Source organism: Lycium barbarum, chromosome 5 (genome assembly GCF_019175385.1).
Source record: "Lycium barbarum isolate Lr01 chromosome 5, ASM1917538v2, whole genome shotgun sequence".
Taxonomy (NCBI): domain Eukaryota; kingdom Viridiplantae; phylum Streptophyta; class Magnoliopsida; order Solanales; family Solanaceae; genus Lycium; species Lycium barbarum.
In genome coordinates, this window is record NC_083341.1 from 112,832,931 (window position 1) to 112,892,845 (window position 59,915).

General features: G+C 38.8%; 1 protein-coding gene and 1 pseudogene across 6 annotated transcripts; one reads left to right on the forward strand and one right to left on the reverse strand.

The window, feature by feature from the left end:
- The first annotated feature begins 42,491 nt into the window (after positions 1-42,491).
- LOC132639637 (uncharacterized mitochondrial protein AtMg00810-like) lies at positions 42,492-45,738 on the forward strand (annotated as a pseudogene).
- Positions 45,739-46,321: 583 nt separating this feature from the next.
- On the reverse strand, positions 46,322-53,928 carry LOC132641154 (uncharacterized). Of its 6 annotated transcripts, XM_060358044.1 has the most exons (16): positions 53,647-53,926; positions 50,543-50,592; positions 50,373-50,447; positions 50,160-50,283; positions 49,911-50,075; positions 48,811-48,915; positions 48,620-48,703; positions 48,401-48,516; positions 48,200-48,301; positions 48,004-48,117; positions 47,821-47,877; positions 47,678-47,744; positions 47,532-47,585; positions 47,391-47,465; positions 47,154-47,189; positions 46,322-46,693 (listed from the first exon to the last, which is right to left on the reverse strand). In XM_060358044.1, exons 3-16 carry the CDS (start codon positions 50,390-50,392, stop codon positions 46,562-46,564), a joined length of 1,251 nt encoding a protein of 416 aa, XP_060214027.1. In that variant the 5' UTR covers positions 50,393-50,447; positions 50,543-50,592; positions 53,647-53,926; the 3' UTR covers positions 46,322-46,561. The 6 variants fall into 6 exon arrangements, with proteins under 6 accessions (XP_060214027.1, XP_060214026.1, XP_060214028.1 ...); XM_060358043.1 differs by lacking the exon at positions 50,543-50,592; XM_060358045.1 differs by lacking the exon at positions 50,543-50,592 and having other exon boundaries at positions 50,160-50,271; positions 53,647-53,925.
- Between the last annotated feature and the right edge of the window lie 5,987 nt (positions 53,929-59,915).

Sequence of the window (59,915 nt, forward strand, 5' to 3'; positions counted from 1 at the left end):
TATTATTTCTCCATAAGACTTTAACTGAAGCTACATCCTTGGTTCAGAGTCTCCGTACTTTCCTATCTAGAATGGCAATAGGAACTTCTTTGTTGGATAGTTGCTCGGTGAGTTGAACATCATCCACCGGTAAAATTCTGGAAGGATATCCAATGCACTTACGAAGCATTGACACATGAAAAACCTGGGGCATAGACTCCAGCGCAGAAGGTAGCTCTAACTCATATGCCACCTTACCCACTGTACGAACAATTCTATATGGTCCGATGTACTGAGGGCTCAATTTACCTTTCTTGCCAAATCTCATCACTCCTTTCATAGGCGAAACATTCAGGAAAACCCACTCACCTACTTCAAATTCCAACTTGCGTCGTCAATTATCTGCATAGGATTTCTGTCGACTCTCAGCCGCTAACAACCTTTCCTGAATTAGTTTCACTTTGTCGACTGCTTGCTGTATCAATTCTAGGCCAACTAACTGATTTTCTCTAACATCAAACCATCCTATAGGGGATCTACATCTTCGCCCATACAAAGCCTCATAAGGGGCCATTTGAATACTAGAATGGTAACTGTTATTGTAGGAAAATTCAATAAGAGGCAAATGGTCATCCCAACTGCCTTGAAAATCAAACACACAAGCTCTCAACATATCTTCAATTATTTGTATAGTACGTTCCACTTGTCCATCTGTCTGCGGGTGAAAAGCGGTACTAAGACTTACCTGAGTCCCCAATCCATCCTGAAAAGATCTCCAGAAATTAGTCATGAACTGTGCCCCCTCTATCTGAAACAATGGTTGTAGGGACACCGTGAAGTCGTACAATCTCCTTAAGATAAATCTTCGCGTAATCTTCAGCTGAGTAAGTAGTTCTAACGAGTAAGAAGTAAGCCGATTTTGTTAGCCTATCAACTATGACCCATATGCAATCATACTTCCGCTGAGTACGGGGCAACCCTGTAATGAAATCCATATTAACTACCTCCCATTTCCATGTTGGGATCTCCATAGCTTGCAATAAACCTCCAAGTTTCTGATGCTCTATTTTAACTTGCTGACAATTTGGACACTGAGCGACAAACTCTGCTACATCTCTTTTCATACCATCCCACCAATAAACTTCCTTGAGATCATGATACATCTTTGTTAAACCCGGATGGATAGAATAGCAAGAATAATGGACTTCCCCCACGACTTGCTGACGAAGGCCTGCAACATTAGGGACGCATAATCTACCTCGATACCTAAGTACTCCATCTCCTGTAATCACGAAAGGTGTCTTTTCTTTCTGAGGCGTTGTATCCCAATAATGGATTAGAACAGGATCCTCGTACTAACGCTCCTTTATCTCTGCCACCAAAGATGACATCGTTGTATCCTGAACTGTAACTCCTACCTCACCCGTGTCTATCAACCGAACTCCAAGGCTAGCGAATCGGCGAACTTCACGGACAATCTCTCTTTTCTCCGGCTGCACATCGGTTAGACTACCTATGGATTTATGACTAAGAGCATCTGCTACTACTTTGGCCTTCCCAGGATGGTACAAAATGTCAACATCATAATCCTTTAGCAACTCTAGCCATCGCCTCTGCCGTAAATTCAAGTCCTTCTGCTTAAAGATATACTAGAGGCTCTTGTGATCAGTATAGATATCAACATGGGCACCGTATAAATAATGTCTCCATAATTTCAAAGCATGGATCACCGCAGCTAACTCAAGATCATGAGTTGGATAATTCTTCTCGTGCTTCTGCAACTGCCTAGTCGCATAAGCAACAACCTTGCTGTGATGCATCAATACACATCCCAAACTAATACCCGAACCATCACAATATATCACATAGCCATCTGTTCATTCTGAAAATGCCAAGATGGGTTCAAAGGTCAACTTGTCCTTAAATATCTGAAAACCCTGTTCACATGCATCCGTCCACTAGAATTTGGCTGATTTCGGAGTTAGCTTGGTCAATGGGGATGAAAGAGAAGAAAATCCTTCTACGAACCTTCTGCAATAACCAACCAGACCCAAGAAACTACGTATCTCCGTTGGTGTCGTGGGCCTTGGCCAGTTCTTTACAGCTTCAATCTTTTGAGTATCCACTCTAATACCTTCATCTGAAATAATGTGGCCGAGAAAAGCCATATAATTCAACTAGAACTCACACTTGGAGAATTTGGTATACAGCTCTCTGTCTCGAAGGATTTTAAGCACTGCTCGTAAATGTTCTGCATGATCCACCTCTGACGGTGAATAGACAAGAATATTGTCTATAAACACAATCACGAACAGATCTAGGAAAGGTCTGAATACGCGATTCATCAGCTCCATGAACACAGCTGGAGCATTAGTTAATTCGAATGACATGACACGGAACTCATAGTGCCCATAGCTGGTTCTGAATGTCGTCTTCGAAATGTCTTCCTCCTTCAACCTAACCTAATGATACCCCAATCTCAAGTCTATTTTCGAGAAATATCTGGGGCCTCGTAGCTGATCAAACAAGTCATCAATTCTCGGAAGCGGATACTTATTCTTCATAGTCACTTTATTCAATTGCCTATAGTCAATACACATTTGCACGGAGCCATCTTTCTCTCTTACAAATAATACTGGCACTCCCCACGGCGATGTACTGGGCCTGATACAACCCTTCTCAAGTAAATCCCTCAACTGCTCCTTTAATTCCTTCAACTCCGCAGGTGCCATTCTATAAAGAGGAATAGATATTGGCTAAGTATTTGGCAATAAATCGATAGTAAAATCAATCTCTCACTCTGGTGGAATGCCTGGAAGCTCATCTAGAAACACCTCTGGGAATTCATTAACCACAGGAACACACTGAAGGGTCGGTGACTCTGCTTGTACGTCCTGAACCCGAACGAAGTGATAAATGTACCCCTTTTTAATCATCTTCCTTACCTTAAGCCAGGAAATAAACTTACCCCTCGATGAAGCAGCCTTGCCATTCCACTCAAGGACTGGCTCGCCCAGAAACTGTAATCGAACCACCTTCGTCCTGCAATCAACATTAGCGTAACAGGAAGCCAACCAATCCATACCCATGCTCACATCGAAATCAATCATGTCTAGCTCAATCAAATCTGCTAATGTACGGTGATTACAAACTATCACTACACAGCCTTGGTACATCCGCCTAGCTATAACTGGGTCACCGACAGGTGTGTCGACACCTCAAATGGTTTAATCGATTCAGGTTCTATCCTAAACTTGTCGGCGACAAATGGAGTAACATATGATAAATTGGAACCATGGTCATTCAGTGCATACACATCATAGAAGGAGACTGATAATATACATGTGACGATATCAGGAGATGACTCACGATCCTGTCTACCGGCTAGTGCATATACGCAGTGCTGAGGACCGATCGAGCTGGATGCTCCACTCCTCCCTCTAGCTCAGCCTGCTGGTGTCTGGAAAGCTTGCCCTGAAGGGCATACTACAGAAGAACAACCAGCCATAGACTATGTAGGCTGAACCATACCCCCACTCCCTTTCGGCAGACACTGCCGCATCCTATGACCTGGCTGGCTACAAGCATAACAAACATCTGATCCCAGCTGACACTGACCTGCGTGTAACTTGCCACACTGGCCACACCGTGGCAAAGGGGGTCCCATCTGGCCCGACTCTGGTCTATGCTGAGAACCCGAAGCTCTAAAACTCTGACCTGCTTCAAAAATAAATGACCGATTAAATCTCGAACCTGAAAACCGCGGAGGCGCACTCCCTGCCGAATGGAATGGATATCGGGGATACTGCTATCTCTGTCTTCCCCTGGACTCACCACCGGTATCTAAAGATCTAGCCCTTTTGCCATGGCCCCGATCACGGTCACGCTCTGTCCTCCGCTGATGCTTGCGGCCCTTCAAATTCTGTGCATATGCCTGTATACGGGAGATATCCATGCCCGACTGTAATGCGGCAGTCGTACAAGCATCTATCAAATGCGGCCCTAAACCTACCACAAAATGATGAACTCTGTCCTCCATCTCAGCCACCATGGCTGGGGCATATCTAGCCATAGAATCAAAATAGACACAATACTCTTGGACAATCATAATGCCCTGCTCGATACGCAGAAACCTATCTGCTCTGGCCCGCCTAACCTCTGGAGGTAAATAATGGCGATAAAAGCATCTGAGAACTTTTGCCAAACAGCTGGAGGGCACTCTCTCTCCTAGATAGCTCCTAATTCTGATACGACTGTACTACAATATCACGAAGCCTATACGAAGCCAACTCCACATACTCGACCTCATCCGTGTGCATAACCCTCAAGGTCCTCTGCATACCATCAATGAAGTCCTAAATGTCCATATCTTGCTTTATCATCGAAAACTCTGCAGGATCTAATCCAAGGAAAGTCTTAACCCTCGAACTACCAGCCCTATCTGTCTGATTAACACCAACCCCCTGCCATTGAGCCTGGGCGGCTACCAATCTAATCAATAACTGTACAGCATCCCGCACATCCTGGCCTGGTGCATCTGGCTGGGGAGCTGGGGCAGGTACTGGAGGCGGGGTATGTGAAGTCTGAGATGGACTCTCACTCTGAGTCTCATCCTGAGTCCTAGTAGCCCACTGGGTATGGCTAGTGGCCTCACCAGACACTCTCTTGCCCTTCTGGGCAGCTGTAGCTTTTTGCCAGGCATCGCTGAAATCAGAACAAAACATTAAAAAGGCGAACTCTTAACGCACGGCTCTATCGTATGATCTAAGAGTGAAAAGAATGACATCATCCTAAATGACTCGTAGCCTCCTGTTTATAAGTGTAGTGCACAACACACCCACAAACAAGACTCTACTAGACACGGTCTGTAGACAACCCTAGGACGAAACTGCTCTGATACCACTTCTGTCATGACCCAAACTGATAAGTCGTGACGAGTGTCTGAGCTCTACTGACCAAACACCCCTGCACTCATAACTGAATCATACAGAAAATGAAAGGCCCACAAGAAACCTAAACTGATCTAAAACTGCCCTCATAAAGGGGAGACATAATGAACTTTGTACTGCCCTCATAGTGCTGAGGAACGTTCAGCCCGATTCATATATCATATAATAGTGTCGAGGGTCGTACGGCCCGATCCATATATAATAGTGTTGAGGAACGTATGGCCCGATCCATATATCACATCAAGGTGCACCAGCTGATCAGGTGGTAATGCGTATATAACGCCTATCCCTTTCCCCATACCCCATAAATGTATAGTATTCACGTATATAACACCTTCTGATCACGGATCAATATGCATATGAATATATGAATGCAATGTATGTATAAACTGAGTACATAAAACTCTCGGAGTGACACATGGTCGTACTATCTTTCGATAAACAACTTTTGAGCTAACATCATTACTATAAGAAATCTCAAGACCCATGAACAGAAGGAACAATCATACGGGGTATAGGAACATCAAAGACTAGCATACTCCTAGTGCTTCTAAGAGAAGAGTAATATGGAAGCTCATTTAATCGTTTGCTGGCTCATAACATAGGATCATGCCAAAATGAATAAGAAATGGCCTTAACATACCTTAACGTCTCCTTAATCGTTTAACGTTCTCCTTCTACGTTCACAAGATCTACATTCAAAAGGATCATACTATGGTTAAGTCTTAAAGATACTCTTAAGTCCAAAATAGAATAATTCATGAGCTAGAGAAAATTGGGCAACATTTCCTCGGCTTTATTGACTTCCATCATATTGCAAAACAACTCCCAAACAACCCTAATAACACCCAAAATATCATAACCAAGTAGTCACATTTCATTAAGTTTCACAATTCGTTCTCACATTCAACTTATATCAACAACTTCACGTCAACCCTTTACACAATCGTAGACAACACCTTCTTGTCATCGTTATTACCCTTCATAATGAGATTATAATCATAACATTCTAACAATGATAACCCAAGGTAAGTTGCTACTAGAAATATCATGAATTCTACATTTGAACTTCATCTTCTACTATCTTCCCTCATACAAGTTTTCCAACAACCATTCTTGAAAACATGAAATAGTCATGGGAACTAACCTTTTATACCATAGGAATGAGCTTTGGATCAAGTTACCAACTTGTATGAAAACCCTAGCTTCAATACCAAAGAAATTCTTGAGTTCTACAAACCCTATTGAGCCTTCCAACACTTGGGTTCTTTGATTCTTGCTATTTGATCTCTAATCTCCCTTGGGTATGTGGAGAATAAGCTTGAGAAAAGGTTCTAGGGCTTTTAAGACTTGGAAAAATGTTGGAAATGAAAGTTATGAACTTTGGTCATCTATTTATAACAAAAATAAAAAAAAAGCTGCCTTATTGGTTATACAGTCTGTATAACTTTATATGGTCCATATAAGTGACCGTATAACCCCACCATGGAAACACCATTCTGTGCCATGGTTATACGGACCATTTATACAGGCCGTATAACTTTATACTGTTCGTATAAGTAGTCGTGTAACCCACAGTTTTTCAAAAACTTCTCTCGATGATTTGTTCAACATCCAATCCTTACCGAACCTCCTTGGCACTTATATAACACTTTACTAACCATCTAAGGAGCCCTCTATCTCTTTCTCAAAACATTACTAAATACTTATCAACTCGATGATTGCTAAACCTTCCCAAACACAACTTATACTTCACTTCCTTCGTCGAACTTAATTTCTCCAATTCATAATACTTCAAAAATCTTGTATTATACATCTTTAAACTACCAAATACCCTCTTTGGGGTCATATGGACTTCATGCTCACCTTAGCTTGCGTTAGTCTATTCAAAGCACAACAACACGAAATGTCTGAGGTGTAACAGTTCAGACTCTGGCTAACAATTTCATGAGGCTTGATGTGTCTTATTTGGGAAAATTATTAGCTTGTATTGAGGGAAGATTATTGTTTCTGGAGCATATTAAGGCCAGACAGTTCGAGGATGCGAGTTTGAGTAAGATTCGCAATAAATTCTTACATGGTGAGGCCAATGAGGCCATGATTGATGATGAGGGAGTCCGAAGAATAAAGGGGCGTGTTTGCCTTCCTCGTGTTGATGATCTGATTAAGACGATTCTAGCGGAGGCTCACAGTTCAAGATATTTCATTCATCCTGGTGCTACTAAGATGTACCGTGACTTGAGGCAGTATTACTAGTGGGCTAGGATGAAGCGTGATTGAACTTCCAGCAGGTGAAGTACGAGCACCAGAGACCCAGGGTTACACTTCAAAGGATGCCCATTTCAGAGTGAAAGTTGGAGAGGATAGCGATGGATGTTGTGGTTGGTCTCCCGAAGACCTTGGGTAAGCTTGATTCAATTTGGGTCATTGTTGATAGATTGACCGAGTCTTCCCATTTCATACCGGTTCAGATTACCCATATTACTCAAAAGTTAGCCCAAATTTATATTCGAAAGATTGTTCGCCTGCATGTAGTTCCTGTTTCTATCATATCCTACAGAGGCACGATGTTTACACCCTGGTTCTGAAAGACTTTGTATTTTTTGAATTAGATACTAGACTGGACCTTAGTACAGCTTTCCACCCTCAGACGGATGGCCAGTCTAAGTGGACTATTCAGGTCCTAGAGGATATGCTCCGAGCGTGTGTGATTGACTTCAGTGGCCATTGGGATCAGTTCGTACCATTTTCTAACATTGAATATAACAACAGTTATCACTCAAGCATTGATATGCCCCATTTGATGCATTTGGGGTAAGGCCATAGGTTACAGATCTATTGAGGGAGTCACTAGATAAAGTCAAGGTAATTCAGAAAAGCTCTTGGCGACTCAGAGTAGGCAGAAGGAGTATGTGGTTCGAAAGGTCTGAGACCTTGAGTTTATGGTTGGAGAACAAGCCTTGTTGAAGGTCTCACCCATGAAGGGTATGGTAAGGTTTGGGAAGAAAGGTAAGCTGAGTCCTAGATTCATAGGTTCATTTGAGATTCTCAATCATGTGGGGGATGTAGCCTATGAAATGTATTTTCCCCTAGGTCCGTCAGGTGATCACCTAGTATTTCATGTCTCTATATTGAAGAAATATCATGGTGATGGTTCGTTTATCATCCGTTGGGATTCTATCTTATTGAATGAGAATCTGTCCTGTGAAGAAGAGTCTATTGCTATTCTAGATATAGAGGTTCGTAAGTTGAGGTCAAAAGAGATAGCGTCGGTGAAGGTTTAGTGGAAGAACCGTCCCATTGAGCAAGCTACTTGACAGACCGAATCCGATATGCGAAAGAATTATCCCCGGCTTTTCACTGAGTCGGGTATTTGTTTTCCCTCATTTCTCTTCCTTGTTCGCTCGAGGACGAACGGGTGTTTAATTGGCATCTGATGTAACGACCCGCTAGGTCATTATGAGGGGTAAAATAGAAAACTAGACCTCCGTTGGGAATTTCGAGGCAGCGGGTGAGTTCGCAGAGTGTTTTTATGTATATGTGCATGTATTGTTCGTGTTTGTAGGGCCTCGGAATGGTGTTGGGATTTTGGGTGAAAAACTAGTGGAAAAACTTGAGCTACTAGTTAAAATGGACCGCTGCAGCGGGTAAGGGACCACCGTAGTGGGTCCGTCGTAGCGGGGCTAGGCTCGCCGCCATGAGGAGCCAGGGATTAAATAAGGTCCACCATAGTGAGAGGTTTTTGCTATAATGTCTCGCTGCAGCAGTCAACAGGAGATAGAATCAGTATTTTATATTCTTTATTCCGAACCCATTCCCCACACAACTCTAAAATAGTTTCTAAGAACTTCTAAGGCGAAATTCTAAGGCTAGGGCTAAAATACTCTTGAAAGGTAAGTCTCAACCTCTCGCTTTGTTCATTCCATCATATTGTTAGGTTCCATGATTAGTTAAAGGTTCCCTAATGGTAAATGAAATGATAGAACCCTAGGAGTTGCGAACCCTCGTAAATGAATGGGTTGGTGATTTTACTCCTGTTTAATCATCTAGGAGTATAGATTATCACTTCCTAGGATGAGAATTTGATTATTAAATGATGAGAATGATGTATTAGGACTTAGGGTTTCATAAATATGGTAACTTTATCTTAAAAAACTACTTGTAAAAGGGTTGAATTGATTAGTGTAATGACCCATTTGGCCGTTACGGTACTTTTGACCTTGTTGACTATTTTCTAAGCTTTAGTAGCATATATTAGACTTGCGAAGACGGGTGGTACGGCTTTTGATGTCATCGGATGAATATTAGATGGCTTTTTGTGATAATAAGCCCAAAAGCGAAAATGCTTGACCCAAAGTTGACATTTGGGTAAACAGACTTTTTTCAAAAATTCGCCTATTCTGAGAGGTCTGGATGGTTATTTGTGACTTGTCAGTATGTTTGATTCGCTTCCCAATGCATTAGAATGTGTTTTGGGACTTGGGTTGGAAAGTTGATTTTGGGATATCAGGGGTTAACTTGGTCAACGAGACCCCCATTGGAAAATCCGAGGCCACGGGTGAGTTCATAGTGCTTTTTTATATGTGTTTGCACGTTTGTATTTTATCTGTGGGGCCTGGGGTAATAGTCGGATTTCGGGATGAGACTTGTGGAATTGAGTGACTTTCTGGTGCCTGGTGCCTCGCTATGGCGACACCAGGACCGTGGCCGCAGTATCGCTACAGTGATAGCCTTGCCGCTATAGCGGTGTAGTGAGTTTGTGGGTGGCCGCTTGGACGATCATGTCGCCGCTGTAGTAGTTCCGCCATATCGGACTGCAGACCGCTGTAGCGGTTGACCGGAACTTCAATGACTTAAATCCTTTTTCAAACCCTATCACTCCTCATTCATTACTCTTGGTTCAAGAGCTATTTTGGGAGTAAACCAAGAGATTCTAAGGCAATTCTTCATTGGGGAAAGTTCATCTAACCCTAATCTTCATTTATAATTCATAATCCACCTTAGAAACTCCCTATTTAATTCTAGAATCTCCCTATAACATAAGGATTAAAGTGAGTTCTTGGGGTTTTTTCTTAAATGAATCAAACCTTGATTTATTAATAGAATAAGCTTATACTAGTATAGAATTGGTGAGTAGCTCTATAAACATGATTCCTTCCTTATTAGTTTTGAATTTGAGAATTAGGGATCATACCCAAAATTGGGGGTTCCTCTTTTAATACGATTTACCTTAATATTGAGTTGTTTTGGGAATTGATTAGTGGGTTTTGATCACTTAGACTTGAATTGCATGTTTCACTTTTGAATTTTTCGTTTTGCCCTTGTGGGCCCATTTTCTCAAATTCTATAGGCTTAAGTTGACCAAATTAGAAGCCTAGCAATATGTGTACTGTTCTTCATGATTTCTAATCTAGATTACATTTTAAATAAACCCTGAATATTTGGAGGCATTGAGGAAGGGAAAGGCGCTCGAGTGATTTGTTGGTATTCTTGTTCGACACTTTAGGTAAGTTATGGCTTACCGTTTTGGTTAGACTTCGGTTAGCGATTCATATGTAGTACTAGGGAATTGTTGGAGACATCATGTGAACCTTCAGGTATGAAGTTTGGGATGGAATTCTTAGGAATGATATTATTGTGTGACTTGCGTGTTCAGGCTCGTGGCCCATAGAATCCTTAAGTTATGCTTGGCTTTTCTATATAAATTGGTGGATTATTTGTATTATGGGAGATTGGTTGAAAGAAATGGATTCATGTGATACTTATACAATGATGGCTGTCTTTATACGAATTTGATTATAATCCATATGTTAATTATGATAATCTCATTGCATGACATATTTTCTCACATCCGTGATATATTTGTCTTGATCTTGATATTGACAAATGGTGATGACGAAGGTAAGTATGATTCATGTGACATTACTATAGTGCGAAGCCATCTCTATGTGGTGTGATATGGAGTGGTTAGCATTGATATTGGATGGCAGAGTCATTCTAGGCTATGTGATATGGAATGATGGTACATGGACTTAGCGGTCCCCCATGGGTCATGACTGTCGAGAGGTGGACATCGTCCCCCCGGAGCATGTGTGTATCATTGCATTGTATTCCATTGCATACATATCTTATGTTCTTACTGTCATTTGGGTTGCTAATGATCTTTAATGATATTTGAGTTATTGGGTGAATAATTGTTTATGTTGGATTAGTGATAGCTTGAGACATCGTTTGGTGATTGATTGTGTTATTTGGACTTGTTGACTTGTATTTATCTATGAGCATGATTATCTTTCCATTTCCTTATTTGCATACGTGATCTAACTGTTGTCGGCCTGTGATGCTTACTCAGTACCGTGTTTTGTACTGACGCTACCTTGTTGTACTCTTTTTATAAGTGCAGAGTTCGTTGTTGGGGAGACTTCCACACCTCACGACTGATCCCCAAGTGACGTTCCTAGATTTCTGGGGGTGAGCTACTGATGATCCATGCCGCCCGAGACTATCTTCTTTATTGTCCCATTTTTATTTTGAGACAATATGTATTTCAGATGATGTATTGACTATTCAAACTTGTAGTAGTATTTAGCAGCTCTTGTACTGATCAGACCACGATTTGGGATTTGTTTATCTTTTGCACTTGGTATTTATATATTATGTCAAACTTATAGTATTATTTTTTTGGGTAACAATATGCAACTATTACCATACAAAACAAATTGATTACACCCAAGGAGCATCTGATACACTCATCAAACCTCAGTATCTAATTAAAAAGTCTCTCAATAAGATCCTCAAACTTCCTATGCTTTCTTGTTCCTCTCAACATCAGTAATCTTTCTCTAATTACAATTTTTATTTGTTGTACTACAAAATTTATATTTACAGTGTGCCCTAAAAAAAATCCAATTCCTAGCTGTCCATATATAGTAAACCAATGCTCCTGTCACAGCTGCAGCTATTTCCTTCTTGAATCTGTTCCAATGCTTCTGTTTGATATCCTATAAGGCTTCATTTATGTCCAGGTGAGGCAGTTGGATTTTGGTCCAATTACTCACTGCATTACATACCTCCACTACCCATAAGCAATCCAAGAACAGGTGTTTACTGTCTTCAGACCGCTGCATATCACATAAAACACATTCATCAGACTAACAGTCCAGTCCCATACTTATCAATCTTCTTCTAGTTAATAGTCTTCCTTGAGCAGCCAACCACAAAATGAATCTATGCTTTGGCTACAGTACCTTACTCCATATAGGTGCACTTACCTCTAAAACAGTTTCGGTTCCTACCATGGCCTGATAGCTTTTAGAAATAGAATACTTGTCATTGATAGTAAGGGCCTACTTATTAGCAATATACCAATTTTGCATTCCCAACTTGAGCTTATTCAGTCTTTTCCAGTACCAACTACAGTCATTAGGAGCTATATAATCCCAGCAACAGTCTTCATCTTCATATATATTCCATGGATCCATTTGACCCATAGCAATTCCTTGTTATTCAAAAGTATCCAAATCAGTTTTCCTAAAGCAGCCATATTCCAGATTCTACAACATTTGAAATTCAGACCTCCTTGCTTTTTTGGTTGATAAATCTTTTCTCATGCTACCAATGCTAATTTCCTCTTATCTTCTGAACCACCCCATAGAAAGGTTTTGTATTATCTATCTACCTACTTCACTACACTCTGAGGCAAAATGAATACTGCACCCCAAAAATTATGCAAGGAAAATAGGATGGAATTGATTACTTGTAGCTTACCAGCATAAGATAGATGCCTAGTTGAGGTGCATCTGATTTTGGCAGTTATCTTCAAGCACAATTGTTGGCAGTCAATCTTGTTCCACTTCTTGAAGGATAATGGTAGCCCAAGGTATCTCATAGGAAAGGATCCTATGGAAAATCATGTTATTTCACGCAGTCAATCTTTCATAGAAGTAGTGATCCCAGCTACATATAAATTGGATTTATCAGTGTTAGCCTCCAAACAAGTTACTTGAGAAAAGTATTCCAATGCTTCTATGATTCTCTTAACAGATTTCTCATTTCCTTTGCAAAAGATCATGAGATCATCTGCAAAGGTAAGATGGGTTAGTTTATGTTCTTTGCACATGGGGTGATACCTAAAGTCAGGCAATTGACTCATTTTTTTCAAAATTTTAGCCAAGTAATCCATGACTAGCACAAATAGAAGAGGGGAAATTGGGTACCCCTGCCTCAAACCTCTTCTTCCCTCAAAATATCCCCACCCCTCTCCATTTACTTTAACATAGAATCTTGTAGTAGTTACACAAACCATGATCAGCTGAGTAAACTTTTCAACGAAACCATAACCTACTAGCATTTTATGAATAAATTCCCATTTGACCATGTCATAGGCCTTTCTCAAATCAATCTTCATTAAACATCTAGCATATGAATTCTGTCTATTATAGTGCCTCAGAATGTCATGACACATTAAAACACTGTGGACTAATGATCTACCTTTCACAAATGCAGCTTGTGTGTCACTGACTAGACTAGGCAGCACAGCAGTTAATCTCACACATAGCATTTTGGATATGCATTTAAACAGTACATTGCATGTCACGACCTGGCTAGGGGGCCGCGACGAGCACCCGGTGCTACCCCACCCGAGCACCCCCTTATCGTACATAACATAACATCTAGGTGAACCATAAGTAAATTCGTGTTTTTCTTATCGTTAATCATATTGATCCCATTAGACGACCATCATCATTTAACATATCATAGGCATCTATGCCACATCATAAGTACAAGGCCGACGAGGCCAACAAAAGATATACAAAACATGGGCCGACATGGTCGAACATCTCTACCCACATACACATGACTACGAGCCTCTAAGAGTATGACATATCGTATGAGCAGGACAGGACCCCGCTATGCCTATAATTATATACACAAAAGAATAAGTACCCAAAAGCTACGGCTCCGAAGGAAATGGAGCTCTGCTATGCAATCTCTGAATAAGCAGCTATGGATCAAGTCTGTCTCCCTGTGCACCTGCGGGCATGACGCAGCGTCCGCAAACAAAAGGACGTCAGTACGAAGAATGTACTGAGTATGTAAAGCATGATCAACATCAATATAGAAGCATAATAGATATCATATGAAAATAGCATAGGAGGGGAGACAGTAATATCATCAACATGTCGCTTACTTGCATACATCGTCGTTCGTATCCCATAATAATACTCGTACCATACTTGTGCTCATATTCGTATACATGTCCTTATTCGTATTCCTATACATAGTCTTTTCACATTCATATTCATATTATATACATAGTCATTTCACATACATAGCCTTTACATAGCATACCCGACCTCATAGGATCGGTGTTTCATACATACTTAGCCAACCAAGGCTCAAGATCATACATACCTGGCCCTACCAAGGCATCAGGGTTATCCGTACCTTCTGCAGAAGTGCGCGCGCATTACGTAATCATATACATACTTTATACATAGTTATATACATATAGTCTTACCCGGCATCATAAGCTCGGGGTCTTATCATAGCCCTTCATAGGCACACATATACACATATCATAGCTCGTAAGCATCTCTAGTCTCATTTTACTCTCATCATCATTACTATCCTCATCATTATCATTACATTTACATTATAGACTTACTCGTCATACGAGGAACATAGTATAATCATAGTACATATCAAGGGTCGTGAGCTTACGAGCTCGGAATGTCAACCATGTGAAGACAACATACTCATATAGAGGAATTAGGAATTTGGCCAAGAACCATGCCTTATGAAAGAAGGGTTAGCCTTACATACCTTTCCGTCGAACTATTCTACACTTGCACGTTCCCTTCTAATGCTAGCGTTTATACCTTCATTAATATCATAACAATGGCCATTAGTCATTCACATTATCCACATTATCTAGATTCCTCAATTTGCCTCTAATCCACCCACATTCATGGTCATAACACCCATCTTCGTCCATTCGTCTAAAGTGTTTAGTTCATGATCTTAATACCATTTATAACACATTCATATCACAACACAACAACATTCATATCTCAATTCAAACTATTTCTCAAAATGTCACTATTCATCATTCATGACCTAGTTGACCACATTTTCTACAATCCATGTATTTTAATTCTCCAATACCTTAAACACCTTGTAAAAATCATGAATCTTACCTTATAAGTTGTAGGAACAAGCTTTGGTTGATAATACTCTTCTTTGAGCAAAACCCTAGTTTTTCTCCATTTGGATTCCTTGACTTGGATGATCCTTGATTCACTTGTCTTAATGTTATTGATGGCTTATAATCCTTAAAAACTCATATAATAAATGTAGAGAGAAGTTCTAGAGAGAAGTGGTGTAATGTTGTAAATGAAATAAGACAAGTCTTGATCCTCATATTTAATGAATTGAAAAATCTGTGCTGGGTGAACAGTGGTCGTCCATGGAGGTTTACGGTCCGTATTCCACTTTACGGACCGTCCCTCGTGGTCGTCTTTAAGCTTAAGCAGGACCAGAGACTTTGGCCTGCATGCATGGTGATTTACGACCATGGTTTACGGGCCGTAAATCACTTTACGGTCCGTCCACCAGGTCGTATTATACCTCTTCCTCAGCTGGCAGAAAGTTGAAGTTGGGCATGCCAGTTTACGACTTCAAGTTTACGGACCGTATTGCACTTTACGGTCCGTATTTGCACTATACGACCACTGGGCAGTTTTGCCAACTTTCAATTTTTTTCTCATTTCTCGACTTTTCATTCTAATCATCCACATCCCTTCACATACATTTCCCATGAAACATTATACACTCGCACTCCTCGCACACATCATTAGTCCATTTACTTGCGTACCAACGGGAAATTTTTCGAGGTGTAACATTGCAGCAGGACATGGGCCTGTATTGGCTAGCATGTTCAGGATTGGTTACCTTTGGGATCAAAGATATCATAGTAGCATTAAGTTGTTTCAGCATTTTCCCATTCTGCATGAATTCCAAAATAGCATCACATATGTCTTCCCCTATAATATCCCAAGCAGCCTTGTAAAAGCCACTCCTATATCCATCAGGACCTGGGCTTTTGTTTTCATTTATGATAAATATTGATTGCTTGACATCTTTTGCAGTGTAAGGTTGGACCAGTTGGTACTTTTTTTCCACTGCTAGTTGAGCCCCTTGAGACTTATAGTATTATTCTTGGTTTTTCATTCTGTAATTCATGATTTAATTACTGATGATTGGTTGCATAAAGGACGGGTTCGCTACTGAGGTAGGAAATAATAGGTGGCCACACGTTCCTCGAGATGGGGCGGACAAGTTAGTAACAAAGCCCTAGGTTACATGGTCTATAAATACAAGAGCATGTCTAGTAGAGTCTTGAAAATCGGTATGAAAAGCTCTGAACTTATCTGCGAGAGGCGATAGGACTGTAGGAAATTTCCCCTCTTTCATTCCTTCATGCTACTTTATTCTAATGGTATCTGATTCGAATTTTGTTCTCTCATATATAGTGAGGACTCGAGCCATGATAGTGAGGGATAAGGAGCCAAATCCCACCCCTAGGGCAGGCACTAGAGGGCGACAAGCAGCGAGAGGCCGCGGCCGAGCCAGAGGCCATAAAGCCCCACCAGCTAGAGGTGGAGCCCCTGTAGCCGGACAGAGGCGAGCATGTTCAGCCTCTCCAATGAAGCAGCCAGAGGCAGCACCGGCAGTCGGGGGTGGTGGAGGACCAGCTCATACCCACCTCGACACTATGTCTAACTTATGTTTCAAGATATCATGTCCTGGGTACTTCTTTATTTGGACAATCAGCATGTTGTAGGGGGTGCCACTACTTCAGGTGGCGGTTCTCAAACTCGAGTAGGGGTACGGACTCTCAAGCGGGGAAAGACCGCAGGTATGCATCCTGTTGTAGCCATGGCCCCGCATATTGGTGCTATTCAGATTCCTGATAGTGCTCCTAGGCCCGTTGTTGCACAGACTATGACCATTGATGATCATGAGCTAGTTTGGAGGTTTCTAAAGATGAAGCCGCCCAAGTTCTACGGCTTACATACCGAGGATGCTTATGAGTTCCTTGTGGAGATACATGAACATCTCTACAAAATAGGTATAGTTGAGACTCACGACGTGGACTACACGTCATTCCATTTTTGCAGCTAACCGAAGACTTGGTGGAGAGTATTTATTGATAGAAGGACAGTTGACACGCCCACTCTTTCTTGGACTCAGTTTTATCAGGCCTTTTTCAAGAAGTACTTGTCGTATACTTTGAGAGATACGCATGAGGATGATTTTCTCTGTTTGCGACAGCATAGGTTGTCTGTGTCTGAGTATGAGGACAGATTTCTATTCATGGCCCAATATGCTATGATTCCCTGTCACGACCCAAACCGATGGGCCATGACTAGTGCCCGGACTAGACATCCGTATACGAACCCGCTAAATATAATCAGGACAAAACTGAAAACAATATGACAATCTGTAAAAGCACATTGTAAACTCATCGTGTCATACATCAAAAAGAACATGTCTCTTTAGAAGCCACAACTAACCAAACATAACAAAATACGCAAGCCGACAAGGCTTCCACTATACACGAGAATATCCAAAACGAACTACATCGATATAGCTGACCAAAACATGAATACACAACCCACATATGTCTACAGACCTCTAAGAGTATAACAAAGCCTCTACCAAAGGATCTATACCAAATGACGCAAGCTCCGGAACGATGGAGCTCCCCAAGCAGCTGAGTAGCAGTCCTAAGCTGGAGGATCACCGAACTGAGTATTTGTACCTGCGGACATGAAACGCAGCCCCCGAAGAAAGGGGGTCAGTACAAAAAATGTACTGAGTATGTAAACCATGAAGTACAATAAAGAAGATCATGGCTGAGCAAAAAGTCGACAGGAGACGAGTATAATAACCAAAGATACCAATGCATATGTGCCTCATAAGATGAGTCATGCATGCATATATAATATATCGCACCCGGCCCTCTAGTGAGGGACTCGGTGAAATGTAATACGTACCCGGCCCTCTAGTGAGGGACTCGGTGAAATGTAATACGTACCCGACCCTCTAGTGAGGGACTCGGTGAAACATATAATATACATACCCGGCCCTCTAGTAAGGGACTCGATGAAAAATGCAATGAAACTGTGCACGATTACGTACTCGGACCGGGACTCGGTGAATGATATATTAACGGTATGCACGAGTAGAATATCATGAGCAACCATATGCAAACTAAATCATCATCTGAAACTCAATAGAATAATTAGAGTAAACCAACACACGAGAATCAAAGACAGTTGTTATGTCAAGTACCGCTGAGAATTAGAGTTCATTGGAGTCATGTATGTTCGTCGTTCGCTCACTATATGTAATTCATGCCAAAAAAGAAAGAAGGGGTAACTCTACATACACCTTGGAGCCTTTAGAGGTAGAGTCATCATCAATGAATAAAATTGAGAACATCTAGAAGTAGCTCCACATTTTCATATTCGCTTTGAAATCATAAACACAAAATCATCATTATTGTTGTCACCATCATAAAATCATTCCTATCCTAGACATCATGAGAAGCTTTAAGAACCATGGACTTTTGGCTTTTGAAGACAAGAAGGTTACGGAAACATTTATGAAATCATGCAATAGAAATCATGTCTTTGAAAGAAAAGGACGAGCCTTAACATACCTGTTCAACCTCCTATTGGCTACGCTTATGTGTCTGAGCCCGTAGGTCTACATTTAAGAGGATTTTACACTGACGTTAGCCTCTTTATCGCACACTTATTCCAAGTTTCAAATCAAACAATTCTATATTCTACCGAAAATTGGGCAGCATCTCCCCTTTTATATGCCTAGCCCGAATTCACATTTCAACAACCAACAACAACCACAACAATACCAATGTTAACCATAATGTTTCCAACACCAAAATACTCTATAAACATACCATATGGTGTTTGTCCCATATTTCCATCACATAATCATTTTATAACAATTTAACAACTCCTTCTCCATAAATAAACCAAGATTAATGTTAATAACAAGATATTCATATCTTTATCTCGATAATAATGTTATATCTTCACTCCCCCACCTTGACCTTAAGCCACAACGCGTTGATACACAATTTTGTCATTGCAACTATACACCGTCTAGACCGGGATTTGGGAATTATACCTGGTTTCGGGCTAAAAAATTGGTATTTAGAATGTTGGGGAAGTTTATGGAACATTTGAGGAGTTTTTGGTGTGTTTGGGACGAAAATGAGGGGGTATCCCCCTTTAAATAGCGGTCCAGGTTCTGCCTGGACTGACTTAAATTTCCTTTAGCGCGTTCGCGCCCCCTTTGGTTTTTCTGACTGCACCTTCGTTCAGTAAAAAGGTCATAACTCTTGATCACGATATCGTGTGAGGGCCCACGACCTATGGTTGGAAATATAATTCAATTATATACAACTTTCATTCTTGGTGGTTTTCCAGATTCCAAACTTATAATATCATTTTAGCCCCTCCAATTCGGATCATCCGAAAACGTTTCCGTAAATCGTCCTTTTGGAGGGCTTATGCCCGCTTTTGGCTTAAGGGTCCTTCTTAGGACTTGCTCAACTTTCCATGTATTACTCATATACCTCTTCATATGTCCTTTATAAAAATCTGGTGTGTGGGCCCCACTTAGCTTGCAGCAACGAGGCCTTTTCATCAAGTGCCATATGAACCAATTCACCTCATATGGTCTCCAAATATCATATATAGGTTATTATTACATTCTTATCATATAACCTTCATCCCGAACCCGAGCCTCAAAATTGTTCAGCGCGTTCGCGCTGTGTCGTCCCTTGGTCTTCTGCGCGTTCGCGCCACTCCCTGGCGCGTTCGCGCAGACCATTTTGGTGGTCTGTCAGCCCGACTTGTAACGTCCATATCTCCTTACCCCGATGTCCTATTGAGGAGCGGTTTGTTGCGTTGGAAACTAGACTTCCCGAATTTCACTTTAGACTTTTGTTTCACTTCAAAATTCCTAATACACTAAAACATATTATTTCTTCCAGTTAGACCAAAATTTCCGTACCAAACCTTGCCCAACTTTCCTTCAAAGCCTCGGAAGATTAAACTCCTTAGTTCACTAATTTTCCAATCCTCCTATAACCTGTTACGCGGACGCGAACTCTTATAATGGTAACTCGAGCACCTATGATCTTGCATCTTCTCGATAACAACTTCGATGTCTGCAATCGAATAGCTAATACCTAATGAATCTCAATGTATAGAAACTACGGGGTGTAACATCCTTCCCCCCTTAGAAACATTCATCCTCGAATGTTGCAGTATTGCTAACCCACAACACCATCTTTGATTCCTTAGAACCGTTATTCTTCACTTAGGGTCTGATTACCGTTTGCTTAGACTATAACTTGGTTCAGTCTCTTCTCATCTTCCCTTAACTCTTTCATTGCCTTCAGTCAGCTTCTTTCACTTCTTTGTCTTCATGTATATGGTCGGAAATTAACTAGCATCTCGCTCCTCGTTTTGTCTCCATTATTGTATTCTTGACTTATCGTGCCATAACTATTTATCGGCCCGTAAGCATTTCTCTTTTTCTCGTTCCCTGTTTCCTTGTTAGTGACCCACTACCTTCCTCATATACAGTGCCCTTTCTGCGTTTATCCCTTCGGTACCATCTCGGGCTACTCTTTTTGATATCTGTTGGTCATAGATTTACGTTGACGGTTCATATAATTTCATAGCGTATACTCTCATGTTCAGTATAATTAGTGATCCGAGATGTTCTCTCATATCCAATGAACTCTTTTATTCCCATTCACAAGAGCAGTGTTCTTCCTTTCCTCGAAAAATTACCAAACTACCAATCGTTGTTGCTTTTGCTACAATAGTCGTTGGTGTCCTTTCAGTTTGTCATTCTCTCTATCACCCTTACTGAATTTAACTTGAAAACCTTTCTTGCTCTCTTTATTACTCTTTAGGACATGTCGCTATATACTTAGGTATGGTGTAATTCTTGCCTGATACGGGGGTTTCAAACCACGGTCTAGAAATGTCATAGCTCATGTCGGCGTGAAGCATTCCCTTGAGTTGTCTTCCGTACCCTTTTTTTCTATGTCTGCCTCATGGCACACTTATTGTCAACTCATTTCTACGTCTTTTCTGGGGCTCGAAACGTCATAGCTGCTTTCAAGTCTAGTATGTTCTTCTCCCCTTAATAAGGAGGTCCTAATACACCAATAGCTTTCGAATATCCATCGTCTTCGGCAATTATCTGCCGCCCTTACGACCTTCTCAAGGTCGGGGTTCTGTCATCGTATGGTTTGCCCTATTTATCCTTTTTGCTCGTTACACTCTTGTATTCAATTGGAATACTCATAAGGGTATCAAATTCCGATGCCTTCTCTTTTTTCTTTTCATACCTCTGTCTTTTATGACTAACGGTGTCCTGGACCCACAAGTTAATGGGGACATGGAGATTCACCACGTCCCTTTTATGAAGTCTTCGATTATACCTTACTCCTCATCTTTCTTCCCGACTTTGCTCATAACATGTCTAAAACTTCTTACCCTGAGTTCACCCTCCATTTATGTCTATACTATGCCATTTTATCAATATTCCATACTCTTCCATCCACTACCAGCCCTTTCACCCGCTTAGCTCACTTACTCATAATCCTTCTTAACTACGCGTTTATGTCGCAGCTGTGCATCCAAGTTTTTCGAGCATCCTGCTACTTTTGCTCTTAGCACAGAATTCTTACAGTTTACACTCTCTCTATCCTCGTTCATCGAACCTTTATCTATCTTTATGATGTTACGGTCGAGTGGTCTTCCATGCACGTTCCTTACATTTCATTCTATTTCCTCTGTAATCAAATCTCTCGGACTTCACATGAATTCTTATTCCATGCCATTAATTTTCTAATCAATTGTGTCGACTCATCATCTTTGTTCTTTCCTTGATGAGTAATCGGTTCCCTACCGCTAACTCGTTAAAGTATCCTTCTTACTCCCATGGTTAATGATTTCCAGTTACCTTACTCCTAAATGTTCTCCTCTTCCTTCGACTAACCCATTAATATACCTTTTCTACTTTCATCCTTAACCTTCCTTAGGCTTCTCCCTCCTTGAGCACGTTTCTTCTCTTGTTATTTGTAGTATCGACCTAACCATTCTTTCTCTTACTTCTCATTCCTCGTCGTGGTCACTATCCTCTTAGCCCCACTTATCAAATTCTGTTCTCGAACCCCACACATTCCTCTTTTGTTCCATACTACCACACTTTACCCTCTTTCACACGCCTACCTTCGAATTTTTACCCAAAAAGTCTCGTGTTTTGCCTGTCGTCTCTCTTGGAGGCTTCACTCACTCATGTTTCTTACTTTTTACTTTTTCAACACTTTGATCTCCTTACCTTCCATCTACTCACTTTCTTTCTTTTCCAAATAGCATTGTATTAGAACTTTCCAAGCTTAACCTGTAGTGAAAATAACATCAGCTTATCTGGTAATACTCCTCCGTCACTTGCACTTTATTACCCTGTTCGATCAATGCCTTCAATATACCACAACGTCGGTTGCTGGGATACACCTACCCGTTGATACAGCCGTATACGGGATATAATACGCATTCATATATATATATATATATATATATATATATATATATATATATATATATATATATATTCTAACGCCTCGATTACAAGGTATTTCAAAACGCTACTTAGCCTTATCCTAGTTCTAGAGTTGTGATGCACCTTCTTGCTCTTCACCGGTCTAGTCTGCCTCGTCGTACGCGACCTCTTAAGGTTTCCAACCGCTCCGCACACTCTAATTTCCCTTAGGCTACTCTAGCTTCTCATTTGTCTCTTATGTTTGACTTTATAGCACTTTTAATACACTTCTCAGGGGGTCACCCATCCTAATATTTCTCTCACTCCAGCACGCTTAACCTCGAAACTCTGATGAAATCCGATGCCTTGATGCTAGTATAATCGCATCCACCTCACCGCATGACCTTCATCACATAATTTGGAGCAGGTTGAAGTCTTAACAGATTCCAAAACATTCTCGTAACGTGTCTCCCTCCGAATTAGAAAGGGTCTCTTAGCTTCCGATTACACAATTACTATTTTCCCCTTTTCAATCCCCAATAATCACCTTTCACCTATGTGTATGACTACCTTTCATCCTAGATTTCCAAATTCCCACTAGTGGAGAAACCACCTTAATCGTTGTTACTTATAAATACTTGGTTATCGACCCTTGAATTTTCGCTCGCCGCTATTAAGTAATAATCTTACAGCAAATACACAAAGATGGAAAATTCCAATAAGGGCTCATATACCTGTAGCCGATCAGTCTCTAGTCTGATCTGATGGACTATAAAGTGAAGTGTGCTCTTCATCATCGTCTACCCACTATCTGCTCGTCTGGCCTTCGTCATCTCTCCCATCTGAATCCGAGGGGTATAAATAACCGGGTAACTCCTGGTTTACCGACGACCAGGATAGGGGGCTGGAGTAATCCGTAACACTCACTAAGGAGGCTGGTCTGACGTAGTGCACTGCCATAGGAGCAGCTTGCACGGCCTCGGGAATCTCCTCCTCCGGTGTCCCCGACGAATACTTGGACGAATCTGTGTCATAGCTGTCCTCTGGGGGTCCTCCTCCCTGGGAGTCAAGAACTCTGGAGGAATCGTCGCTGGGTCGTCCGAGGGATCAGTCTCAATAGAATAACTGAGGCTCCTCCTGCTCGGTCCTGGAGCCTGGGGTCCTGGAGATACTCGAGGGGCCTTCTTAGCACCCCCACTATCTGAAGTTGATCTCTTCATCTCTCGCCAGTCTGTACTTACCTCCAGGAAAAAGGATCAGAAGCGATCTTTCCAAGACTGGCTCTACCGCACGATCTAAGAGAGAAGAAAAGGTCAATGATTCCTAAATGCCCCGCAGCCTCCCATTTATAAGTGTGGCCGGCTTCACACCCATAAACAGGACTCTACCGGACACGGTCTATAAACAACCCCTAGGACGAACTGCTCTGACACCACTTATGTCACGACCCAAACCGATGGGCCATGACTAGTGCCCGGACTAAACATCCGTATACGAACCTGCTAAATATAATCAGACCGAAACTGAAAACAATATGACAATCTGTAAAAGCATGTTGTAAACTCATCGTGTCATACATCAAAAAGAACATGTCTCTTTAGAAGCCACAGCTAAAACATAACAAAATACGCAAGCCGACAAGGCTGCCACTATACACGAGAATATCCAAAACGAACTACATCGATATAGCTGACCAAAACATGAATACAAAACCCACATATGTCTACAGACCTCTAAGAGTATAACAAAGCCTCTACCAAAGGATCTGTACCAAATGACGCAAGCTCCGGAACGATGGAGCTCCCCAAGCAGCTGAGTAGCAGTCCTAAGCTAGAGGATCACCGAACTGAGTATCTGTACTTGCGGGCATGAAACGCAGCCCCCGAAGAAAGGGGGTCAGTACAAAAAATGTACTGAGTATGTAAACCATGAAGTACAATAAAGAAGATCATGCCTGAGCAAAAAGTCGACAGGAGACGAGTATAATAATCAAAGATACCAATGCATATGTGCCTTATAAGATGAGTCATGCATGCATACATAATATATCGTACCCGGCCCTCTAGTGAGGGACTCAGTGAAATGTAATACGTACCCGGCCCTCTAGTGAGGGACTCGGTGAAATGTAATACGTACCCGAGCCTCTAGTGAGGGACTCGGTGAAATATCATACGTACCCGACCCTCTAGTGAGGGACTCGGTGAAATGTAATAAGTACCCTGCCCTCTAGTGAGGGACTCGATGAACAATGCAATAAAACTGTGCACGATTACGAACCCGGCCCAGGACTCGGTGAATGATATATTAACGGTATGCACGAGTAGAATATTATGAGCAACCATATGCAAACTAAATCATCATCTGAGACTCAATAGAATAATTAGAGTAAACTAACACTTGAGAATCAAAGACAGTTGTCATGTCAAGTACCACTGAGAATTAGAGTTCGTTGGAGTCATGTATGTTCGTCGTTCGCTCACTTTATGTAATTCATGCCAAAAAAGAAAGAAGGGGTAAGTCTACATACACCTTGGAGCCTTTAGAGGTAGAGTCATCATCAAGAATAAAATTGAGAACATCTAGAAGTAGCTCCACATTTTCATATTCGCTTTGAAATCATAAATACAAAATCATCATTATCGTTGTCACCATCATAAAATGATTCCTATCCTAGACATCATGAGAAGCTTTAAGAACCATGGACTTCTGGCTTTTGAAGACAAGAAGGTTACGGAAACATTTATGAAATCATACCATAGGAATCATGCATTTGAAAGAAAGGGACGAGCCTTAACATACCTGTTCAATATCCTATTGGCTACGCTTATGTGTCCGAGCCCGTAGGTCTACATTTAAGAGGACTTTACACTAACGTTAGCCTCTTTATCGCACATTTATTCCAAGTTTCAAATCAAACTATTCTATATTCTACCGAAAATCGGGCAGCATCTCTCTTGTTTATATGCCTAGCCCGAATTCTCAATTCAACAATCAACAACAACCACAACAATACCAACGTTAACCATAATGTTTCCAACACCAAAATACTTTATAAACATCTCATATGGTGTTTGTCCCATATTTCCATCAGAGAATCACTCCTTCTCCGTAAATAAACCAAGTTTCACGTTAATAACAAGAGATTCATACCTTTATCTCGATAATAATGCTATATCTTCACTCCCCCACCTTGAGCTTAAGCCACAACGCGTTGATACACAATTTTTCCATTGCAACTATACGTCGTCTGGACCGGGATTTGGGAATTATACCTGGTTTCGGGCTAAAACGTTGGTCTTTGGAATGTTGGGGAAGTTTCTAGAACATTTGAGGAGTTTTTAGTGTGTTTGGGACGAAAATGAGGGGGTCTCCCCCTTTAAATAGCGGTCCAGGTTCTGCCTGGACCGATTTAAATTTCCTTCAGCGCGTTCGCGCCCGCTTTGGTTTTTCTGACTGCACCTTCGTTCAGTAAAAAGGTCATAACTCTTGATCCCGATATCGTGTGAGGTCCCACGACCTATGGTTGGAAATATAATTCAACTATATACAACTTTCATTCTTGGTGTTTTTCCAAATTCCAAACTTATAATATCGTTTTGACCCCTCCAAGTCAGATCATCCGAAAACGTTTCCTTAAATCGTCCTTTTGGAGGGCGTATGCCCATTTTTGGCTTAAGGGTCCTTAGGACTTGCTAAACTTTCCATGTATTACTCATATACCTCTTCAATGTCCTTTATAAAACTCTAGTATGTGGGCCCCACTTAGCTTGCAGCAACGAGGCCTTTTCATCAAGTGTCATATGAACCAATTCACCTCATATGGTCTCCAAATGTCGTATATAAGTTATTATTACATTCTTATCATCTAACCTTCATCCCGAACCCGGGCCTCACAATTGTTCAGCGCGTTCGCGCAGACCATTTTGGTGGTCTGCCAGCCCGACTTGTAACGTCCATATCTCCTTACCCCGATGTCCTATTGAGGAGAGGTTTGTTGCGTTGGAAACTAGACTTCCCAAATTTCACTTTAGACTTTTGTTTCACTTCAAAATTCCTAATACACTAAAACATATTATTTCTTCCCGTTAGACCAAAATTTTCGTACCAAACCTTGCCCAACTTTCCTTCAAAGCCTCGGAAGCTTAAACTCCTTAGTTCACTGATTTTTCAATCCTCCTATAACCTGTTACGCAGACTCGGACTCTTATAATCATAACACGAGCACCTATGATCTTGCATCTTCTCGACAATAACTCCGACGTCTGCAATCGAATAGCTAATACCTAACGAATCTCAACGTACAGAAACTACAGGGTGTAACATTCCCTCAGAGGAGGAAAAAGTCTGTAGATTTGTGAATAGACTTGTGTACCCGATTCATGTTGCTTGTCTCCAGTTGGTGACCATAGGGTCTTCTTTCCAGGCCATTGTTGATCATGCCATTGGTGTCGAGCGGTCCCTCTAGTTCATCAGATTCAGTGCATCGAACTCCAACTCTTAGAGCATGCTATGTGTGTGGTGGCCCCGATCACTTTATGAGAGATTTTCCAAAGCAGGTGCAAAGTCGTTCCCAGCAGGGTTCCAGGTTCCAGACTCCGAGGGCCCTAATACCTTCTAGTGGCAGAGCTGGCTCATCAGTTAAGGGCGGTGCTCAATCAGGCCGCGGTGGCTCTTATTAGACCAGAGGTGGACACCAATTAGGTAGAGGTGGTCCGCAGGCTTCTAGAGGCAGCTGTGGTGGTGATCTTTTCTTTTCTGTCCCAAGTAGGCCCGAGGCAGAGACCTTTGATGCTGTGATCTCAGGTAATATTTCTGTTAGACATCGACCTCCTTCGGTATTGTTTGATCCAGGGTCTACTTATTCCTATGTGTCTGTATATCATGGTGTTAATTGGGATTTGTGTTGTGATCGTATGGGAGTGTCTATCTGTGTATCTACTCTGGTCGGAGATTCCGTTAATGTTAATCAAGTCTTTCGATCTTTTTTAGTTACCTTCATGGGGTATGATACGTGGGTAGACTTGATGATATTGGATATCGTAGACTTCAATATTATTTTGGGTATGACTTGGTTATCTCCCTACTATGCGATCTTGGACTGTCACGCCAAGACTGTCACTTCAGCTATGCGAGGCATTCCTTGATTAGAGTGGAGGGGGCACTACGATTCCCGCTCTAAAGAAGATCATTTCCTATGCCCGTGCGAAGAAGTTAGTGGCCAAGGGGTGTTTGGCTTATTTATCCCATGTTCGCGATACTAGCGTCGATTCTCCGCCCCTTGAGTCCGTGCCTGTTATGAGTGAGTTTGCCGAGGTCTTCCTTTCTGATTTGCCGGGTATGCCGCCTCACCGCGACATTGATTTTTGTATCGACTTGGATCCGGGCACAAGTCCTATTTCCATTCCTCCTTATAGGATGGCTCCCGCAGAGTTGAGGGAGCTAAAGGAGCAGCTGTAAGATCTATTGAGTAAGGGATTCATTAGACCGAGTGTTTCTCCTTGGGGTGCTCCTATTTTATTTGTGAAGAAGAAGGACGGTACTATGAAGATGTGCATTCATTATCGTCAGTTAAAAAAGTCACTATTCGGAATAAGTATCCCATTCCTCGCATTGTTGACTTGTTCGACTAGCTTCAGGGTGGTTCGATATTTTCAAAGATTGACTTGAGGTCAGGCTACCATCAGCTGAAGATTCAGGATGAGGATGTTTCGAAGATGACGTTTAGGACTCGTTATGGTCATTACAAGATCCTTGTGATGTCATTTGGGCTTACGAAGGCCCAGCTGCTTTTATGACTTTAATGAATGGCATTTTCATGCCATATCTTGACTCCTTTGTGATTGTGTTCATTATTGATATCTTGGTTTATTCTAAGAGTGGAGAGGAGCATGAGAGCCATTTGAGGATTGTTCTCGGGTTGTTGAGGGAGACGAGGCTTTATGCCTAGTTTTTAAAGTGCGAGTTCTGGCTTGATTCCATGGCATTCTTGGGCCACGTTGTGTCTAAGTACTGGATCATTGTTGATTCCAAGAAGATTGAGGCCGTTATAGATTGGGTGAGGCCTACTACTGTGTCTGTAGCTTCGTGGGATTAGTCAGCTATTACCGTCGATTTGTGAAGGGTTTCGCTTCCAATGCTTCTTTGTTGACCAAATTGCCTTAGAAAGATGTTCTTTTCCAGTGGTCCAATGATTGTGAGGAGAGCTTTCGAAAACTCAAGGCCCTTTTGACTTCCACCCCAATTCTAACATTGCCCGTGGAGGGTAAAGATTTCTTGGTCTACTGTGATGCATCCCATATGGGTTTGGGTGTTGTTTTGATACAGGAGGGTAGTGTCATAGCCTATGTTTCCTGTTAGTTGAAGATCCATGCGAGGAACTACCTTACCCACGATTTGGTGTTGCTAGCTGTGGTCTTCGCTTTAAAGATCCGGAGGCATTACTTGTACGGTGTCCATTGTGAGACTTTCACCGACTATTATAGCCTTCAACACGTGTTTGCTCAGAGAGATCTCAATTCCAGGCAGTGCCAATGGATGGATCTCCTGAAGAACTATGATATCTCTATTCTTTATCATCCAGGGAAAGCAATGTTGTTACTGATGTCTTGAGTGGAAAGGCAGTGAGTATGGGTGGCTTAGCCCAATTGGTTTCTTCTGAGCGCCTGTTAGCTCTGGAGGTTCAGACTCTGGCTAACAGTTTTGTGCGCCTTGACATCTCAGTTCCAAGCAGATTCTTAGTTTTTGTTGAGGTGACGTCGTCTCTCTTGGAGCAGAGCAATTTTAGGATGCCCAGTTGTGTAAGATTCGTGTTAAGGTTCTGAGAGGTGAGGCTAAGGAGGCCATTCTTGATGGTGAGGGAATTCTGAGGATCAAGAGATGCGTGTGTGTTCCCTATGTTAGTGACATGACTCATTTGATTTTGATCAAGGCCCATAGTTCGAGGTACTCTATTCATCCGGGTGCCATGAAGAGGTATCGATATTTAAGGCAACACTACTGGTGGGGGAGGATGAAGAGCGTATTGCAAATTTTGGGTCTAAGTGTGGGAATTATCAGCAAGTGAAGTATGAGCACCAGAGACCTGGTGGTGTGCTCCGGAGGATGCTCATTCCCGAGTGAAAGTGAGAGATGATTGCCATGAATTTCATTGTGGGTCTTCCGAAGACACTGGGCAAGTATGATCATGTGTGGGTTATTGTTGACCGGTTGACTAAGTCCGCTCATTTTATTCCTGTTCAGGTTACTTATACTGCGGAGAAGTTAGCCAGGATTTATATTCATGATATTGTGCGATTGCATGGGGTCCCTAATTCTATTGTTTCGGATTGAGGTCCCCAATTTACATCTAGCTTCTGGAGAGCTTTTCAGACAAAGTAGGGTACTCAGTTGGACCTCAGTGCAATTTTTCATCCCCAGACTGATGGTCAGTTCGAGAGGACTATTTTGGTGCTCGAGGATATGTTGAGAGCATGTGTCATTGATTTTAGTGGTCATTGGGACCAGTTCTTACCCCTAGCGGAGATTATGTACAACAATAGCTACCATTCGAGTATTGATATGGTGTTGATCGAGGCCCTGTATAGTAGGAGGTTTCGTTCTCCTATTGGTTGGTTTGATGCATTTGAGGCTCACCCGTAGGGTACTGATTTGTTAAGAGAGTCCGCGGATAAAGGGAAGCTTATTCAGGAAAAGCTTCTAGCAGCTCAAAGTCGACAGAAGATGTATACGGACCGAAAGGTTTGGGATTTAGAGTTTGGGGTGGGCGAGCAAGTGCTTTTGAAGATCTCACCCATGAAGGGTGTTATACGATTTAGGAAGAGGGGAAAGTTGAGTCTGCGGTATCTTGGCCCATTTGAGATCCTCCGTAGAGTTGGGAATATTGCTTATGAGTTGGCCTTGCCACTAGGCCTGTCCAGTGTTCATCCGATATTTCATGTGTCTATGTTGAAGAAATGCCATTCCGATAGTTCTTACATTGTCTGTTGGGATTCAGTGTTACTTGATAAGAAAATTACCTATGAGGAGGATCCGATAGCGGTCTTAGATAGGCAGGTTCAAAAGTTGAGGTCCAAGGATATTGCTTTTGTAAAGGTTAAATAGAAGCATCGTCCCGTCGATGAGGCTACTTGCGAGACCGACTCTGATATGCGAGAGAGATATCCCCAGTTGTTCGTTGATTCAGGTACTTTTCCCCCTTCCACTTCCTTGTTGCTTGAGGACGAGCGATTGTTTAATTGGTATGTAACGGCCCATTTGGCCGTTACGATACTTTTGACCTTGTTGACCATTTTTCGAGCTTCATTAGCTTATATTAGACTTGCAAGGATGGGTGGTATGACTTTCGAGGTCATCGGATAAATATTAGATGGGTTTTTGTGGTAATAAACCTAAAAGCAAAAATGTTTGACCCAAAGTTGACTTTTGGGTAAACGAATCTTTTTTTAAAATCCATCAATTTCCAGAGGTCCGGATGGTCATTTGTGACTTGTCAGAATGTTCAGTTTGCTTCCCAATTCATTAAAATACGTTTTGGGACTTGGGTTGGAAAGTTAGTTTGGGGTATTGGGGATTGACTTTGTCAACGAGACCTCCGTGGGGAAATCCGAGGCCACAGGTGAGTTCATAGCGCGTTTTAATGTGTGTTTGCATGTTTGTGTTGTATTTGTGCGACCTTGGGTGATAGTCAGATTTCTGGATGAGACTTGTGGAATTGAGTGACTTTCTGGTGTTTGGTGCCCCGCCATGGCGACACCAGGACCGCGGCAAAGGTGTCGCTGCGGCGATAGCCCTGCTGCTATAGCGGTGTAGTGAGTTTGTGAGTGGCTGCTGGGGTAGTCATGTCACCGTTGCAGCAGTTCCACCGTAGTGGATTGCAGACCGTTGTAACGGTTGACAAGAACTTAAATGACTTAAATGCTTTTTGAAACCCTGTCACTCCTCATTCATTACTCTTGGTTTTAGAGCTACTTCGGAAGAAAAACAAGAGATTCTAAGGCCATTCTTCATTGGGGTAAGTTCATCTAACGCTAATCTTCATTTATGATTCATAATCCACCTTAGAAACTCCTTATTTCATGCTAGAATCTCCCTATAACATAAGGATTAAAGAGGGTTCTTAGGATTTCTTCCATAAATGAACTTTTGGTTATCAAACCTTGATTTGTTGATGAAATAAGCTTATACTAGTATGGAATTGATGAGTAATAGCTCTATAAACATGATCCCTTCCTTATTAGTTTTGAATTTAAGAATTAGAGTTCATACCCAAAATTAGGGGTTCCTCTTTAAATATGATTTTAGATTAATATTGAGTTGTTTTGGGAATTGATTAGTGGGTTTTGATCACTTAGACTTGAATTGCATGTTTCACTTTTGAATTATCTGTTTTGCCCTTGTGGACCCATTTCCCCACATTCCACAGGCTTAAGTTGACTAAATTAGAAGCCTAGATATATGGGTATTGTTCTTCATGATTTCTAATCTATATTACGTTATAAATAGACCCTGAGTATTTGAAGGCATTGAGGAAGGGCAAGGCGCTCGCGTGGTTTTTTGGGATTCATGTTCGGCACTTCAGGTAGGTTACGGCTTACCTTTTTTGTTAGACTTCGGTTAGCGATTCTTATGTAGTACTAGGGAATTGTTGGGACATCACGTGAACCTTCGGGTATGAAGTTTGGGATGGAATTCATAGGAATGGTATTGTTGTGTGACTTGTGTGTTCGGGCTCGGGGCCCGTAGAATCCTTAGGTTATGCTTGGCTTTTCAATATAAATTGGTGGATTCTTTGTATTTAGGAGATTGGTTGGAAGAAATGGATTCATGTGATACTTGTACAATGACAACTATCTTTATAAGAATTTGATTGTAATCCATATGTTAATTATGATAATCTCATTGCATGGCATACTTTCTCATATCCGTGATATATTTGTCTTGATCTTGATATTGAGAAATGGTGATGACAGGTGTAAGTATGATTCATGCGACATTACTATATTGCAAAACCATCTGTATGTTGTGTGATACGAAGTGGTTAGCATTGATAATGGATGGAGGAGTCATTCTAGGCTGTGTGATATGGAATGACGGTGTATGGGCTTAGCGGTCACTCATGGGTCATGATGGTCGAGAGGTGGACATCGTTCCCCCGAAGCATGTGTGTGTCATTGCATTGCATTCGATTGCATACATATCTTGTGTTCTTATATTCATTTGGGTTGATAATGATCTTCAATGACATTTGAGTTATTGGGTGACTAATTGGTTATGTTGGATTAGTGATAGCTTGAGACATCGTCTGGTGATTGATTGTGCTATTTGGACTTGTATCTGTTTGTGAGCATGATTATCTTTCTATTTCCTTATTTTCATGTGTGATCTAACTATCGTCGGTCTATGATGCTTACTCAGTACCGTGTTTTGTACTGATGTTATGTTGTTGTACTCTTTTTATGAGTACAGAGTTCGCTGTTGGGGAGACTTCCACACCTCGCGACTAATCCCAAGGTGACGTTCCTAGAGTTTTGAAGGTGAGCTACTGATGATCCACGCAGCCCGAGACTCTATCTTCTTTATTGTCCCATTTCTATTTCGAGACAATATGTATTTCAAATAATGTATTAACTATTCAGACTTGTAGTAGTATTTAGTAGCTCTTGTACTGATCAGACCACGATTTAGGATTTGTTTATCTTCCGCACTTGGTATTTATATATTATGTCAGACTTACATTATCATTCTTGGTTTTTCATTCTTCTATTCATGATTTAATTAATTATGATTAGTTGCACAAGGGACGGGTTCGCCTACTGAGTTGCGAAATAGTTGAATTGATTAGAAAACCCATGAATGGATACCATATGATTATTGAGATTAATATCGGTATGAATTCACACTTAGTGGTAGTTCACCCATTTGAAAAGTGTAGAAGTAGTTGGGTTCTCTTCCCCAATTGTTGTAATGTTTGAGTAGATGATTCGAATATACATGTAGCGCTATATTTCTAGACTTTGAACATTTCGAGGCATTGCGGAAAGGAAAAGTTATCGCGGAGTGACTGCATTGTTCCAGCTTTGCTTTGAGGTAGGTTACGGTCTACTTGAGTTAGACTTTGATTAGTTGATTGTATATGTTATAAAATTGATAGTAGAAGCATGATTAGGGCTTCAGACATAAAGTGTGGTTGGGAATTCCTAAGTTTGATATTGATTGATGGATTGATTATGTGATTAACTATTATGATTTGATAAAGAATGAGCTAATGAATACTCTTATTGTTGACTTGGAGCAATCCCTTGTTCATGTTTTTGATGAATTGATTCTTGAGTCATGATATGACTTGTGGCATGGTGACTTATGTTCTTGATATTGATGCACTGATTGTTCACATTCCTAATTGATTGTGGAACATGAATACATTGTGATGAGAAAGACAATATAAATATGAAAAGGCACATTTGATAGGGGGTGAGACTGTGGCCTGGTTATGGGCTTATGATTCGAGGTCAGTTCCGGAGCGAGTGGTACATTGACAACATGGGTCTCCTGCAGGTCATGACTATTTGGGGAAAAACAATACCATTTAGCATGTGTGTACACGGTTAAGATACTCTTATTATTTATTGCATTGCATCGGCTCATGGCTATTTGGAAAATATTACCATTTAGCATGTGTGTACGGATATGTGACAGACTTGAGATAATTCGTGAGTTATGGTTGTGTTGACAATGATATGGGTTGAGTTATTTTTATTGATTGTTGTTGTGTGGGCTTACATTTTCGGTGACGAAATGATTCTCGTTGATAAGTTTTTGTGGTTATGTGTTATTGTGCCTATCTATCTATTTTATTGATTTCATGATTTTATACATGATACTAATCTTAGTCGGCCTATGATATCTACCGGTACATGGTTTTTGTACTGATACTACCTTGCTACATTCTTTTTTGTACTGATACTACCTTGTTGCATTCTTTTGAGTGCAGATAGTGATCCAGAGACGTTTACCAGACCTCATATTTAGCATGAGGCCAGTTACCGACAGATTTGACAGTGAGCTCCTATCCATGCCAGGCCGCCTGAAAATCTTTCTCATTTTGAATGTATATTTTATTTCAAACATTTATGTTTGGTTGAGACATTTGTTCATTCTTTAGACAGTTATGTTTTAGAGTCCTTATACGATGACTTTCGAATTTTGGGGTTGTAATAGTTAGGACTTCCACACCTTCACTTATTTATTGCATGACCAGACAGTTTGGAGATTTTATTATCATTGTATCCTTGAATGTGTTAAAATAGATTGGCTAGATGATGACTGGTTAAGGGGATTGGTTCACCCACTAGGTGAATTAGTGTGGGTGCCACTCACGGCTATTTGGTTCGTGACATGTTTAAGGCACATTTGACTGGGGGTGAGGATGTGGCCTAGTTATAAACTCATGATCTGAGGTCAGTTCCAAAGTGAGTGGTACATGAACACCATGGGTCCCCTGCAGGTCATGACTATTGTACCAAAAATGTCTTTAGCATGTGTGGGGATGGTTCGCCCACCAGGGGGTTAGTGTGAGTGCCATCACGACGGGTTGGGTCATGACACGAATATTGAAGAAACTTGGTGGTATCATCTTTGGGGGTAAGTTCCAACCCATTATCTTGCTTATTTGCCTTTCTTCTTTGAGTTTTCATGGTGGTTTAAGGTCCTAGAGTGGTGGGTGATAAGACCTAGGCTCCTAATCATGAGACCCTTAGTATAAATTTATTATTGTTGATTAACTTATTGTTTATATCATCTAGGAAGTATAGATTAACACATTCTAGGATTGAATTGCTTGATAGTCCAAGAATCTAATTATGAGACTTAGGGTTTCACCCAAATTTGGAGATTTTGACTAATTAATGAACTTGAAGGGTCTAATGTGATTAGAAACCCATGAATTTAAGGATTATGATTGTTAGGACTATGGGTAAGGTAATTTCACCTTTAATTTCTCGTTTTACCCTCATGACTCGTTAGGGGTATTTTGAGTATTTTGAGTAACCTTTATCGAATTGATTTCTTGTTCGATTAGTTGGTTGTCGTGGTCATTTACTTACTTGAGATGTTATTTATTAGACTATCATCGTTCTGAGGCGCTTTGGAAATAGAAGGCTCGTGTGGAGTAGTTTGTGGCTCCTGTTCTGCATTCGAGGTAGGTTACAACTTACTTTAGTTAAACTTTGATTAGCGAAATATATATATTGTGTAGAATTGACTGGAGAGAGCATGATTAGGTCTTTAGACATGAAGTCTGGTTGGATATTACCTAGGTTGGTATGACTTCCGACTATGTGGGCATGTCGCTGTTATTTACGCATTGATGGTGTATTTGTATTCGTACTGTGGTGATTTGGGATGGTATTCTATTAGGTTGGTTGATTGTGGCTTGTTGCCCGGTTATTGTGATTAGGCTTGTTGCCTTAATTGTTGTATTGTGATACATGTTGCACTCATTCATCTCTTGTTGTGTCATTTATCATCGGAGAAAGGAAGGATAATGAGATTAGGCCTGAATCGTGTCATATAATTATGATGATATCATGCATGGCATACATTCTCATTTCATATGTATATTGTTATCGAATTATAACTTGATACTGATGATGATACATGAGAAAATGGAATACTTTGTGACACAAGACTTAGTTGTGAGGTGTACTTGTTATATTTGGAAGTAAAGGGTGTCATAGACTCTTTATGTTGATTGAGATGGTTTGTATGATTCATTCTATGGTTGAATTGATTTATCTAAGTCCTGATATGGCTTATGAAATTGTGACTCATATTTTCATTGGCATTTGATTTCATTGATTTATCATGCTTACCTTTGAGTTAGTGTCTCATATTGGGGTTCTAGACTTGAACCATATTTTGAATACTCATCTTGCATACAATATATGTATATAAGGCACATCTGATAGGAGGTGAGGATGTGGCCTATTTGTGAACTCGTTATCCGAGGTCTGTTCCGGAGCAAGTGGACTCGTGATCCGAGGTATATTCCGGAGCAAGGGGTACATGGACTTTACGGGTCCCCCATGGGTCATGACTATTGAGTGAACAATGCCTTTAGCATGTGTGTACAGGTTTGAGGTATTTGGCCACTGCATTGCATTGCACAATATTGCATTTTATTCTGCATCATCATATGGCTCTTCACGTCTATTTTGGTATAGTCTGTTTGTATCATTGTGGTGGCATAGATTGGATTATGGACTGGGTTAGATTGCAGAGTAGTGACTTTGCCAAGGTTCAGAACTTGGTTTTGTGATTATCGTTTGAGATTATTGAGATTCGATAGACTCGTGGTTTAAAAGTTTCATCTTAGGTTGTGATTCAGTTATGGGATATTTTATGACCTTGGTTTGGGTACTATGTGCCTATGCTTATCTTGTTGATTTTATGCTTATATTTGTGAACTAATCTTAGTCGACCTATGATGCTTACTCAGTACTTGTTGTTTGTACTGATGCTACTGTTGTTTTACTCTTCTTTTGAGTGCAGAGTCTGTTGCATGTTCTATTTCTAATCCTCAAGAGTGTTTCCCAAGACGATGTTGTTGGAGACACAAAGTGAGTTATTACTAGATCTGCCGCCCGAGTTTCCATTCTTCATATACTTATCATCTATTTCCAAACAGCATTCCTTTTGATGTTATGAGCCTTGTATGGCAACATTCAAATAGTTCTTGTTTATATTCAGACCTATGTGTTTATTAGTAGCTCTTGTGCTGACTTAGACCAGATGCTTTGGGTAGAAAATGTATTCCGCACTTATTCTCTTTTAATTGATCTTGAGATTTATTATTATTACATTGTTCTTCCACATTGATAGATTGCATGTTGGGTAAGGGAAGGGTTCGCCTACCAAGGTGGGAAATGGTTGGTGCCCGCACGATTAAGCGATTTTGGGTCGTGACATCAATTAATAAGAGCTTAAGTGGAAAATACAATCACACACACACGATTTTGGGTTGTGACATCAATTAATAAGAGCTTAAGTGGAAAATACAATCTCACACACACACACACACACACACATATATATATATATATATACACACACACATCCATAGAATATAAGCACTATAATTTACCCAAACAAGCCTGATGAAACAATGGCCGAAACAAACACACAAGGTATCAAAAAGTCGTAGGCTCAAAATTTAAACAAGGCTGGGACAAGCCCGTTTTGGCAGCAACATAGAATAGCAAGTCCAAACAAGTAAAACAGATGGTAAACTAGGCCCAAAATTTTGTCACCACAACATGCCATTAGAGAATCTAACCTGTTGATATACAAAGTACACCTTTCTATATACACCAGGGATATATAGGCTGATATACCCTATATATCCCGCATATAACAATATATCTTATTACTTAACAGTGTTATAGACATGACAAAAAGAAAAAGCGAGAGGGGTTACACAAGTTTGTGGTTGAACAAACCCAAACTTAACTTAAGTCATCACATAACAACATGCAAAGCTAATTTATTCAAACAAAGGGGAGAGGGAAGGCATGAAAATGGATCATAATTAGTTGTGCACTAATTTAGTCCTATGAATCACATAAAGACAATTCTCAGATAGACAAGCATTCCACTAAATACGTGTCATGCTTCAGTTTCTATGATTCACTTCCCAAATGCAAAAACATGACTCTCATCTTATACAGATATGCACTTTGACATATTTTTAGGAGGATCATTATGGTGGGACTGTCATAGAGACTCTATATTCCATTATTAGGAAAAACATAGGCACAAAGGGGCACGACTGACCAAAATAAGATACAAGACATGCTGATTCTATACTAAGCAACTCAAGACAGTTTCTACATTGAATTAAATGAACGCAAGCCCAAAAGGTCACGCTGAAGTTTCAAATACTATTTCAAGTTGGATAAACATGTGGAGACTCTACACAACTAACTTAAACCTATTTAAGCATTTATGTTAGGTATACTTCTCATGAATAGTTAAGGAAAAACCAGTTAGGAGCAAATCACGTGACAAATAGGTTGTCTGAACATGCTACTTATGCAACTAGATTAGTGAAAGCACTAAACATTTGCCAACTTTAAGGATTAGGCATTTTAGAAGTCAAATCCTATATGAAACATCTACACCCCATTTGTATCTTGATGCCAAACATGATAAGCTACCACTAATCTCATAATAGGACAGGATAGACAAAACAAAATGATAAATGACTAACTTAAATCTAAGCAGGCGACTATGCAATCTAAGTATTGACCTATTGTGAACATATATCATGTGCATGCACCAACGATCAAACTAGAGTTAATCCAAGACACCATTGAACAAGCAAACTACACACTCAACAGGAAATGAAAACAGTTGAGGAACCCAGCAAGACAAGCATTTCCAAATATTTCTGAATCTGTAGCTGATCACCAACATATAGACTACACAGAATATATATAAAGTTTCCCCTCATCCCTCATACCTTGATTAGTTTAGACATATTTTTCCCTAAGTGTGTGAATAGGTTTCTAATAAGATTAGTTAAGTTAAGAAAAAGTACATGCTTGAACAGTGCAATCAACTAGGCATGTTTAATACACAAGACTCATAATCTATTCACCTTCACACATACTTAGTCTATTATATGATTTTAAGCGAAACACAGAGACTATCAACATGATAATTGAATTAAATTCCAACAAATCAATCCCATTCAACAGAGCATCATAATATAAACCTCCGCTAATAATCAAAACTAGTAGGCCACAACTACATAATTTATGCTAATCAACTTGAACTTCCAGAATTTACAACTAGAATACTAACATATAATCAGGTCAATACAAACAGACATTAGAGATGATAAGAACCTCTTCAAACACATCGTTGAACATTAGTTCAGTCAAACGTGCTAATGGACTAGCAAATTTCTAAACAAATCACATGATTAGGCAGTTAATTAAGTTAAGCAGAGTCTATAGGCACATTACTTGATATACAATAACCAACCTAAACTATTCTAGATAATCAACACAGAACTAATCTAAACTAAACTGTGTTAAACATGTATTAGCATACTTACGGAAATACTAAACTAAACTAAGCATACATACATAGCTAACTAATCAAGACTTAGAATAAACTAACAAAACACAAGTCATATAAACACATAATAAAGCAAAAATAAAAGAACTGCTAAAAAATAAATAAAAGGAGAGAAAATTATCTTTTTTGTGTGCATGCAAATGTCGAGATTATACTTGGAGATCCCTTGCTCCTTAACCCCAATACTCAGCCACAAAACAAAAAGAAAATTTTAGACATTATCTCGAAAACACAGATTTAAGTTGAAATGTCCAATTCTAGTCGGTCACTTCATTTAAAACCCTAGTTTCGAGCTTTAGGTGATGAATATGTGATATTCGGTGTGTGTGTGTGTGTATGTGTGTGTGAAGGGTGGGGTTCTTTATATAGAACCCAAAAACCCCAATTTTCTAATTGTGAATCGATGTAGGATAAACAAAATTTCAAAAGGATTCCTCTTGAATCCATGCGAATCAATGTAAACCAATGAGAGTCATAACTTTTGGGTCTCGATGAGACAAATTCCATTAAATGTTTTGCAGAAAAGAAAAAGAGAGAGAAAGAGGGTTAATAGTGTGTTTGGGTTGATATATGGTGGAGTAAGGACGGAGCATTGAATGCTCCTTCTCCAAATGACCATACAAAGTCTGCAAAAGGCGAATTGCTCTATGTTTTTGCCATTTTCGTCGATTTGATGACGAAGAGAGAGAGAGAGGAGCCTCGACGGCTAGGTTTTCGTTCTTTGAAACCCTCCTTCAACAAATAAAGACCTGAAAAGGTCGATTGGTAAATTTAACGTGATATTGGGCCTAGTATGGCCCTTCTTGGACTGGGCTCGGTCATTTAAAGAGAGGATAAGGTGAAAAATGACCCATATATACACACGTATACGTGATATACATGTATATACGTGTAGACACCCTTATACATATGAATATATGTAAAATGGACAAAACATATAATTTAACAAATAGCCAAAATTAAAAGTTGTTCATTAATTAAACATTTCAATTATGGCCAAATTGCAACTAATTAACTGATTAATTCCTATTTTAAAATACGGCCACATATAAAGGACCATTATTGAAAATATAGCCTTAATTGGCTTAAACCATGTAATTGGCTATTTCAATTATGATCATATTTGACAAATAATTGATTAGTTCAATTGCAGCCCTGTTTATCCACATAACAAACAATTTTCAAATATAACCACAGTGAAGCATCTAATTAACCATGATTAATTTTAAATTATAAATGCAAGCTATGATTATGCAAAAAAATTGAAATTGAGAGGTAAAATGATTATTTATTTAATTAATCCGATTTCTTGAAAATTAATGGAGTAAAATATTTTGTCAACTTGACACTTGATAATTTAAACAATTAATTGAATAATTTTTTTGAGTTATTTTCTGATTAATCGTGACAAGTACTTTGATATTAATAGTACAATACGTAAATTATGTTTAAATGACTTACAATATATATCTAAAGTTATTTTTTGCCAAATAAAATGGAAAAATATTATCAAAATCATTTTGATTTATACATATTTTACTCCGTTTGAGATCCAAGAATCTCGGGTAATTAAACAAACTTATTGGATGGCCAAAATTAGGTGTCAACAGAAACTAAGAAAGTGAAGTCGCCGCTGCTGGTGTGAGGAGAGGAAGTGAGGAACTGAAAATCTGAAATAAAATTAGGGGTTAGAGGCTTAGAGCTGGACGGCTGGTGTAATGAAATTAGGGTCTGGATAAGTACATAAGAAGTGAGAAAGAAAAACTTGGTTACGGGAACCGAAGGTTAGGCCGACTACTTTAGTAGAGCAAGACCTAAAAAAGTTTATTCCTATACAGGAAAAGCCGTCTGATGGAAAACGACTTCCAGGCCGAGAAACCCGGGCAACCATTCCCCTATGGGCTTGGACCTTGGGTTGGATAATTCTAATTTGGGCCTAAGAGCAAGTGAACTCTAAGTTATAATTTTTTTGTATTCATATATTAAATGTTCGTTTAAACCGAAGTACCGAAGAACCGGTAACCCATAACCGAACACTGAATTTTTTTAAAAAAAAAAAAAGAATCGTAACCGAACCGAAAATCAAAAAACCGAATTAATTCGGTTCGATCTGATTTTTTGATTTTCGATATTTATGCCAGCCTTAATTTCTATTATTCTCAATGGATCTAACTATCGTCATTGGTTTGAGGCAATACATAGTTTCTAAAAGGGAGAAAGTTGTAGTGATATGTCACTGGTAATTCAACCTGTCCAAAGCAAGGTGAGACTTAAATCGATGAGAAGTTTATTGACAGTTTTGGAGGATTGGGCTAGCCAAAATCATTAGATTATTACATGAATTCAGAACACTTATGTTCTAAGTATTCATCTCAAATTTGGACAGTTTGGCACCGCAAAAAAGGTATGGGATAACCTCTCTCAGCGATATACTATTTCTGATATTTCTCATCATTTTTAACTGATGAAGGAGATAGCTAGTCTGAAACAAGAAAAAAGGGAACCTGTTTATGAATTCCTCTCTAAGATGAAATTCATTTGGATTCGATTGACCTTTTCCAAACCTACACTGAAAAATTCTGATGATGCTGCCAAATGCTTAGCTTACCACAATAATGACAAATTGATTCAATTTTTGATGGCTCTTACTGATGATTATGAACCAACTCGGGCTACATTTCTTATCCAGCAACCTTTGCCTACTCTTAAGATGCTATTTCTCGCCTTAAATATGAAGAACCTCATTTGAGCCTTTTGTCACCAATGGATGATCCAGTTTTTGCAGTCACTAATAAAATTGGTGGAATATTATGTCGCAATTGTTGTCGAACTGATCATTTTTTACATGATTATCCAACTACTGAATGCAATAAATGTAAGAAAAAAGGTCATATCTCTAGGAATTATCCTCCAATGTGTCGGTATTGTAAAAAGTAAGATCACTTGATTGAGAGTTGTCCTACTTGTCCTCGGGACAAAAATCAATCTCATTTGAATCATCCTTCAAATTCAGTACTTACAGTAGCCAACAATTATGGAACTTCATCAGTCGCCACATCAGCTGACCTTCAATCTCTCCTCAGTTAACTCCTCTCTTCAACTGATAATACCCTTGCAGCCTTAGTTACTCTCTCAAGTAATTCATCTTGGTACTATGATTTAGCATGTTATAATCACATGACATACTCTTCCAAGATTTTCTCTTCTCTGGCTACTCTTTCCAGCCCATCTTATATTCATTCTGTTGATGAATCCAATATGAATGTTAGTCATAAAGTATCTATTTATTCATCAATTTTTTCTTTGCCTAATCTTTTCTTATTCCCAAATTAAATTTTAGTCTTTTCTGTGTTGGACAATTGTGTGATTCTGGATATGATGTAAATTTTTCTTCTCGTGCTTGTTAAGGGCAGGACCCTCAGACAGAAAAATCATTGAGAGAGGCCGTAAAGTTGGGCGTGTGTTTGAACTCACCAATCTGCACATTCCTCAATCATCTCATATGTCTCAATTATATGTTGTTTCTTCTAGTTTTCTTCTATCTTTGTGGCATCAGCGTCTTTGTCATTGTTCTTTGAGTAAACTTTGCCCTTGAATTTACAGTTGGATGTTAGGTCATGTTAATGTGAAATGTTTATATTGTATTGCATGTAAACAGGCCAAAAAACTTACTGTAGCTTTTAATAATAATACTTCTATTTTATAGTCTACTTTTGATCTAATCCATTCTGATGTTCGGAGGCCTTGTCATGTACCAAGCATGATTGATTCACGATACTTTGTCATTTTATCAATGATTTTTCTCTATTGACATAAATATATCTTATGAAAAAACATTCAGAATTATCCCAAATCTAGATTAATTTTGCCAATATGATATAAAATTCAATTTGGTAAAATTATCAAAGTTCTTCATGATGAAAATGTTATGGAATATCGTGATTCTAAGCTTTTGAAAATTCTTGTCTGAATTTACTATCAACAGACTCTAATCGTCTGTTCTTGGAAACATGTCTCCTCATGAACGACTTTATAAGGTAGCTCCTGACTACACATTACTCAAAGAGTTTGGTTGTGCTTTTTTTGTTCTTTTTAACCCCATGAATACACAAAATTAGAACCTTGTGCTCGAGTTTGTTACTTTCTTGGATATGGGATAGAACATAAAGGTTATCGCTGTTGGGATCCTGTGTCAAATCTTATTCGTATTTCTCATCATGTTGTCTTTTGGAAACATATTAAATTTTTCTTACAATCAAAGTTTAAGTCTACCCCATCGAGTGTCATTCTTTTCCAATCCTTCTATTGAGCTCTTTCAAGTGATCTAGATATAGTTTCATCTGGCGAGTTAGACATTGCACCCCACGGTTCAACCATTTCCTTTGATGAAACCACATTTGATGGTACAGTTCATGACAATAGTACAACATTCACTTCTCGTGATTAATCTCCAATTGAAAGTCTCACACTTGATATGAGTACTGATACTGAGGTGCCCTCATCTTCTCTTTCTTCCTGATAACACAGTATCTTGTTCTAAATGTCCAGAAAGAGAGAAAATCTCCTAATCTTCTTCGTGATTACCATTGTTATTGTACCATGATTAATTTACATGAGCTTTGTATATACAAAAAGGCATCTACTGATCATTATTGGTAGCAAACTATGAAAGACGAATTGCAGGCCTTTGAAAAGACTCATACTTGAGATTTAGTTGACCCGCCTTCTGATAAGACTCTTGTTGATTGCAAGTGGATTTACAAGATTAAGACACGATCTGATGGCTTTTTTGAAAGATCAAGGCTCGATTGGTTGCTAGAGGATTCATTCAAGAGTATGGAATTGATTATGAGATATCTCTGTCCATAACCTTCTTGCTATTGCAGCAACTAAACGGTGGAGACTTTCTCAAGTGGATGTGAAAAATGTTTTTCTTAATGGAGATTTGGAAGAGGAGGTTTATATGAAACCACTGTCGGGATACAGTTATCCTCCTTATAAGTCTGTCGTCTTAGTCGTGCATTGTATGGTTTGAAACAAGCTCCACGAGCTTGGTATGCCAAGTTTAGTTCTACATTGAGAACTGGGATTCTCTTCTAGCCCACGTGATATTGCTCTTTTTGTATGCGAGACAACACAAGGCATTGTTCTTTTGCTTCTTTATGTGGATGATATGATTATCACTGGTGACGATACTGCTGGCATTTCAGAGATTAAAGATTTTTTAAGTACCAATTTTGAGATGAAGGATTTGGGTACTCTCAATTATTTCTCGGGCCTCGAAATTCTCAGCTTTGATCATGGGATTTGTCTATCTCAAGTTAAGTATGCTTCTGATTTGTTATTAAAAGTGGGTATTAGCGATGATAAAACAAAGAGCACACCTCTTGAGCCTAATGTGGGGTTTTGTCCTACTGATGGTACTTTATTGTCTAATGCCACTCTTTATCGAACACTTAGTGGTCGTCTTATCTATATGACTGTTAATCGTCCATATATTTCTTATGTAGTTCACATAGTTAGTCAATTCATGGCCACATCTCGTTCTACTCATTAAGTTGTTGGACTTCGCATTCTTCGTTATGACAAGGGCACTCTTTTCTGTGGACTTCATTTTTCAGCTAATTCTTATCTTGAATTACAAGTATACGTCGATGCTGATTGGGAGCATGATTCCATTGATAGACGTTCTACTACTAGTTTTTGTATTTTTCTAGAAGATTCTCTTATATCGTGGAGAAGCAAGAAATAAACTCTAGCATCCCGATCAAGCACCGAATCAGAATATCAAGCACTTACTGACACTACTGCTGAGATATTATGGCTTTGTTGGTTATTCGCCGGCATGAATGCTCCTCAATCTTCTACCACTATTCTTTACTGTGATAATCACAGTGCCATTCAAATTGCTCATAATGATGTATTTCATGAGCGTACAAAGCATATTAAGATTAATTGTCATTTTACTCGTCAACACATTGATATTGGTGTCATTCGATCAACCAACTGACATTTTCACCAAGCCTCATCTTTCTAGAATTTTCCAAGTTCTGGTGGCCAAACTCAATCGGGTTTGTTTTAAACCATCTTGAGTTTGAGGGGATGTTAAAATATGGTAAATATCGTATAGATATTCTAAATATGGTAGAATACATTTAGACCTTAATTGTAGAATATTCTAAAATTACTTTCTTGTGTATAATAAAGATGTAGTCTCTTATATTCATGTAATAAACAGAAACATTCATTCCCGGACGCTCTCTTATTTTCTTTCTCTGTTTCGAACATATCTAATTTGGAATTGACCCATCGAGTGACATTAATATAGCTCAAATCATAAGGTAATAATGTTAAACTCTACGTCGGCCACTATTCACTTTAAAAACATTGTCTGGTAAAAGAATATTTTAAGGGGGGGGAAGTACGCCATGAATGTGAGGTAGGAGTTGAGGATTTCTCAGTTTCAAATCTCTTCAATTTGGATGGAGGCTAGAAATTAACCACCACAAATTACTTGGATTGCTCACTAAAAATGGGGCATTAACTTGAACCCTTTTTTCTTAGCCTTTATTCATTGAAAACCCTATGTAATATGCTTGTAGAGAATTATAAATAGTACACCATTAATTAATGACTGGTAATATCACCAATGTTTTCTTAAATTTATTTAGATAAGTACATTTGTAATCATGTATACTCTATTGAAGAAGCTCTATTATATTCTTCACTTCAGAAAAATTGATGTCTCTTAACAAATATGACTACTATAGGCAAATTTGCCAAGACTGAATATTATCAACTTGACCATTTTGACTTATAATGAGATGCAAAATTCAAGGATCAATTCCATTTGACCTGTAAGTGAAATTGGAAGGATCAATTCCATTTGACTTGTAATAGGCTTTCTCTGCATCTTCTGCCCTATTGTGAAACATTTTCCATTCCTTTTCACATCTCTCTCTCACCTGCCACAACAAACACAAGCTCAATTAATCACATTAATTCACCTGCTTCAAGTTATAAAGTGGAAAAGGATGAAACACAAGTAGCTAAACAGACATATTATAAAGGCAAAATGTGAACAGTCAATGGAATTAATGCTACTAAAAACTATATTCAGAAGTGTTCAAAGAAGAATGTCTAGTAGTATATCTTTCTGTCATCTGGTATTATATATTTTGTTTCAAAGGAAATATAAGGTTAAGGACCATGTGCAGTATATCTTTGGCAACTGTTCTTTAAGGTGACACAGCATTTGCAGAATATCTTTGGCAGGTTCTTCCAATTACAACTCCCCCCTCCCCGGGTTTCCTACTCAAATTTTCTTAGAGAAACTGGGTGTGTGTACCGGGGGGGGGGGGGGGGGGGGGGGGGGGGATTGTTAAGTAGCGTTACTATATGACAAAGTAACAGAGAATTTCTTACCCCTCGCCATGCAGCCTTCCCGTCTTTTGCTTGCCCCTGTATAGACGGATGAGGAAATGATTAAAGGTCTCTTTAAGTTTGTCATGCTTTTCAATGTTTTCCAATATCAAGTTTTTAAGTTCGTCATGCTTTTCAATGTTTTCCAATATCAAGTTACACAAAAGCGAGTATTGGATCCACTTTTACCAATTAACATATTACATATCAATAGTTGGCAACATTTACTTCATTTGTTACCTCATTTTTAAGGGAAGGGACAGTTTGATGCATAATCCATTGAGCATCTACAACTCCAATTTTCTCATGAGCAGGCTTCAAAAGAGAATGTACACTCAGTGCCTTCAAATAATTTGGAATTCATTGATAAGCTGAACTTACCTCGACGCATTTATGAAGCGCAAAGTCAAGTCCCCAACCGTGGATCAAGTCATTCTACAAGTGACAAAACAAACAAAGTCAATCTCAACAAAGCACAAAGTCTACGACCTTCTCCATGTTTAATGTGCAAGGTTTTTAAAAGATACCTGAATCATATGCCACACACAACGCCATGCATCTCGGGAAAAGACGGGAGCCATGATCTCTACGAATCTGAAAACAGAGAAGAGATGTGGTAAGGACCAACTTAACAACTGAAACAAAATACAAACAGGAGAACTATTCATACGCTGCACAAGGAGGCAAATGGGGGTCTGAGCACCCGCCTGGGTACTCCGTTGTAAACCTGATCAGATAAATAAAGAAAAAGGAAGAATAAACAGAGTGAGAATGTCAAGAAGTAGATAATTAAAAGGATGAGAGCGAAAGAGGACTCGTGCATAAATAACATCATGGGGTTCCTGGCTCTTACGTGTGAACTTCACCATCATCTCTTCTAATTGTCATTGGCCATGTTGTTCCTTTCCTCGGATCCAAACCTGGCTGTGAAATCTCGAAACCATGCTTCTTGACAAGTTTAATGTACCTGGATTTGGACGGACAAATTCAGAAAGACTAAGATATGGATCTAATCAGCTGTTAATCACAGGAAACTACAGAATACTTACTCCGTGGCATCAAAATGCTCAACTCCTAGGTCTTCATCCCAGATAAAAATATAGTCATATGCGGCAACAATGTCTGGATGCAGAAACCTTTTCGCGTACCACCTTATAAAGAGGTAAGGTTCTTGTCACTAACGTGGTTTAAAGAACCACTTAAAGCTGATCAGAATTCCAATCCAAAACTACTTTAATCATATTACTTACCATTTTGTTTGTTTCCGAGCACTCACGTGGATGGCTCGTTTTGACCACTCGAATTCATCCCATTCAGTTGTCTGACCATCATAGTGAAAAAGAAGAATTGTGAAGTCGTTTGAGAACTGCACAAGGAAAATGGTCAGGACGAGGCAGATTGCGAATATATATATATATAGAGAGAGAGAGAGAGCAGGAGGGACCTATATTGGCAAAAAAATGATATACCTTCTTTACAGCAGCATCAATGTTATGCTTCTGCTTAACACCAACGGTAAATGTCACCAGATACTTTGGCTTGCCTTCTGGGTCCTGCAGATAAAATATGATAAGAAGTTGCCTCTTCCCAATTTTTGTTCTGGATTTTTTAAGTAAATGTCTTCATTCTTAAGGTTTGCAAATTGAAACAGAACACTTACCTCACTGGGATTTCCCCATAATCTCCGGAGATAGTAGTCGGACTCAGAAGAAACGAGATCTGGAGGTAATCTTTCTGCCCCTCTTGGGTTTGATGGGACCCAAATCTGGTCAGAACAAGGATGAGTATCAGATAAAAATGTGATTTTATCTTAGCTTGTATAATCTCAAACATTTGTCTGCTGTTTACCTAAACATGATGCAAAAGCATCTATCGCGAGTGCAACTTAAAAGTTACATTGAAAAAAAAAAGTTGGAAGATTATTATCAGTTCCTACGAAGGATAGGCTAGAATTTGGAACGTTTATGACCGCCCTCAGGCCTTTGGTCTCTCTCTAACAATGTAGTGCATGATGTGGGTTAGGCGCACATCATTGGTTGAACCGAGTGCCACCGGCCCTCGGGAATTTCTTGGTTATAAAAAAAAAAAAAATACTGCTGATGACCATGAGCCTGTTTGGATGGGCTTATGCCTATAAGCTGCAAACAGCTTATAAAAAAAATAAGTTGGGGTAGTCTAACTTATTTTTTTTGGCTTATAAGCTACTTTAGATAAGCTAAGTCAAATGGGCCCAATTATTTTTTTGAGCTTATTTTAAGCACAAAATGACTTTAAGCTGGTCAGCCAAACACTCAAAAAAGCTGAAAACAGCTTATAAGCAACTTATAAGCCAATCCAAACGGGCTCCATATATTCAGCTCCAGCACGGATCTATTGAAAAGCATCTGTCAGTCAATGTGCATACTTTGTGTCATGTGTTGATGGTAAATAGCAAGAATAAGTTCCTTTTGTATTCTTGGAAGGATGCATATCGCATTAAGGATAGGTGTTTGCACAAGTGTCTACACATTTCAAGATTAGAAACTCCAGTATTGTCTATGTTTAGTGATACACAGGAGTAGTGAGTATCTGAGCTTTACATTTTCATTTACTTAAAGAGATCCTCTTCTCCTTGCTATATTTCACACTCAAGTACATAATGAGTTAACATTTCTATAAGATTATTACTTCTGGAAGAACTGCAGAAAGAAGGCGTGCAAGAAAAGCAATTGCAGGAAAATAATAATCCGACTGTTTGCCAAAGCTCAAAATTATCTTGACCTTTAAATCAAATTTTTTGCAAGCAAGGAAGGAAGGAAAGACCTTCAATTGATTTGTAGCATTCTGATTTTTGATCGATGAATCTGTATGATTTTGGGATGAAACAATATTATTTCTGTCTCTGCCAATTGGAAAGCTGCTTACAAAACTGGCTGTTATATTTAGCTGCCAAATTGAAACCAAAAGAACTTGTTTTATTGTACATATGAAATTATATGTTTGTATGAGAATGGAGGGCATTATCCATACCTTGGTTAATGAGCTAGTAGGGAATGAAATTCCAATGAATAAGCCAAACATGAATCCACAACCTATGGAGACAATAAGCCTCATAGTTTCAGCCGACTTTAAGTAACTGTAACTGCAGAACATGCTTCAAGAGTTAAACAAATTACTATGGAACAGAAAACAACATCATCACAAACTTGGTATGATCACAAGAAAAGCTGCAATTTAACGAACCTGCGTCCATGGTCCTTCATGTTAAATACAATATCTGAATTGATAAGTACAACCAAAGTAGGCGAAGAAGCTTTACTGCACCTCAAGTAAGTTTATTAGCAACCATCTTTCAGTGGGGAGAGAACATAACAATGACATGAAGACTTGGCTTCAAATTAGAAATTAATTACCTTGCCTCAAGCTCTTAGTATCTCATAGCACACTAGGGTGCCTCATTTAACTTTACAATCCACAAGCAAACATATTTAATTGTCATTGCAAGTTCCCATCAACACAAGTCACAAAAGCACATAGCCAAAAAATAAAAATACTCTTGCCAGCTAAACAAATATAACCATAAACACACACAAAGATTAACCCTTTTACATTATTGTAACTTAAACAACCCCTCTCCCCATAGATCAAGCACTACGCTAATATCAACTGCTTGATTCTCACTAAAATATTATGCATATATTCCTACTAAATCTCATTCCAATATTATGCGTATATTCCTACTAAATCTCAGTTTCGAATTTAAAAATTGTGGCTAGTATGTAAAGTTAAATTGTCAAAACTAATTCTTCTTTTTTTTCTGTTGTTTGCTAACTGCCATAGCAATTAAAGTTACTGTAGCAGTAACTAAATTTTAGCCACAATAATTATGTAATAATAATAAGAATACATAAGCGGCTCCTAAACTTGTTCCATACTTTCCTATAAGATATTTCAATCTTAAAATATGTGTACCTATTAAACGCAAAATGATATTTTTTTTTTTTTAAAAAGTAGTGGGTAACTCACACCGCGTTGTGGCAGATGGACGAATGAAAATATGACACGTGGCACTTGGGACCAAAATTGTTAAAAATGAATTTTGAGTAAAAAGAAAAAAAAATTACTGTAAGCCTATTTAACTAATCCAAAAATAAATAACATTTCAAAAGAAAAAGTAAAAAAAAAAAAAAAAGGATCTCCCTCCTGCCCGCCTCCTTTCGTCTTCTTCCCAAACTCGATTTTGAAAATTCCACTGGAATTCCATTAAAGAAGAAAAATAGAACTTAAAGAACTATAAATATAAGTGTGGAATAGAAAATGAACTACTCCCTCAGTCTCAAAATAAGTATACCCTTAGAAAAAATCATACTCAAACATTAATAAATACAACGTGGAGTTACTAAACTATGTAGATGTTTTTCGAGAATTGAACAATATTAAAGAGGACTACCTCTTTAACGTTAAAGGCATAGTTGAAAATACATGCCAATTTTTATCTTGAATTAGAGGTGACCTTATTTCAGGATTTTTTTTTTTTTAATAAGGTAACATTTATTTTGGGACGAAAGAAATAGTTGAAAGTAAAGAATCAAAAGAGGAGAAAAAACAAGAAAAGTCCAATTGCAGAATGTGTGTGAACGATAGTATATGTATGAGTGCAATGGTTTCATGAAGAGGGGAATTTTGAGAAGCGACTTGCAGGGGTGGGGAAAAAGTGTCTTCTTTTTGGATTGAAACTCTTTATTTTTTTTCCACTAAAAGTTAAAAATATTTTCTTTTTAATGATTAGATTATACCTACTTGTAAACGGAAGAACAATAACAATAGTAAGTTTTAAAAAAAAAAAAAATACTGTTGTTTAAGGCTCATTTACTCCAAAGGGTAGTGAAGACCATTTATTTTGTCATGTCAATTTTTCGTGTTTAATAAATACACTTCTTGATTAATGTAGATGTCCCCGATCCTAGCTCACGTGTCATAATAATAAGTATCAAGCAAGTTTAGGCCTTAGGGTACCACTTATGTATTTAGCCGAAAAAGATGTAATAACTAAGTAAATATTTTCATTTCAACTTACAGAAAATCGTGGCAATAGTTGGGTATGTAACTGCGACTTTTTTGTCATTACTAAATACTATAGCCATGAATTTACTGTTATGATAAAAAGAATTAGTTAATCGTTAGTTTTTACCACGTGTTCGAATTTATTATAGCGATAGTAAATTTTAGCGAGGTTAAATTAATTTAAAATAAAATCTTGTAGCTAAATGAATATGTTTATTTAAAGCTATAGAAATGTGAAATAATTAGCTTAATTATTATAATTATTTGTCATGACAATATAAAGCAAACGAATTCAGAGCGGCAATATACTGTGCAGTTAATGACTAACAATTATAATAATATAATAATCTAACCACAATAAATAAGCTATAAAAGATGTTCATAGTTAGATGAATATTTTTGCTTCGATTACGAAAATCATAACAATAAGTGATCTAAAAGAATTAGAGAACCTCTTTTTTTTTTTTTTGAAAAATTAGATTTGTAACATTGAAATTTATACTCCCTCTGTTTCAATTTATATGAATCTATTACTATTTGGAGAGTCTACGAGATGGTTCTTTGATTACATTTTCTTATATTTTTTTAAATTATTTGAATTATAAATTATCATAGCTTAAAGTACTTTTTATGTAATTTCTAAATATATAAATTTTATTACTATAAACTTGATAAATCTATGTCAAAATTTATAATCAAAGTTATAAAGTTTGACTCTTATACTCCGAAAAGGGTCATATAAATTGAAACGGGATGAGTATTTTTTTTAAAAGATAGAAAAATAATATTTATCATTGTTCAAATCTTTAACGGTACGAAAAGATCAGTGTTGAACTCTTTAACGTGACATGAAAAAACCAAAAGTTATCCCTCCCTCCTTATCTATCCAAGGAAGAGAATTGAAGGGCTACAATTATTATTATTAATAAAGAAAAATTTAAACATTTACTGATAGATGTAGAAAAATTTATGTATGTCTTTTGTCCTTTATTGTTTTTAATTAAGTACTTTGAGTAACTTTAGAGTTGTAGAGATATTTAAATATATGGCCCTTATTTATCTTAATTAATTAAAAAACTAAGTACTAGTGAACTCACTTTTATGCACTTATACATTGAAGGGGTCGTTAAATGGAGGGGCACAAATATAAAAAAAAGGCAAAAGATAGCGGTAGATATCATCGAATAGTATAAAGGAGGATAGGTAGAACAATTTTTGGGTAGTACAGGGGTATATATGACCCTTTTCCGTTAAAACATTGCCCAACTTGAGCAACAAACAATTGAACTTAGGTACATAGAATTGGTTCTCTGTACCGTTCAAATGACGTTTAACGGGCACTAGATCAAATCCATACTCCTCTAAGTCCTTGATAGAGTCCAGCATGTCACTAACAAATGCAAAAAAATATAATGTGGAAATAAACAAAATAACAGATTTTATGAGGAACTACCTTTTGAGGGAAGAAAGAACTTGGGTTTAAGTTGAAATTCCACATGATTGTCTTCATTTCCCAGAGTGGTTTCCAGGGGGAAAAGGAACTCTTATTAGCTACTAGAACACCTGTCAGCTAATATTAACCTTTTGGGCATCTATAAATAGGTAAAAAGAACCAAATAGAAGCAAGAAAAACTGTGAAAGGGAGAAGAAAAATCGTGAAGTAGTAAGCACAAAACTGTGCTAATGATATAGAGAGAGAAAGAGAGAGAGTGGAAAAGTAGACGCGGAGAAAGGTAAAGTTGATTTTAGAGAAAAGGCCAGTCCATTATCAGTTGGGAGAGGTCTAAAATGGTCCCTTAACTATATATTTATCGATTTTAGTTCTTTAACTATTCAAAAACTTATCAAATTTGGTCTTCATCTATTTTTTTATACAAACAGCGTACAAACTCATAAACCTTCGTGAGATTAATCATTAAACCATTCCTCAGACCTATATTTCTCTCTCCCTGCTTCTTTTTCCTCAAGTTCATTCTTTAACCTCAACTTTTTTCCTCAAGTTCTCTCTCGCGTTTCGTAACCGACGGACTGTGTCGGTTAAAATTAACCTAGTCAGTCGTTTTGCTAAAAAAAAAAACTAACGGTCTCACGTCAGTTTTTTTTTTTTTTAAATTAAAGAATGAAATGTAGGAACTAGGAGTCAAACCCGGATATGTTCCTTGGCATTAAAGGGTTTTACCACTAGACCACTATTATTTTTTGTTCATATACTTACATTGATTTAATTTATATTGTTTTTTCGCTCTAAAAACCGACGGACTCCGTCTCCATTGGATTTTATAAAAAAAAAAAAAAAAAAATGACGGACTCCATCAATTTATTTTAGAAAATAATATAACAAATAATTATATTTTTTAGGCATTTTTGTGCAAAAAATAATCGACGCAGTCCGTCGGTTTTCTTTAAAAAAAAAAAATTATTGAAAAAACCGACAGAATCTGTCGATCTTTCCGTCGGTTTTTTCCATCGATTTTTTTCCTTCGGTTTTTACCAGTTTTTTAGTAGTGTTTGAGAAGAATTGTTACAGAAATTTTGTGCCTGAATTTATCTTTTCGAATTTTAGAGACTCGAGAGGGACACCAGTGCCAGGATGCTTTTTTTTTTTTTTAACAAGAGGAACTTGAGGAAAAAGAAGCAGGGAGAGAGAAATATAGATCTCAGGAATGGTTTAATAATTAATCTCACGAAGGTTTATGAGTTTGTACGCTGTTTGTATAAAAAAAATGGAGTCCAAATTTGATAAATTTTTGGATAGTTAAAGAACTAAAATTGATAAATATATAGTTAAGGGACTATTTTAGACATACTTCCATAGATAAGGGACTATTTATGGCCTTTTCTCGTTGATTTTATCTACTCCTTTGTTTTTTTTCCTGTATAAAGGTCTCTCCTCTCCTGTACAAATTACCTCCACATGGAGAGTTGGAGACCTTTAGATTTGCCACACCTGTCCAATTTCAAGTCCAGATTTTGTCACTTTTTAATCAACTAACCTAGCCACACAGTTATAAAGCGTTCTTAGGGTTCCTTTCATCCGGGATTTCCGCACTAAAATATTGACTCCCGATAATTTAGGCTGTTGTTCCTTTGAATTAAGAAAATACATGTCTAACATGGATATTTACTTCCGTAGCACAACATAAACAATGTGAATCACAATTATACTAAGAGCCTGTTTGGAAAGCCATTGGTAATTGGAATTGGTGTAATTACTCAGTCTAGTAATTATACAGTATTGTAATTATAACGACCTATTTGTTTGTCATAATGTAATTACAATGTAATTATAAGCATGTTGTTTGGTTATACATGTGTAATTACACAATTAGTTTAATTTAAAAATAAAATTTACTTATAAAAATTTTAAAATTGATATTTAAAACATATGTGCATATATAAATGATATTAAATTAGTTATTTAATAATACATTGTTTCTTGAAAATATATTAATTAATAATCATATATTTGTAATTAATATTATAAAAAATTATTGATATATAATTTCAAATCAATAATATTTTAATTTTAATTGATTATAAAACTTAAAAGCATACCTTTTGTGTGAGAACATCATGGGATTGGATATTTGACAAAAAATAATATTTATGAATATAATGCCATAACATTATTCAAATGTTTGACAATAATTCTATCAATTGTAAGTGAAAAATAAATGGCATGCAATGTGAAATAGTAAGTCAATAGTACTAAAGCAAATATTTTTGTAGACATAAGAATTTTGTGGAATTAAAATCCATATTAAATTTGGATAAATTCCTAAGTTCATAGAATATCAAGTCCAAATCAAGATCAAATTATTTAATCCAAGACGTGGATTTAAAGTAAAATCCAATTTTATTTGGGTTAGTACATTGAGTTGGTCTTCACATGATGAGCCCACTCTATTAGCCCAAGGTCCATGCCACGTGTCAAATAACGTGGCGCGCCAAGTCTAGTCAAGGACCAATAAAATCATGCCACGTGCATAAGTGACGCAGCATGTCAAGTCAATAGAAGAACCAATCAAATGTCGCCAAGTGTTCAAATGACATGGTTCAGCTAATCATATACAAACCCTAGCTCTCCCCTGCAACTATAAATAGGGGTCTTCACAAAGCCAAAAGGGATAAAAGGAAAGACATATAGGGAAGCTCTCAGCCGCAAGTCTTCCGCATACTAAGAAGTCTTCGCTCCAAGTGGTGAGCCGCAAGTTTCCATACCTCTACGTTTGTGATTAAAGCTCGGCTCCGCAATCGTAGTGAAGTCTCAACAACAAGTAATTCGTCCATTCAAGAACAAGCAAAGCCCTTGATTGACGGCCGTATAGTGAGGAGAAGAATCAGAGGATTACATCTTTTTATTTAAGATTTCATAAAGATTATAACCCCCGCACAAATTCTTGAAATCAAATATTATTCTTTGTCGCTATTTTTCTTGTCTTGATTATTATTTTCAGGAACGAAAGATTAGTCGTTACAAATTTGGCACGCCCAGTGGGACCATCTTTACCTCTTATCTCTTCTCTCCAACAATTGAAGTTCAAAACTACCAAGATGACTTCCAAGAAAGTCAACTCGAAAGCCGCATCCGCAAAAACTATTGAATCCAAATTCTCCGTTGCTGTGGAAAACATCCTAGATGTTACTAAGGGGAGCATCGGACCCGTCAAATTGCTAGGAGAACTAGCTCTGCAAGCACAGTCTGAATCTGCTGTCGTCTTTGGTTCTTCTTCAAAAGGAGTGAGATCTCCCGCAAACACCAAAGAAAAAGGGAAGGATGTCGCCAAAATGGTCTAGAGGGTTCTTGCCCAACTTAGTTTATCTAAGTCCAAGAAATCCTTCACACAAGCCGATGATGGTGTCTTAAGCACTGGATCTACTCCGCATAACATGTTCGCATTATATGTTCGCAAAAATCCATGTTCTTCTCCATCACCTATGATAGTGGTGCATGCAATGATGACTAATGCTTCAACCGTAGAAGAACAGCTTGAAAATTTGACGAAAGCAGTTGAAGGACTATCAAAGTATGTTAAAGACCACGATGCTAAAATCACCAAGTTAACAAATAAATTGGAAGGCATGGCCGAAGGAGAATCTACCCAAGTACATGTAAAGCTTCATGAAACACAAGAGGAAGAAGAGTCCTCCGCAAAACAAGCAACAACGATCAAGAAGGTCCAAGTCCCCGCCAAAGGTCTGATTCCCGCTGGCCAGTTGAAGGACTTCATCATGGAGGCTATTAAGGATAAATTTGAGCCCGCACCCAAATCTTATCTTACATATGCAAAGCCTTATACGCGAAGGATTGATAAGTTGAAGATGCCTGCTGGCTATCAACCTCCTAAGTTGCAGCAATTCGACGGCAAAGGGAATCTGAAACAACACATAGCACACTTTGTTGAAACTTGCAATAATGTTGGAACATATGGTGATTACCTTGTCAAGCAATTTGTTCGATCCCTCAAAGGGAATGCCTTTGATTGGTACATAGACCTCGAACCTAGTTCTATTGATAGGTGGGAGCAACTAGAGCAAGAATTTCTTAACCGCTTCTACAGCACAAGGCGCGTTGTGAGCATGATAGAGCTTACAAATTCCCGCCAGACAAAGGGTGAGAAAGTTGTTGACTTCATCAATCACTGGAGGAGCTTGAGCCTTAACTGCAAAGATCGCCTTAATGAAACTTCTGGGATCGAAATGTGCATCCAAGGTATGCATTGGGGTCTTCGTTACATCTTGCAAGGAATAAAGCCCAAAACATTTGAAGAGTTGGCAATTCGTGCGCATGATATGGAATTAAGCATTGATACAAGTGGAGATCAATTGTTGCCTGTCCGTGAGCCTCACGAAGATGAAGATATAGAAGACTTCCATAGTGGGGGAAAGTTTGAATCCGAAGATGAAATAGAAGAGTCCATGTATGTTACAGCGCTCCTCAACGCAAGAGCCTAAACTGCAAGTTGAAACGCTCCTCAACGCAAGAGCCTAAACTGCAAGTTGAAACGCTCCTCAATGCAAGAGCCTAAACTGCAAGTTGAAACGTTCCTCAACGCACGCTCCTCGACACAAGAGCCTAAACTGCAAGTTGAAACGCTCCTCGACGCAAGAGCCTAAACTGCAAGTTGAAACGCTCCTCGACGCAAGAGCCTAAACAGCAAGTTGAAACGCTCCTTGACGCATGAGCCTAACTGCAAAGTTGAAATGCTCCTCGACACAAGAGCCTAAACTGCAAGTTGAAACGCTCCTCGACTCAAGAGCCTAAACTGCAAGTTGAAATACTCCTTGATGCATGAGCATAAACTGTAAGTTGAAATACTCCTTAACACAAGAGTCTAAACTGTATGTCACAAGCCTTCAAACTCAGGCTAAATCCTCAAGTTGTAAAGCTCATCAAATTCGAGCTAAATCTACAGTCGTGAAGCTCTTTAAATTCAAGTTAAACCTTCATATCAAGAAGCTCCTCAAATTCGAGCTAAATCCACAAGTTGTGACGCTCCTCAAATTCAAGCCAAGTCTTCAAGTTTCAAAGCTCTTCAAATTCTAGCTAAATGTTCAAGTCACTGAGTTGTTCAAATATAAGCCAAATCTTCAAGTTTTCGAGCTCCTCACATTCAGGCCAAGTCTTAAAGTTTCAAAGCTCTTCAATTCTAGCTAAATGTTCAAGTCACTGAGTTGTTCAAAGATGAGCCAAATCTTCAAGTTTTGGAGCTCTTCAAATACGAGCCGAGTCTTCAAGTTGTGAAGATCTTCAAATACGAGCCAAATATTCAAGTTGCAAAGCTCTTCAAATTTCAGCCGAATCTTCAAGTTGCAAAACTCTTCAAATACGACCCGAGTCTTCAAGTGGCGAAGATCTTCGAATACAAGCCAAATCTTCAAGTTGCAAAGCTCTCCAAATTTTAGCCGAATCTTGAAGTTGCAAAGCTCTTCAAATTTGAGCCAAATCTTCAAGTTGCAAAGCTATTCAAATTTGAGCTAAATTCTCAAGTTACAAAGCTCTTCAAAATCGAGCATAGTCTTGAAGCTGCAAAAGCTCCATGAAAACGAGCTAAATCTTCAAAGTTGAATAATCCTGGCCCACATGAGTTTAAACTATGTATGGCGCAATAAAAGAGAATGTCTGCTAGGTCGAAGACAACAAATGAGGCGACCTAGGAAAAAGTTAGGACATTAAAAAAAAAAAACTCACTCTTTCTGAACTACGTTATGACTTGATCCTCTTCAACGAGGTACGTAGGCGCTTAGAGTTATATCTAAGTTCAGTCGCATAAGTTCATCAAAAAGAAGGCATGGCATGATGTGGTCACCAAAATTAAAGCTGGGGGCATCACATTAATTCTTTCAAATACAAAGACATACATTGCGAAAGAAAAGAAGACAAATTGCATCAAAAGGTAAAAGATATTTTATTGCCTCAATTCCGAAGGATTTTGGTACATCAATGATTCCAAAAAACGGGATGAAACTATAAGTACATCATCCTATACAAGTCAACTCGTCTTAAGTGCCTTTATCAAGTGAGCATTATTTCTTCAAATGGTGACGTCACTACAAAAAGTTTGTGAAGTCGAATCTAATGTGAATTGTGTCTCCATCAGCCGCATAGTTGTAGCACCTATATTTTGAGCTTCGGAGGATCAAGCGGTGCATAATTCAAAATCTCTAAGCTCAAGTTATGAATTTTACGGAACAAGTGCACAAGCTTAAAAGCAAGCGATA

Excerpts from the sequence above, each read along its gene's own strand:
- LOC132641154 (XM_060358043.1), bottom strand. The coding sequence starts at position 50,392 with ATGAAGGACCATGGACGCAG. Across the intron at positions 48,517-48,619 it reads TTGATGCTGCTGTAAAGAAG|TTCTCAAACGACTTCACAAT; the intron begins GTATATCATTTT and ends TTCCTTGTGCAG. Across the intron at positions 47,878-48,003 it reads GATGATGGTGAAGTTCACAC|GTTTACAACGGAGTACCCAG; the intron begins GTAAGAGCCAGG and ends TTATCTGATCAG.